A 72,089-nucleotide genomic window follows, 5' to 3' on the forward strand; every position below is an offset into this window, starting at 1 on the left:
TAACCCTAACACTATCCTAGGGCTGATGCTAACCCTAACCCTAACTCTAACACTATCTTAGGGCTGAGGCTAACCCTAACCCTAACACTATCCTAGGCCTGATGATAACCCTAACCCTATCCCTAACACTATCCTAGGGTTTATGTTAACCCTAACCCTAACACTATCCTAGGGCTGATGCTAACCCTAACGCTAACCCTAACACTATCCTTGAACTGATGCTAACCCTAACCCTAACCCTAACAATATCCTAGGCCTGACGATAACCCTAACCCAAACCCTAACACTATCCTAGGGTTTATGTTAACCCTAACCCTAACACTATCCTAGGGCTGATGCTAACCCTAACCCTAAACCTAACACTATCCTAGGGCGGATGCTAACCCTAACCCTAACCCTAACACTATCCTAGGGCTCATGCTAACCCTAACCCTAACTCTAACACTATCTTAGGGCTGAGGCTAACCCTAATCCTAACGCTATCCTACGGCTCATGCTAACCCTAACCCTAACCCTAACACTATCCTAGGGCTGATGCTAACCCTAACCCTAACACTATCCTAGGCCTGATGCTAACCCTAACCCTAACCCTAACACTATCCTAGGGCTGATGCTAACCCTAGCCCTAACAGTATCCTAGGGCTGATGCTAACCCTAACCCTAACCCTAACACTATCCTAGAGCTGATGCTAACCCTAACCCTAACACTATCCTAGGCCTGATAATAACCCTAACCATAACCCTAACACTATCCTAGGGCTGATGCTAACCCTAACCCTAACCCTAACACTATCCTAGGCCTGATGCTAACCCTATCCCTAACCATAACACTCTCCTAGGGCTGAGGCTAACCCTAACCCTAACACTATCCTAGGGCTGACGCTAACCCTAACTCTAACCCTAAAACTATCCTAGGGTTGATGCTAACCCTAACCCTAACACTATCCTAGGGCTGATGCTAACCCTAACCCTAACCCTTACACTATCCTAGGGCTGATGCTAACCCTAACCCTAACACTATCCTAGGGCTGATGCTAACCCTAACCCTAACCCTAACACTATCCTAGGGCTGATGCTAACCCTAACCCTAACACTATCCTAGGGCTGATGCTAACCCTAACCCTAATAATATCCTAGGGCTGATGCTAACCCTAACCCTAACCCTAACAATATCCTAGGGCTGATGCTAACCCTAACCCTAACCCTAACACTATCCTAGGCCTGATGCTAACCCTATCCCTAACCATAACACTCTCCTAGGGCTGAGGCTAACCCTAACCCTAACACTAACCTAGGGCTGACGCTAACCCTAACCCTAACCCTAAAACTACCCTAGGGTTGATGCTAACCCTAACCCTAACACTATCCTAGGGCTGATGCTAACCCTAACCCTAACCCTAACACTATCCTAGGGCTGATGCTAACCCTAACCCTAACACTATCCTAGGGCTGATGCTAACCCTAACCCTAACCCTAACACTATCCTAGGGCTGATGCTAACCCTAACCCAAACACTATCCTAGGGCAGATGCTAACCCTAACAATAACCCTAACACTATCCTAGGGCTGATGCTAACCCTAACCCTAACACTATCCTAGGGCTGATGCTAACCCTAACCCTAACCCTAACATTATCCCAGGGCTGATGATAACCCTAACCCTAACACTATCCTAGGGCTGATGCTAACCCTAACCCTAACCCTAACACTATCCTAGGGCTGATGCTAATCTTAACCCTAACCCTAATAATATCCTAGGGCTGATGCTAACCCTAACCCTAACCCTAACACTATCCTAAGGCTGATGGTAACCCTGACACTAACACTATCCTAAGCCTGGTGAGAACCCTAACTCTAACCCTAACAGTATCCTAGGGCTGATGCTAACCCTAACCCTAATAATATCCTAGGGCTGATGCTAACACTAACACTAACCCTAACACTATCCTAGGGCTGATGCTAACCCTAACCCTAACCCTAACACTATCCTAGGGCTGATGCTAACCCTAACCCTAACACTATCCTAGGCCTGATGCTAACCCTAACCCTAACGCTAACACTATCCTATTGCTGATGCTAACCCTAACCCTAACACTATCCTAGGGCTGATGATAACCCTAACCCTAACACTATCATAGGCCTGATGATAACCCTAACCCTAACCCTAACACTATCCTAGGGCTGATGCTAACCCTAACCCTAACAATATCCTAGGCCTGATGCTAACCCTAACCCTAACCCTAACACTATCCTAGGGTTTATGTTAACCCTAACCCTAACACTATCCTAGGGTTGATGCGAACCCTAACCCTAACCCTAACACTATCCTAGGGCTAATTCTAACCCTAACGCTAACCCTAACACTATCCTTGAACTTATGCTAACCCTAACCCTAACCCTAACACTATCCTAGGCCTGATGATAACCCTAACCCTAACCCTAACACTATCCTAGGGTTTATGTTAACCCTAACCCTAACACTATCCTAGGGCTGATGCTAACCCTAACCCTAACCCTAACACTATCCTAGGTCGGATGCTAACCCTAACCCTAACCTTAACACTACCCTAGGGCTGATGCTAACCCTAACCCTAACTCTAACACTATCTTAGGGCTGAGGCTAACCCTAACCCTAACACTATCCTACGGATGATGCTAACCCTAACCTTAACCCTAACACTATCCTAGGGCTGATGCTAACCCTAACCCTGACACTATCCTAGGCCTGATGCTAACCCTAACCCTAACACTATCCTAGGGCTGATGCTAACCCTAACACTAACCCTAACACTATCCTAGGGCTGATGCTAACCCTAACCCTAACACTATCCTAGGCCTGATGATAACCATAACCCTAACCCTAACACTATCCTAGGGCTGATGATAACCCTAACCCTAACACTATCCTAGGGCTGATGCTAACCCTATCCCTAACCCTAACACTATCCTAGGGCTGATGCTAACCCTAACCCTAACCCTAACACTATCCTAGGGCTGATGGTAACCCTAACACTAACCCTAACACTATCCTAGGGCTGATGCAAAACTTAACCCTAACCCTAACACTATCCTTGGGCTGATTCTAACCGTAACCCTAACACTATCCTAGGCCTGATGCTAACCCTAACCCTTACCCTAACACTATCCTAGGGCTGATGCTAAACTTAACCATAACCCTAACACTATCCTAGGGCTGATGCTAACCCTAACCCTAACCCTAACACTATCCTAGGGCTCATGCTAACCCTAACCCTAACTCTAACACTATCTTAGGGCTGAGGCTAACCCTAATCCTAACACTATCCTACGGCTCATGCTAACCCTAACCCTAACCCTAACACTATCCTAGGGCTGATGCTAACCCTAACCCTAACAATATCCTAGGCCTGATGCTAACCCTAACCCTAACCCTAACACTATCCTAGGGCTGATGCTAACCCTAGCCCTAACACTATCCTAGGGCTGATGCTAACCCTAACCCTAACCCTAACACTATCCTAGGGCTGATGCTAACCCTAACCCTAACACTATCCTAGGCCTGATGATAACCCTAACCATAACCCTAACACTATCCTAGGGCTGATGCTAACCCTAACCCTAACCCTAACACTATCCTAGGCCTGATGCTAACCCTATCCCTAACCATAACACTCTCCTAGGGCTGAGGCTAACCCTAACCCTAACACTATCCTAGGGATGACGCTAACCCTAACTCTAACCCTAAAACTATCCTAGGGTTGATGCTAACCCTAACCCTGACACTATCCTAGGGCTGATGCTAACCCTAACCCTAACCCTTACACTATCCTAGGGCTGATGCTAACCCTAACCCTAACACTATCCTAGGGCTGATGCTAACCCTAACCCTAACCCTAACACTATCCTAGGGCTGATGCTAACCCTAACCCTAACACTATCCTAGGGCTGATGCTAACCCTAACCCTAATAATATCCTAGGGCTGATGCTAACCGTAACCCTAACAATATCCTAGGGCAGATGCTAACCCTAACCCTAACCCTAACACTATCCTAGGCCTGATGCTAACCCTATCCCTAACCATAACACTCTCCTAGGGCTGAGGCTAACCCTAACCCTAACCCTAACACTATCCTAGGGCTGATGCTAACCCTAACCCAAACACTATCCTAGGGCAGATGCTAACCCTAACCCTAACCCTAATAAGATCCTAGGGCTGATGCTAACCCTAACCCTAACCCTAACACTATCCTAAGGCTGAGGGTAACCCTAACACTAACACTATCCTAAGCCTGGTGAGAACCCTAACTCTAACCCTAACAGTATCCTAGGGCTGATGCTAACCCTAACCCTAATAATATCCTAGGGCTGATGCTAACACTAACACTAACCCTAACACTATCCTAGGGCTGATGCTAACCCTAACCCTAACCCTAACACTATCCTAGGGCTGATGCTAACCCTAACCCTAACACTATCCTAGGCCTGATGCTAACCCTAACCCTAACGCTAACACTATCCTAGGGCTGATGCTAACCCTAACCCTAACACTATCCTAGGGCTGATGATAACCCTAACCCTAACACTATCATAGGCCTGATGATAACCCTAACCCTAACCCTAACACGATCCTAGGACTGATGCTAACCCTAACCCTAACACTATCCTAGGCCTGATGCTAACCCTAACCCTAACCCTAACACTATCCTAGGGTTTACGTTAACCCTAACCCTAACACTATCCTAGGGCTGATGCTAACCCTAACCCTAACCCTAAAACTATCCTAGGGCTGATTCTAACCCTAACGCTAACCCTAACACTATCCTTTAAATTATGCTAACCCTAACCCTAACCCTAACACTATCCTAGGCCTGATGATAACCCTAACCCTAACCCTAACACTGTCCTAGGGTTTATGTTAACTCTAACCCTAACACTATCCTAGGGCTGATGCTAAACCTAACCCTAACCCTAACACTATCCTAGGTCGGATGCTAACCCTAACCCTAACCTTAACACTGCCCTAGGACTGATGCTAATCCTAACCCTAACTCTAACACTATCTTAGGGCTGAGGCTAACCCTAACCCTAACACTATCCTACGGCTGATGCTAACCCTAACCTTAACCCTAACACTATCCTAGGGCTGATGCTAACCCTGACCCTGACACTATCCTAGGCCTGATGCTAACCCTAACGCTAACCCTAACACTATCCTAGGGCTGATGCTAACCCTAACCCTAACACTATCCTAGGGCTGATGCTAACCCTAACACTAACCCTAACACTATCCTAGGGCTGATGATAACCCTAACCCTAACACTATCCTAGGCCTGATGATAACCCTAACCCTAACCCTAACACTATCCTAGGGCTGATGATAACCCTAACCCTAACACTATCCTAGGGCTGATGCTAACCCTATCCCTAACACTAACACTATCCTAGGGCTGATGCTAACCCTAACCCTAACCCTAACACTATCCTAGGGCTGATGCTAACCCTAACCCTAACCCTAACACTATCCTAGGGCTGATGCTAAACCTAACCATAACCCTAACACTATCCTAGGGCTGATGCTAACCCTAACCCTAACCCTAACACTATCCTAGGGCTGATGCTAACCCTAACCCTAACACTATCCTAGGCCTGATGCTAACACTAACCCTAACACTATCCTAGGGCTGATGCTAACCCTAACCCTAAGCCTCACACTATCCTAGGCCTGATGCTAACCCTATCCCTAACCCTAACACTCTCCTAGGGCTGAGGCTAACCCTAACCCTAACACTATCCTAGGGCTGATGCTAACCCTAACCCTAACCCTAACACTACCCTAGGGCTGATGCTAACCCTAACCCTAACACTATCCTAGGGCTGATGCTAACCCTAACCCTAATAATATCCTAGGGCTGATGCTAACCCTAACCCTAAACCTAACAATATCCTAGGGCTGATGCTAACCCTAACCCTAACCCTAACAGTATCCTAGGCCTGATGCTAACCCTATCCCTAACCATAACACTCTCCTAGGGCTGAGGCTAACCCTAACCCTAACACTATCCTAGGCCTGATGATAACCCTAACCCTAACCCTAACACTATTCTACGGCTGATGCTAACCCTAACCCTAACACTATCCTAGGCCTGATGCTAACCCTAACCCTAACCCTAACACTATCCTAGGGCTGATGCTAACCCTAACCCTAACACTATCCTAGGGCTGATGCTAACCCTAACCCTAACACTATCCTAGGCCTGATGCTAACCCTAACCCTAACCCTAACACTATCCTAGGGTTTATGTTAACCCTAACCCTAACACTATCCAAGGGCTGATTCTAACCCTAACGCTAACCCTAACACTATCCTTGAACTTATGCTAACCCTAACCCTAACCCTAACACTATCCTAGGCCTGTTGATAACCCTAACCCTAACCGTAACACTATCCTAGGGTTTATGTTAACCCTAACCCTAACACTATCCTAGGGCTGATGCTAACCCTAACCCTAACACTATCCTAGGGCTGATGCTAACCCTAACTGTAACACGATCCTGGGCCTGATGCTAACCCTAACCCTAACCCTAACACTATCCTAGGGCTGATGCTAACCCTAACCCTAACACTATCCTTGGGCTGATGCTAACCCTAACCCTAACCCTAACACTATCCTAGGGCAGATGCTAACCCTATCCATAACCCTAACACTGTCCTTGACCTGATGCTAACCCCAACCCTAACCCTAACACTATCCTAGGCCTGATGATAACCCTAAACCTAACCCTAACACTATCCTAGGGTTTATGTTAACCCTAACCCTAACACTATCCTACGGCTGATGCTAACCCTAACCCTAACCCTAACACTATCCTAAGGCTGATGCTAACCCTAACCCTAATAATATCCTAGGGCTGATGCTAAGCCTAACCCTAACCCTAACACTATCCTAGGGCTGATGCTAACCCTAACCCTAACCCTAACACTATCCTAGGGTTGATTCTAACCGTAACCCTAACACAATCCTAGGCCCGCTGCTAACCCTAACCCTTACCCTAACACTATCCTAGGGCTGATGCTAAACCTAACCATAACACTAACACTATCCTAGGGCTGATGCTAACCCTAACCCTAACCCTAACACTATCCTAGGGCTGATGCTAACCCTAACCCTAACCCTAACACTATCCTAGGGCTGATGCTAACCCTAACCCTAACTCGAACACTATCCTAGGGCTGAGGCTAACCCTAATCCTAACACTATCCTACGGCTCATGCTAACCCTAACCCTAACCCTAACACTATCCTAGGGCTGATGCTAACCCTAACCCTAACCCTAACACTATCCTAGGGCTCATGCTAACCCTAACCCTAACTCTAACACTATCTTAGGGCTGAGGCTAACCCTAATCCTAACACTATCCTACGGCTCATGCTAACCCTAACCCTAACCCTAACACTATCCTAGGGCTGATGCTAACCCTAACCCTAACAATATCCTAGGCCTGATGCTAACCCTAACCCTAACCCTAACACTATCCTAGGGCTGATGCTAACCCTAGCCCTAACACTATCCTAGGGCTGATGCTAACCCTAACCCTAACCCTAACACTATCCTAGGGCTGATGCTAACCCTAACCCTAACACTATCCTAGGCCTGATGATAACCCTAACCATAACCCTAACACTATCCTAGGGCTGATGCTAACCCTAACCCTAACCCTAACACTATCCTAGGCCTGATGCTAACCCTATCCCTAACCATAACACTCTCCTAGGGCTGAGGCTAACCCTAACCCTAACACTATCCTAGGGATGACGCTAACCCTAACTCTAACCCTAAAACTATCCTAGGGTTGATGCTAACCCTAACCCTGACACTATCCTAGGGCTGATGCTAACCCTAACCCTAACCCTTACACTATCCTAGGGCTGATGCTAACCCTAACCCTAACACTATCCTAGGGCTGATGCTAACCCTAACCCTAACCCTAACACTATCCTAGGGCTGATGCTAACCCTAACCCTAACACTATCCTAGGGCTGATGCTAACCCTAACCCTAATAATATCCTAGGGCTGATGCTAACCGTAAACCTAACAATATCCTAGGGCAGATGCTAACCCTAACCCTAACCCTAACACTATCCTAGGCCTGATGCTAACCGTATCCCTAACCATAACACTCTCCTAGGGCTGAGGCTAACCCTAACCCTAACCCTAACACTATCCTAGGGCTGATGCTAACCCTAACCCAAACACTATCCTAGGGCAGATGCTAACCCTAACCCTAACCCTAATAATATCCTAGGGCTGATGCTAACCCTAACCCTAACCCTAACACTATCCTAAGGCTGAGGGTAACCCTAACACTAACACTATCCTAAGCCTGGTGAGAACCCTAACTCTAACCCTAACAGTATCCTAGGGCTGATGCTAACCCTAACCCTAATAATATCCTAGGGCTGATGCTAACACTAACACTAACCCTAACACTATCCTAGGGCTGATGCTAACCCTAACCCTAACCCTAACACTATCCTAGGGCTGATGCTAACCCTAACCCTAACACTATCCTAGGCCTGATGCTAACCCTAACCCTAACGCTAACACTATCCTAGGGCTGATGCTAACCCTAACCCTAACACTATCCTAGGGCTGATGATAACCCTAACCCTAACACTATCATAGGCCTGATGATAACCCTAACCCTAACCCTAACACGATCCTAGGACTGATGCTAACCCTAACCCTAACACTATCCTAGGCCTGATGCTAACCCTAACCCTAACCCTAACACTATCCTAGGGTTTACGTTAACCCTAAGCCTAACACTATCCTAGGGCTGATGCTAACCCTAACCCTAACCCTAACACTATCCTAGGGCTGATTCTAACCCTAACGCTAACCCTAACACTATCCTTGAACTTATGCTAACCCTAACCCGAACCCTAACACTATCCTAGGCCTGATGATAACCCTAACCCTAACCCTAACACTGTCCTAGGGTTTATGTTAACTCTAACCCTAACACTATCCTAGGGCTGATGCTAAACCTAACCCTAACCCTAACACTATCCTAGGTCGGATGCTAACCCTAACCCTAACCCTAACAGTATCCTAGGCCTGATGCTAACCCTATCCCTAACCATAACACTCTCCTAGGGCTGAGGCTAACCCTAACCCTAACACTATCCTAGGGCTGATGCTAACCCTAACCCTAACCTTAACACTGCCCTAGGACTGATGCTAATCCTAACCCTAACTCTAACACTATCTTAGGGCTGAGGCTAACCCTAACCCTAACACTATCCTACGGCTGATGCTAACCCTAACCTTAACCCTAACACTATCCTAGGGCTGATGCTAACCCTGACCCTGACACTATCCTAGGCCTGATGCTAACCCTAACCCTAACCCTAACACTATCCTAGGGCTGATGCTAACCCTAACCCTAACACTATCCTAGGGCTGATGCTAACCCTAACACTAACCCTAACACTATCCTAGGGCTGATGCTAACCCTAACCCTAACACTATCCTAGGCCTGATGATAACCCTAACCCTAACCCTAACACTATCCTAGGGCTGATGATAACCCTAACCCTAACACTATCCTAGGGCTGATGCTAACCCTATCCCTAACACTAACACTATCCTAGGGCTGATGCTAACCCTAACCCTAACCCTAACACTATCCTAGGGCTGATGCTAACCCTAACCCTAACCCTAACACTATCCTAGGGCTGATGCTAAACCTAACCATAACCCTAACACTATCCTAGGGCTGATGCTAACCCTAACCCTAACCCTAACACTATCCTAGGGCTGATGCTAACCCTAACCCTAACACTATCCTAGGCCTGATGCTAACCCTAACCCTAACACTATCCTAGGGCTGATGCTAACCCTAACCCTAAGCCTCACACTATCCTAGGCCTGATGCTAACCCTATCCCTAACCCTAACACTCTCCTAGGGCTGAGGCTAACCCTAACCCTAACACTATCCTAGGGCTGATGCTAACCCTAACCCTAACCCTAACACTATCCTAGGGCTGATGCTAACCCTAACCCTAACACTATCCTAGGGCTGATGCTAACCCTAACCCTAATAATATCCTAGGGCTGATGCTAACCCTAACCCTAAACCTAACAATATCCTAGGGCTGATGCTAACCCTAACCCTAACCCTAACAGTATCCTAGGCCTGATGCTAACCCTATCCCTAACCATAACACTCTCCTAGGGCTGAGGCTAACCCTAACCCAAACACTATCCTAGGCCTGATGATAACCCTAACCCTAACCCTAACACTATTCTACGGCTGATGCTAACCCTAACCCTAACACTATCCTAGGCCTGATGCTAACCCTAACCCTAACCCTAACACTATCCTAGGGCTGATGCTAACCCTAACCCTAACACTATCCTAGGGCTGATGATAACCCTAACCCTAACACTATCATAGGCCTGATGATAACCCTAAACCTAACCCTAACACTATCCTAGGGCTGATGCTAACCCTAACCCTAACACTATCCTAGGCCTGATGCTAACCCTAACCCTAACCCTAACACTATCCTAGGGTTTATGTTAACCCTAACCCTAACACTATCCAAGGGCTGATTCTAACCCTAACGCTAACCCTAACACTATCCTTGAACTTATGCTAACCCTAACCCTAACCCTAACACTATCCTAGGCCTGTTGATAACCCTAACCCTAACCGTAACACTATCCTAGGGTTTATGTTAACCCTAACCCTAACACTATCCTAGGGCTGATGCTAACCCTAACCCTAACACTATCCTAGGGCTGATGCTAACCCTAACTGTAACACGATCCTGGGCCTGATGCTAACCCTAACCCTAACCCTAACACTATCCTAGGGCTGATGCTAACCCTAACCCTAACACTATCCTTGGGCTGATGCTAACCCTAACCCTAACCCTAACACTATCCTAGGGCAGATGCTAACCCTATCCATAACCCTAACACTGTCCTTGACCTGATGCTAACCCCAACCCTAACCCTAACACTATCCTAGGCCTGATGATAACCCTAAACCTAACCCTAACACTATCCTAGGGTTTATGTTAACAATAACCCTAACACTATCCTACGGCTGATGCTAACCCTAACCCTAACCCTAACACTATCCTAAGGCTGATGCTAACCCTAACCCTAATAATATCCTAGGGCTGATGCTAAGCCTAACCCTAACCCTAACACTATCCTAGGGCTGATGCTAACCCTAACCCTAACCCTAACACTATCCTAGGGTTGATTCTAACCGTAACCCTAACACAATCCTAGGCCCGCTGCTAACCCTAACCCTTACCCTAACACTATCCTAGGGCTGATGCTAAACCTAACCATAACACTAACACTATCCTAGGGCTGATGCTAACCCTAACCTTAACCCTAACACTATCCTAGGGCTGATGCTAACCCTAACCCTAACCCTAACACTATCCTAGGGCTGATACTAACCCTAACCCTAACTCGAACACTATCCTAGGGCTGAGGCTAACCCTAACCCTAACACTATCCTACGGCTGATGCTAACCCTAACACTAACCCTAACACTATCCTAAGGCTGATGCTAACCCTAACACTAACACTATCCTAGGCCTGGTGCTAACCCTAACCTTAACCCTAACACTATCCTAGGGCTGATGCTAACCCTAACTCTAATAATATCCTAGGGCTGATGCTAACCCTAACCCTAACCCTAACACTATCCTAGGGCTGATGCTAACCCTAACCCTAACCCTAACACTATCCTAGGGCTGATGCTAACCCTAACCCTAACCCTAACACTATCCTAGGGCTGATGCTAACCCTAACCCTAACACTATCCTAGGGCTGATGCTAACCCTAACCCTAATAAATCGTAGAGCTGATGCTAACCCTAACCCTAAACCTAACAATACCTTGGACTGATGCTAACCCTAACCCTAACCCTAACACTATCCTAGGCCTGATGCTAACCCTATCCCTAACCATAACACTCTCCTAGGGCTGAGGCTAACCCTAACCCTAACACTATCCTAGGCCTGATGATAACCCTAACCCTAACCCTAACACTATTCTACGGCTGATGCTAACCCTAACCCTAACACTATCCTAGGCCTGATGCTAACCCTAACCCTAACCCTAACACTATCCTAGGGCTGATGCTAACCCTAACCCTAACACTATCCTAGGGCTGATGATAACCCTAACCCTAACACTATCATAGGCCTGATGATAACCCTAAACCTAACCCTAACACTATCCTAGGGCTGATGCTAACCCTAACCCTAACACTATCCTAGGCCTGATGCTAACCCTAACCCTAACCCTAACACTATCCTAGGGTTTATGTTAACCATAACCCTAACACTATCCAAGGGCTGATTCTAACCCTAACGCTAACCCTAACACTATCCTTGAACTTATGCTAACCCTAACCCTAACCCTAACACTATCCTAGGCCTGTTGATAACCCTAACCCTAACCGTAACACTATCCTAGGGATAATGTTAACCCTAACCCTAACACTATCCTAGAGCTGATGCTAACCCTAACCCTAACACTATCCTAGGGCTGATGCTAACCCTAACTGTAACACGATCCTGGGCCTGATGCTAACCCTAACCCTAACCCTAACACTACCCTAGGGCTGATGCTAACCCTAACCCTAACACTATCCTTGGGCTGATGCTAACCCTAACCCTAACACTATCCTAGGGCAGATGCTAACCCTATCCATAACCCTAACACTGTCCTTGACCTGATGCTAACCCCAACCCTAACCCTAACACTATCCTAGGCCTGATGATAACCCTAACCCTAACCCTAACACTATCCTAGGGTTTATGTTAACCCTAACCCTAACACTATCCTAGGGCTGATGCTAACCCTAACCCTAACCGTAACACTATCCTAGGGCTGATGCTAACACTAACACTAACACTATCCTAGGGCTGATGCTAACCCTAACCCTAACCCTAACACTATCCTAGGGCTGATGCTAACCCTAACCCTAACTCTAACACTATCTTAGGGCTGAGGCTAACACTAACCCTAACACTATCCTAGGCCTGATGATAACCCTAACCCTAACCCTAACACTATCCTAGGGCAGTTGCTAACCCTAACCCTAACACTATCCTAGGGCTGATGCTAACCCTAACCCTAACCCTAACACTATCCTACGGCTGATGCTAACCCTAACGCTAACCTTTACACTATCCTAGAACTGATGCTAAACCTAACCCTAACCCTAACACTATCATAGGCCTGATGATAACCCTAACCCTATCCCTAACACTATCCTAGGGTTTATGTTAACCCTAACCCTAACACTATCCTAGGGCTGATGCTAACCCTAACGCTAACCCTAACACTATCCTTGAACTGATGCTAACCCTAACCCTAACCCTAACACTATCCTAGGCCTGACGATAACCCTAACCCAAACCCTAACACTATCCTAGGGTTTATGTTAACCCTAACCCTAACACTATCCTAGGGCTGATGCTAACCCTAACCCTAAACCTAACACTATCCTAGGGCTCATGCTAACCCTAACCCTAACTCTAACACTATCTTAGGGCTGAGGCTAACCCTAATCCTAACGCTATCCTACGGCTCATGCTAACCCTAACCCTAACCCTAACACTATCCTAGGGCTGATGCTAACCCTAACCCTAACACTATCCTAGGCCTGATGCTAACCCTATCCCTAACCATAACACTCTCCTAGGGCTGAGGCTAACCCTAACCCTAACACTATACTAGGGCTGACGCTAACCCTAACTCTAACCCTAAAACTATCCTAGGGTTGAGGCTAACCCTAACCCTAACACTATCCTAGGGCTGATGCTAACCCTAACCCTAACACTATCCTAGGGCTGATGCTAACCCTAACCCTAATAATATCCTAGGGCTGATGCTAACCCTAACCCTAACCCTAACAATATCCTAGGGCTGATGCTAACCCTAACCCTAACCCTAACACTATCCTAGGCCTGATGCTAACCCTATCCCTAACCATAACACTCTCCTAGGGCTTAGGGTAACCCTAACCCTAACACTAACCTAGGGCTGACGCTAACCCTAACCCTAACCCTAAAACTACCCTAGGGCTGATGCTAACCCTAACCCTAACCCTAACACTATCCTAGGGCTGATGCTAACACTAACCCTAACACTATCCTAGGGCTGATGCTAACCCTAACCCTAACCCTAACACTATCCTTGGGCTGATGCTAACCCTAACCCAAACACTATCCTAGGGCAGATGCTAACCCTAACCCTAACCCTAACACTATCCTAGGGCTGATGCTAACCGTAACCCTAACACTATCCTAGGGCTGATGCTAACCCTAACCCCAACCCTAACATTATCCCAGGGCTGATGCTAACCCTAACCCTAACACTATCCTAGGGCTGATGCTAACCCTAACCCTAACCCTAACACTATCCTAGGGCTGATGCTAACCCTAACCCTAACCCTAATAATATCCTAGGGCTGATGCTAACCCTAACCCTGACCCTAACACTATCCTAAGGCTGATGCTAACCCTAACCCTAAGCCTAATAATATCCTAGGGCTGATGCTAACCCTAACCCTAACACTATCCTAGGGCTGATGCTAACCCTAACCCTAATAATATCCTAGGGCTGATGCTAACCCTAACCCTAACCCTAACAATATCCTAGGGCTGATGCTAACCCTAACCCTAACCCTAACACTATCCTAGGCCTGATGCTAACCCTATCCCTAACCATAACACTCTCCTAGGGCTGAGGCTAACCCTAACCCTAACACTAACCTAGGGCTGACGCTAACCCTAACCCTAACCCTAAAACTACCCTAGGGTTGATGCTAACCCTAACCCTAACACTATCCTAGGGCTGATGCTAACCCTAACCCTAACCCTAACACTATCCTAGGGCTGATGCTAACCCTAACCCTAACACTATCCTAGGGCTGATGCTAACCCTAACCCTAACCCTAACACTATCCTAGGGCTGATGCTAACCCTAACCCAAACACTATCCTAGGGCAGATGCTAACCCTAACCCTAACCCTAACACTATCCTAGGGCTGATGCTAACCCTAACCCTAACACTATCCTAGGGCTGATGCTAACCCTAACCCTAACCCTAACATTATCCCAGGGCTGATGCTAACCCTAACCCTAACACTATCCTAGGGCTGATGCTAACCCTAACCATAACCCTAACACTATCCTAGGGCTGATGCTAATCCTAACCCTAACCCTAATAATATCCTAGGGCTGATGCTAACCCTAACCCTAACCCTAACACTATCCTAAGGCTGATGGTAACCCTGACACTAACACTATCCTAAGCCTGGTGAGAACCCTAACTCTAACCCTAACAGTATCCTAGGGCTGATGCTAACCCTAACCCTAATAATATCCTAGGGCTGATGCTAACACTAACACTAACCCTAACACTATCCTAGGGCTGATGCTAACCCTAACCCTAACCCTAACACTATCCTAGGGCTGATGCTAACCCTAACCCTAACACTATCCTAGGCCTGATGCTAACCCTAACCCTAACGCTAACACTATCCTAGGGCTGATGCTAACCCTAACCCTAACACTATCCTAGGGCTGATGATAACCCTAACCCTAACACTATCATAGGCCTGATGATAACCCTAACCCTAACCCTAACACTATCCTAGGGCTGATGCTAACCCTAACCCTAACAATATCCTAGGCCTGATGCTAACCCTAACCCTAACCCTAACACTATCCTAGGGTTTATGTTAACCCTAACCCTAACACTATCCTAGGGTTGATGCGAACCCTAACCCTAACCCTAACACTATCCTAGGGCTGATTCTAACCCTAACGCTAACCCTAACACTATCCTTGAACTTATGCTAACCCTAACCCTAACCCTAACACTATCCTAGGCCTGATGATAACCCTAACCCTAACCCTAACACTATCCTAGGGTTTATGTTAACCCTAACCCTAACACTATCCTAGGGCTGATGCTAACCCTAACCCTAACCCTAACACTATCCTAGGCCTGATGATAACCATAACCCTAACCCTAACACTATCCTAGGGCTGATGATAACCCTAACCCTAACACTATCCTAGGGCTGATGCTAACCCTATCCCTAACCCTAACACTATCCTAGGGCTGATGCTAACCCTAACCCTAACCCTAACACTATCCTAGGGCTGATGGTAACCCTAACCCTAACCCTAACACTATCCTAGGGCTGATGCAAAACTTAACCCTAACCCTAACACTATCCTTGGGCTGATTCTAACCGTAACCCTAACACTATCCTAGGCCTGATGCTAACCCTAACCCTTACCCTAACACTATCCTAGGGCTGATGCTAAACTTAACCATAACCCTAACACTATCCTAGGGCTGATGCTAACCCTAACCCTAACCCTAACACTATCCTAGGGCTCATGCTAACCCTAACCCTAACTCTAACACTATCTTAGGGCTGAGGCTAACCCTAATCCTAACACTGTCCTACGGCTCATGCTAACCCTAACCCTAACCCTAACACTATCCTAGGGCTGATGCTAACCCTAACCCTAACAATATCCTAGGCCTGATGCTAACCCTAACCCTAACCCTAACACTATCCTAGGGCTGATGCTAACCCTAGCCCTAACACTATCCTAGGGCTGATGCTAACCCTAACCCTAACCCTAACACTATCCTAGGGCTGATGCTAACCCTAACCCTAACACTATCCTAGGCCTGATGATAACCGTAACCATAACCCTAACACTATCCTAGGGCTGATGCTAACCCTAACCCTAACCCTAACACTATCCTAGGCCTGATGCTAACCCTATCCCTAACCATAACACTCTCCTAGGGCTGAGGCTAACCCTAACCCTAACACTATCCTAGGGCTGACGCTAACCCTAACTCTAACCCTAAAACTATCCTAGGGTTGATGCTAACCCTAACCCTAACACTATCCTAGGGCTGATGCTAACCCTAACCCTAACCCTTACACTATCCTAGGGCTGATGCTAACCCTAACCCTAACACTATCCTAGGGCTGATGCTAACCCTAACCCTAACCCTAACACTATCCTAGGGCTGATGCTAACCCTAACCCTAACACTATCCTAGGGCTGATGCTAACCCTAACCCTAATAATATCCTAGGGCTGATGCTAACCGTAACCCTAACAATATCCTAGGGCAGATGCTAACCCTAACCCTAACCCTAACACTATCCTAGGCCTGATGCTAACCCTATCCCTAACCATAACACTCTCCTAGGGCTGAGGCTAACCCTAACCCTAACACTAACCTAGGGCTGACGCTAACCCTAACCCTAACCCTAAAACTACCCTAGGGTTGATGCTAACCCTAACCCTAACACTATCCTAGGGCTGATGCTAACCCTAACCCTAACCCTAACACTATCCTAGGGCTGATGCTAACCCTAACCCTAACACTATCCTAGGGCTGATGCTAACCCTAACCCTAACCCTAACACTATCCTAGGGCTGATGCTAACCCTAACCCAAACACTATCCTAGGGCAGATGCTAACCCTAACCCTAACGCTAACACTATCCTAGGGCTGATGCTAACCCTAACCCTAACACTATCCTAGGGCTGATGCTAACCCTAACCCTAACCCTAACATTATCCCAGGGCTGATGCTAACCCTAACCCTAACACTATCCTAGGGCTGATGCTAACCCTAACCCTAACCCTAACACTATCCTAGGGCTGATGCTAACCCTAACCCTAACCCTAATAATATCCTAGGGCTGATGCTAACCCAAACCCTAACCCTAACACTATCCTAACGCTGATGGTAACCCTAACACTAACACTATCCTAAGCCTGGTGAGAACCCTAACTCTAACCCTAACAGTATCCTAGGGCTGATGCTAACCCTAACCCTAATAATATCCTAGGGCTGATGCTAACACTAACACTAACCCTAACACTATCCTAGGGCTGATGCTAACCCTAACCCTAACCCTAACACTATCCTAGGGCTGATGCTAACCCTAACCCTAACACTATCCTAGGCCTGATGCTAACCCTAACCCTAACGCTAACACTATCCTAGGGCTGATGCTAACCCTAACCCTAACACTATCCTAGGGCTGATGATAACCCTAACCCTAACACTATCATAGGCCTGATGATAACCCTAACCCTAACCCTAACACTATCCTAGGGCTGATGCTAACCCTAACCCTAACACTATCCTAGGCCTGATGCTAACCCTAACCCTAACCCTAACACTATCCTAGGGTTTATGTTAACCCTAACCCTAACACTATCCTAGGGCTGATGCTAACCCTAACCCTAACCCTAACACTATCCTAGGGCTGATTCTAACCCTAACGCTAACCCTAACACTATCCTTGAACTTATGCTAACCCTAACCCTAACCCTAACACTATCCTAGGCCTGATGATAACCCTAACCCTAACCCTAACACTGTCCTAGGGTTTATGTTAACCCTAACCCTAACACTATCCTAGGGCAGATGCTAACCCTAACCCTAACCCTAACACTATCCTAGGGCTGATGCTAACCCTAACCCTAACACTATCCTAGGGCTGATGCTAACCCTAACCCTAACCCTAACATTATCCCAGGGCTGATGCTAACCCTAACCCTAACACTATCCTAGGGCTGATGCTAACCCTCGCCCTAACCCTAACACTATCCTAGGGCTGATGCTAACCCTAACCCTAACCCTAATAATATCCTAGGGCTGATGCTAACCCTAACCCTAACCCTAACACTATCCTAAGGCTGATGGTAACCCTAACACTAACACTATCCTAAGCCTGGTGAGAACCCTAACTCTAACCCTAACAGTATCCTAGGGCTGATGCTAACCCTAACCCTAATAATATCCTAAGGCTGATGCTAACACTAACCCTAACCCTAACAGTATCCTAGGGCTGATGCTAACCCTAACCCTAACCCTAACACTATCCTAGGGCTGATGCTAACCCTAACCCTAACACTATCCTAGGCCTGATGCTAACCCTAACCCTAACACTATCCTAGGGCTGATGATAACCCAGCCCTAACACTATCATAGGCCTGATGATAACCCTAAAGCTAACCCTAACACTATCCTAGGGCTGATGCTAACCCTAACCCTAACACTATCCTAGGCCTGATGCTAACCCTAACCCTAACCCTAACACTATCCTAGGGTTTATCTTAACCCTAACCCTAACACTATCCTAGGGCTGATGCTAACCCTAACCCTAACCCTAACACTATCCTAGGGCTGATTCTAAACCTAACGCTAACCATAACACTATCCTTGAACTTATGCTAACCCTAACCCTAACCCTAACACTATCCTAGGCCTGATGATAACCCTAACCCTAACCCTAACACTATCCTAGGGTTTATGTTAACCCTAACCCTAACACTATCCTAGGGCTGATGCTAACCCTAACCCTAAACCTAACACTATCCTAGGGCGGATGCTAACCCTAACACTAACCCTAACACTACCCTAGGGCTGATGCTAACCCTAACCCTAACTCTAACACTATCTTAGGGCTGAGGCTAACCCTAACCCTAACACTATCCTACGGCTGATGCTAACCCTAACCTTAACCCTAATACTATCCTAGGGCTGATGCTAACCCTAACCCTGACACTATCCTAGGCCTGATGCTAACCCTAACCCTAACCCTAACACTATCCTAGGGCTGATGCTAACCCTAACCCTAACACTATCCTAGGGCTGATGCTAACCCTAACCGTAACACTATCCTAGGGCTGATGGTAACCCTAACCCTAACCCTAACACTATCCTAGGGCTGATGCAAAACTTAAACCTAACCCTAACACTATCCTTGGGCTGATTCTAACCGTAACCCTAACACTATCCTAGGCCTGATGCTAACCCTAACCCTTACCCTAACACTATCCTAGGGCTGATGCTAAACCTAACCATAACACTAACACTATCCTAGGGCTGATGCTAACCCTAACCCTAACCCTAACACTATCCTAGGGCTGATGCTAACCCTAACCCTAACACTATCCTAGGGCTGATGCTAACCCTAACCCTAACCCTAACACTATCCTAGGGCTGATGCTAACCCTAACCCTAACCCTAACAATATCCTAGGGCTGATGCTAACCCTAACCCTAACCCTAACACTATCCTAGGCCTGATGCTAACCCTATCCCTAACCATAACACTCTCCTAGGGCTGAGGCTAACCCTAACCCTAACACTATCCTAGGGTGACGCTAACCCTAACCCTAACCCTAATAATATCCTAGGGCTGATACTAACCCTAACCCTAACCCTAACAATATCCTAGGGCTGATGCTAACCCTAACCCTAACCCTAACACTATCCTAGGCCTGATGCTAACCCTATCCCTAACCATAACACTCTCCTAGGGCTGAGGCTAACCCTAACCCTAACACTATCCTAGGGCTGACGCTAACCCTAATCCTAACCCTAAAACTATCCTAGGGTTCATGCTAACCTTAACCCTAACACTATCCTAGGGCTGATGCTAACCCTAACCCTAACCCTAACACTATCCTAGGGCTGATCCTAACCCTAACCCTAACACTATCCTAGGGCTGATGCTAACCTTAACCGTAACCCTAACACTATCCTAGGGCTGATGCTAACACTAACCCTAACACTATCCTAGGGCTGATGGTAACCCTAACCCTAACCCTAACACTATCCTAGGGCTGATGCTAACCGTGACCCTAACACTATCCTAGGGCTGATGCTAACCCTAACTGTAACCCTAACATTATCACAGGGCTGATGCTAACCCTAACCCTAACACTATCCTAGGGCTGATCCTAACCCTAACCCTAACCCTAACACTATCCTAGGGCTGATGCTAACCCTAACCCTAACCCTAATACTATCCTAGGTCTGATGCTAACCCTAACCCTAACCCTAACACTATCCTAGGGCTGATGCTAACCCTAACACTAACACTATCCTAGGGCTGATGCTAACCCTCACCCTACGCCTAACACTATCCTAGGGCTGATGCTAACCCTAACTCTAACGCTAACACTATCCTAGGGCTGAGGCTAACCCTAACCCTAACACTATCCTACGGCTGATGCTAACCCTAACCCTAACCATAACACTATCCTAAGGCTGATGGTAACCCTAACACTAACACTATTCTAAGCCTGGTGCTAACCCTAACTCTAACCCTAACAGTATCCTAGGGCCGATGCTAACCCTAACTCTAACACTATCCTAGGGCTGATGCTAACCCTAACCCTAACCCTAACACGATCCTAGGGCTGATGCTCACCCTAACCCTAACCCTAACACTATCCTAGGGCTGATGCTAACCCTAACCCTAACACTATCCTAGGCCTGATGATAAACCTAACCCTAACCCTAACACTATCCTAGGGCTGATGCTAACCCTAAACCTAACACTATCATAGGCCTGATGCTAACCCTAACCCTAACCCTAACACTATCCTAGGGCTGAGGCTAACCCTAACCCTAACACTATCCTAAGGCTGATGGTAACCCTAACACTAACACTATCCTAAGCCTGGTGCTAACCCTAACTCTAACCCTAACAGTATTCTAGGGCTGATGCTAACCCTAACTCTAATAATATCCTAGGGCTGATGCTAACACTAACCCTAACCCTAACACGATCCTAGGGCTGATGCTCACCCTAACCCTAACCCTAACACTATCCTAGGGCTGATGCTAACCCTAACCCTAACACTATCCTAGGCCTGATGATAAACCTAACCCTAACCCTAACACTATCCTAGGGCTGATGCTAACCCTAAACCTAACACTATCATAGGCCTGAAGCTAACCCTAACCCTAACCCTAACACTATCCTAGGGCTGACGCTAACCCTAACCCCAACCCTAACACTATCCTAGGCCTGATGCTAACCCTAACCCTAACCCTAACACTATCCTAGGGCTGATGCTAACCCTAACCCTAACACTATCCTAGGGCTGATGCTAACCCTAACCCTAACCCTAAAACTATCCTAGGGCTGATGCTAACCCTAACACTAACACTGTCCTTGGGCTGATGCTAACCCTAACCCTAACCTTAACATTATCCCAGGGCTGATGCTAACCCTAACCCTAACCCTAACACTATCCTAGGGCTGATGCTAACCCTAACCCTAACCCTAATACTATCCTTGGTCTGATGCTAACCCTAACCCTAACCATAACACTATCCTATGGCTGATGCTAACCCTAACACTAACACTATCCTAGGGCTGATGCTAACCCTCACGCTACGCCTAACACTATCCTAGGGCTGATGCTAACCCTCACGCTACGCCTAACACTATCATAGGGCTGAGGCTAACCCTAACCCTAACACTATCCTACGGCTCATGCTAACCCTAACCCTAACCCTAACACTATCCTAAGGCTGATGGTAACCCTAACACTAACACTATCCTAAGCCTGGTGCTAACCCTAACTCTAACCCTAACAGTATCCTAGGGCTGTTGCTAACCCTAACCCTAATAATATCCTAGGGTTGATGCTAACACTAACCCTAACCCTAACACTATCCTAGGGCTGATTCTAACCCTAACCCTAACCCTAACACTATCCTAGGGCTGATGCTAACCCTAACCCTAGCACTATCCTAGGCCTGATGATAACCCTAACCCTAACCCTAACACTATCCTAGGGCTGATGCTAACCCTAACCCTAACACTATCCTAGGCCTGATGCTAACCCTAACCCTAACCCTAACACTATCCTAGGGCTGATGCTAACCGTAACCCTAACACTATCCTAGGGCTGATGCTAACCCTAACCCTAACACTGTCATAGGCCTGATGATAACCCTAACCCTAACACTAACACTATCCTAGGGCTGATGCTAACCCTAACCCTAACACTATCCTAGGCCTGATGATAACCCTAACCCTAACCCTAACACTATCCTAGGGTTTATGTTAACCCTAACCCTAACACTATCCTAGGGCTGATGCTAACCCTAACCCTAACCCTAACCCTATCCTAGGGCTGATTCTAACCCTAAAGCTAACCCTAACACTATCCTTGAACTTATGCTAACCCTAACCCTAACCCTAACACTATCCTAGGCCTGATGATAACCCTAACCCTAACCCTAACACTATCCTAGGGTTTATGTTAACCCTAAGGCTAACACTATCCTAGGGCTGATGCTTACCCTAACCCTAACCCTAACACTATCCTAGGGCGGATGCTAACCCTAACCCTAACCCTAACACTATCCTAGGGCTGATGCTAACCATAACACTAACACTATCCTAGGGCTGATGCTAACCCTAACACTAACTCTAACACTATCTTAGGGCTGAGGCTAACCCTAACCCTAACATTATCCTATGGCTGATGCTAACCCTAACCTTAACCCTAACACTATCCTAGGGCTGATGGTAAACCAAACCCTGATACTATCCTAGGCCTGATGCTAACCCTAACCCTAACCCTGACACTATCCTAGGGCTGATGCTAACCCTAACCCTAACACTATCCTAGGGGTGATGCTAACCCTAACACTAACCCTAACACTATCCTAGGGCTGATGCTAACCCTAACCCTAACACTATCCTAGGGCTCATGCTAACCCTAACACTAACACTATCCTAGGGCTGATGCTAACCCTAACCCTAACCCTAACACTATCCTAGGCCTGATGCTAACCCTAACCCTAACCCTAACACTATCCTAGGGCTGATGCTAACCCTAACCCTAACACTATCCTAGGGCTGATGCTAACCCTAACCCTAACCCTAACACTATCCTAGGGCTGATGCTAACCCTAACACTAACACTGTCCTTGGGCTGATGCTAACCCTAACCCTAACCTTAACATTATCCCAGGGCTGATGCTAACCCTAACCCTAACCCTAACACTATCCTAGGGCTGATGCTAACCCTAACCCTAACCCTAATACTATCCTTGGTCTGATGCTAACCCTAACCCTAACCATAACACTATCCTATGGCTGATGCTAACCCTAACACTAACACTATCCTAGGGCTGATGCTAACCCTCACGCTACGCCTAACACTATCCTAGGGCTGATGCTAACCCTCACGCTACGCCTAACACTATCATAGGGCTGAGGCTAACCCTAACCCTAACACTATCCTACGGCTCATGCTAACCCTAACCCTAACCCTAACACTATCCTAAGGCTGATGGTAACCCTAACACTAACACTATCCTAAGCCTGGTGCTAACCCTAACTCTAACCCTAACAGTATCCTAGGGCTGTTGCTAACCCTAACCCTAATAATATCCTAGGGTTGATGCTAACACTAACCCTAACCCTAACACTATCCTAGGGCTGATTCTAACCCTAACCCTAACCCTAACACTATCCTAGGGCTGATGCTAACCCTAACCCTAGCACTATCCTAGGCCTGATGATAACCCTAACCCTAACCCTAACACTATCCTAGGGCTGATGCTAACCCTAACCCTAACACTATCCTAGGCCTGATGCTAACCCTAACCCTAACCCTAACACTATCCTAGGGCTGATGCTAACCGTAACCCTAACACTATCCTAGGGCTGATGCTAACCCTAACCCTAACACTGTCATAGGCCTGATGATAACCCTAACCCTAACACTAACACTATCCTAGGGCTGATGCTAACCCTAACCCTAACACTATCCTAGGCCTGATGATAACCCTAACCCTAACCCTAACACTATCCTAGGGTTTATGTTAACCCTAACCCTAACACTATCCTAGGGCTGATGCTAACCCTAACCCTAACCCTAACCCTATCCTAGGGCTGATTCTAACCCTAAAGCTAACCCTAACACTATCCTTGAACTTATGCTAACCCTAACCCTAACCCTAACACTATCCTAGGCCTGATGATAACCCTAACCCTAACCCTAACACTATCCTAGGGTTTATGTTAACCCTAAGGCTAACACTATCCTAGGGCTGATGCTTACCCTAACCCTAACCCTAACACTATCCTAGGGCGGATGCTAACCCTAACCCTAACCCTAACACTATCCTAGGGCTGATGCTAACCATAACACTAACACTATCCTAGGGCTGATGCTAACCCTAACACTAACTCTAACACTATCTTAGGGCTGAGGCTAACCCTAACCCTAACATTATCCTATGGCTGATGCTAACCCTAACCTTAACCCTAACACTATCCTAGGGCTGATGGTAACCCAAACCCTGATACTATCCTAGGCCTGATGCTAACCCTAACCCTAACCCTGACACTATCCTAGGGCTGATGCTAACCCTAACCCTAACACTATCCTAGGGGTGATGCTAACCCTAACACTAACCCTAACACTATCCTAGGGCTGATGCTAACCCTAACCCTAACACTATCCTAGGCCTGATGATAACCCTAACCATAACCCTAACACTATCCTAGGGCTGATGCTAACCCTAACCCTAAACCTAACACTATCCTAGGCCTGATGCTAACCCTATCCCTAACCATAACACTCTCCTAGGGCTGAGGCTAACCCTAACCCTAACACTATCCTAGGGTGACGCTAACCCTAACCCTAACCCTAATAATATCCTAGGGCTGATACTAACCCTAACCCTAACCCTAACAATATCCTAGGGCTGATGCTAACCCTAACCCTAACCCTAACACTATCCTAGGCCTGATGCTAACCCTATCCCTAACCATAACACTCTCCTAGGGCTGAGGCTAACCCTAACCCTAACACTATCCTAGGGCTGACGCTAACCCTAATCCTAACCCTAAAACTATCCTAGGGTTCATGCTAACCTTAACCCTAACACTATCCTAGGGCTGATGCTAACCCTAACCCTAACCCTAACACTATCCTAGGGCTGATCCTAACCCTAACCCTAACACTATCCTAGGGCTGATGCTAACCTTAACCGTAACCCTAACACTATCCTAGGGCTGATGCTAACACTAACCCTAACACTATCCTAGGGCTGATGGTAACCCTAACCCTAACCCTAACACTATCCTAGGGCTGATGCTAACCGTGACCCTAACACTATCCTAGGGCTGATGCTAACCCTAACTGTAACCCTAACATTATCACAGGGCTGATGCTAACCCTAACCCTAACACTATCCTAGGGCTGATCCTAACCCTAACCCTAACCCTAACACTATCCTAGGGCTGATGCTAACCCTAACCCTAACCCTAATACTATCCTAGGTCTGATGCTAACCCTAACCCTAACCCTAACACTATCCTAGGGCTGATGCTAACCCTAACACTAACACTATCCTAGGGCTGATGCTAACCCTCACCCTACGCCTAACACTATCCTAGGGCTGATGCTAACCCTAACTCTAACGCTAACACTATCCTAGGGCTGAGGCTAACCCTAACCCTAACACTATCCTACGGCTGATGCTAACCCTAACCCTAACCATAACACTATCCTAAGGCTGATGGTAACCCTAACACTAACACTATTCTAAGCCTGGTGCTAACCCTAACTCTAACCCTAACAGTATCCTAGGGCCGATGCTAACCCTAACTCTAACACTATCCTAGGGCTGATGCTAACCCTAACCCTAACCCTAACACGATCCTAGGGCTGATGCTCACCCTAACCCTAACCCTAACACTATCCTAGGGCTGATGCTAACCCTAACCCTAACACTATCCTAGGCCTGATGATAAACCTAACCCTAACCCTAACACTATCCTAGGGCTGATGCTAACCCTAAACCTAACACTATCATAGGCCTGATGCTAACCCTAACCCTAACCCTAACACTATCCTAGGGCTGAGGCTAACCCTAACCCTAACACTATCCTAAGGCTGATGGTAACCCTAACACTAACACTATCCTAAGCCTGGTGCTAACCCTAACTCTAACCCTAACAGTATTCTAGGGCTGATGCTAACCCTAACTCTAATAATATCCTAGGGCTGATGCTAACACTAACCCTAACCCTAACACGATCCTAGGGCTGATGCTCACCCTAACCCTAACCCTAACACTATCCTAGGGCTGATGCTAACCCTAACCCTAACACTATCCTAGGCCTGATGATAAACCTAACCCTAACCCTAACACTATCCTAGGGCTGATGCTAACCCTAAACCTAACACTATCATAGGCCTGAAGCTAACCCTAACCCTAACCCTAACACTATCCTAGGGCTGACGCTAACCCTAACCCCAACCCTAACACTATCCTAGGCCTGATGCTAACCCTAACCCTAACCCTAACACTATCCTAGGGCTGATGCTAACCCTAACCCTAACACTATCCTAGGGCTGATGCTAACCCTAACCCTAACCCTAAAACTATCCTAGGGCTGATGCTAACCCTAACACTAACACTGTCCTTGGGCTGATGCTAACCCTAACCCTAACCTTAACATTATCCCAGGGCTGATGCTAACCCTAACCCTAACCCTAACACTATCCTAGGGCTGATGCTAACCCTAACCCTAACCCTAATACTATCCTTGGTCTGATGCTAACCCTAACCCTAACCATAACACTATCCTATGGCTGATGCTAACCCTAACACTAACACTATCCTAGGGCTGATGCTAACCCTCACGCTACGCCTAACACTATCCTAGGGCTGATGCTAACCCTCACGCTACGCCTAACACTATCATAGGGCTGAGGCTAACCCTAACCCTAACACTATCCTACGGCTCATGCTAACCCTAACCCTAACCCTAACACTATCCTAAGGCTGATGGTAACCCTAACACTAACACTATCCTAAGCCTGGTGCTAACCCTAACTCTAACCCTAACAGTATCCTAGGGCTGTTGCTAACCCTAACCCTAATAATATCCTAGGGTTGATGCTAACACTAACCCTAACCCTAACACTATCCTAGGGCTGATTCTAACCCTAACCCTAACCCTAACACTATCCTAGGGCTGATGCTAACCCTAACCCTAGCACTATCCTAGGCCTGATGATAACCCTAACCCTAACCCTAACACTATCCTAGGGCTGATGCTAACCCTAACCCTAACACTATCCTAGGCCTGATGCTAACCCTAACCCTAACCCTAACACTATCCTAGGGCTGATGCTAACCGTAACCCTAACACTATCCTAGGGCTGATGCTAACCCTAACCCTAACACTGTCATAGGCCTGATGATAACCCTAACCCTAACACTAACACTATCCTAGGGCTGATGCTAACCCTAACCCTAACACTATCCTAGGCCTGATGATAACCCTAACCCTAACCCTAACACTATCCTAGGGTTTATGTTAACCCTAACCCTAACACTATCCTAGGGCTGATGCTAACCCTAACCCTAACCCTAACCCTATCCTAGGGCTGATTCTAACCCTAAAGCTAACCCTAACACTATCCTTGAACTTATGCTAACCCTAACCCTAACCCTAACACTATCCTAGGCCTGATGATAACCCTAACCCTAACCCTAACACTATCCTAGGGTTTATGTTAACCCTAAGGCTAACACTATCCTAGGGCTGATGCTTACCCTAACCCTAACCCTAACACTATCCTAGGGCGGATGCTAACCCTAACCCTAACCCTAACACTATCCTAGGGCTGATGCTAACCATAACACTAACACTATCCTAGGGCTGATGCTAACCCTAACACTAACTCTAACACTATCTTAGGGCTGAGGCTAACCCTAACCCTAACATTATCCTATGGCTGATGCTAACCCTAACCTTAACCCTAACACTATCCTAGGGCTGATGGTAACCCAAACCCTGATACTATCCTAGGCCTGATGCTAACCCTAACCCTAACCCTGACACTATCCTAGGGCTGATGCTAACCCTAACCCTAACACTATCCTAGGGGTGATGCTAACCCTAACACTAACCCTAACACTATCCTAGGGCTGATGCTAACCCTAACCCTAACACTATCCTAGGGCTCATGCTAACCCTAACACTAACACTATCCTAGGGCTGATGCTAACCCTAACCCTAACCCTAACACTATCCTAGGCCTGATGCTAACCCTAACCCTAACCCTAACACTATCCTAGGGCTGATGCTAACCCTAACCCTAACACTATCCTAGGGCTGATGCTAACCCTAACCCTAACCCTAACACTATCCTAGGGCTGATGCTAACCCTAACACTAACACTGTCCTTGGGCTGATGCTAACCCTAACCCTAACCTTAACATTATCCCAGGGCTGATGCTAACCCTAACCCTAACCCTAACACTATCCTAGGGCTGATGCTAACCCTAACCCTAACCCTAATACTATCCTTGGTCTGATGCTAACCCTAACCCTAACCATAACACTATCCTATGGCTGATGCTAACCCTAACACTAACACTATCCTAGGGCTGATGCTAACCCTCACGCTACGCCTAACACTATCCTAGGGCTGATGCTAACCCTCACGCTACGCCTAACACTATCATAGGGCTGAGGCTAACCCTAACCCTAACACTATCCTACGGCTCATGCTAACCCTAACCCTAACCCTAACACTATCCTAAGGCTGATGGTAACCCTAACACTAACACTATCCTAAGCCTGGTGCTAACCCTAACTCTAACCCTAACAGTATCCTAGGGCTGTTGCTAACCCTAACCCTAATAATATCCTAGGGTTGATGCTAACACTAACCCTAACCCTAACACTATCCTAGGGCTGATTCTAACCCTAACCCTAACCCTAACACTATCCTAGGGCTGATGCTAACCCTAACCCTAGCACTATCCTAGGCCTGATGATAACCCTAACCCTAACCCTAACACTATCCTAGGGCTGATGCTAACCCTAACCCTAACACTATCCTAGGCCTGATGCTAACCCTAACCCTAACCCTAACACTATCCTAGGGCTGATGCTAACCGTAACCCTAACACTATCCTAGGGCTGATGCTAACCCTAACCCTAACACTGTCATAGGCCTGATGATAACCCTAACCCTAACACTAACACTATCCTAGGGCTGATGCTAACCCTAACCCTAACACTATCCTAGGCCTGATGATAACCCTAACCCTAACCCTAACACTATCCTAGGGTTTATGTTAACCCTAACCCTAACACTATCCTAGGGCTGATGCTAACCCTAACCCTAACCCTAACCCTATCCTAGGGCTGATTCTAACCCTAAAGCTAACCCTAACACTATCCTTGAACTTATGCTAACCCTAACCCTAACCCTAACACTATCCTAGGCCTGATGATAACCCTAACCCTAACCCTAACACTATCCTAGGGTTTATGTTAACCCTAAGGCTAACACTATCCTAGGGCTGATGCTTACCCTAACCCTAACCCTAACACTATCCTAGGGCGGATGCTAACCCTAACCCTAACCCTAACACTATCCTAGGGCTGATGCTAACCATAACACTAACACTATCCTAGGGCTGATGCTAACCCTAACACTAACTCTAACACTATCTTAGGGCTGAGGCTAACCCTAACCCTAACATTATCCTATGGCTGATGCTAACCCTAACCTTAACCCTAACACTATCCTAGGGCTGATGGTAACCCAAACCCTGATACTATCCTAGGCCTGATGCTAACCCTAACCCTAACCCTGACACTATCCTAGGGCTGATGCTAACCCTAACCCTAACACTATCCTAGGGGTGATGCTAACCCTAACACTAACCCTAACACTATCCTAGGGCTGATGCTAACCCTAACCCTAACACTATCCTAGGCCTGATGATAACCCTAACCATAACCCTAACACTATCCTAGGGCTGATGCTAACCCTAACCCTAACACTATCCTAGGGCTGATGCTAACCCTAACCCTAAACCTAACACTATCCTAGGGCTGATGGTAACCCTAACCCTAACCCTAACACTATCCTAGGGCCGATGCTAAACTTAACCCTAACCCTAACACTATCCTTGGGCTGATTCTAACCGTAACCCTAACACTATCCTAGGCCTGATGCTAACCCTAACCCTTACCCTAACACTATCCTAGGCCTGATGCTAACCATAACCCTAACCCTAACACTATCCTAGGCCTGATGATATCCCTAACCCCAACCCTAACACTATCCTAGGGCAGTTGCTAACCCTAACCCTAACACTATCCTAGGGCTGATGCTAACCCTAACCCTAACCCTAACACTATCCTAGGGCTGATGCTAACCCTAACTCTAACCCTTACACTATCCTTGAACTGCTGCTAACCCTAACCCTAACCCTAACACTATCATAGGCCTGATGATAACCCTAAACCTAACCCTAACATTATCCTAGGGTTTATGTTAACCCTAAACCTAACATTATCCTAGGGCTGATGCTAACCCTAACGCTAACCCTAACACTATCCTTGAACTGATGCTAACCCTAACCCTAACCCTAACACAATCCTAGGCCTGATGATATCCCTAACCCAAACCCTAACACTATCCTAGGGTTTATGTTAACCCTAACCCTAACACTATCCTAGGGCTGATGCTAACCCTAACTCTAAACCTAACACTATCCTAGGGCGGATGCTAACCCTAACCCTAACACTAACACTATCCTAGGGCTCATGCTAACCCTAACCCTAACTCTAACACTATCTTAGGGCTGAGGCTAACCCTAATCCTAACACTATCCTACGGCTGATGCTAACCCTAACCATAACCCTAACACTATCCTAGGGCTGATGCTAACCCTAACCCTAACACTATCCTAGGCCTGATGCTAACCCTAACCGTAACCCTAACACTATCCTAGGGCTGATGCTAACCCTAGCCCTAACACTATCCTAGGGCTGATGCTAACCCTAACCCTAACCCTAATACTATCCTAGGTCTGATGCTAACCCTAACCCTAACCCTAACACTATCCTAGGGCTGATGCTAACCCTAACACTAACACTATCCTAGGGCTGATGCTAACCCTCACGCTACGCCTAACACTATCCTAGGGCTGATGCTAACCCTAACCCTAACGCTAACACTATCCTAGGGCTGAGGCTAACCCTAACCCTAACACTATCCTACGGCTCATGCTAACCCTAACCCTAACCCTAACACTATCCTAAGGCTGATGGTAACCCTAACACTAACACTATCCTAAGCCTGGTGCTAACCCTAACTCTAACCCTAACAGTATCCTAGGGCTGTTGCTAACCCTAACCCTAATAATATCCTAGGGTTGATGCTAACACTAACCCTAACCCTAACACTATCCTATGGCTGATGCTAACCCTAACCCTAACCCTAACACTATCCTAGGGCTTATGCTAACCCTAAACCTAGCACTATCCTAGGCCTGATGATAACCCTAACCCTAACCCTAACACTATCATAGGGCTGATGCTAACCCTAACAATAACACTATCCTAGGCCTGATGCTAACCCTAACCCTAACCCTAACACTATCCTAGGGCTGATGCTAACCGTAACCCTAAAACTATCCTAGGGCTGATGGTAACCCTAACCCTAACACTGTCATAGGCCTGATGATAACCCTAACCCTAACACTAACACTATCCTAGGGCTGATGCTAACCCTAACCCTAACACTATCCTAGGCCTGATGCTAACCCTAACCCTAACCTTAACACTATCCTAGGGTTTATGTTAACCCTAACCCTAACACTATCCTAGGGCTCATGCTAACCCTAACCCTAACCCTAACACTATCCTAGGGCTGATTCTAACCCTAACGCTAACCCTAACACTATCCTTGAACTTATGCTAACCCTAACCCTAACCCTAACACTATCCTAGGCCTGATGATAACCCTAACCCTAACCCTAACACTATCCTAGGGTTTATGTTAACCCTAACCCTAACACTATCCTAGGGCTGATGCTTACCCTAACCCTAACCCTAACACTATCCTAGGGCGGATGCTAACCCTAACCCTAACCCTAACACTATCCTAGGGCTGATGCTAACCCTAACCCTAACACTATCCTAGGCCTGATGCTAAACCTAACCCTAACCCGAACACTATCCTTGGGCTGATGCTAACCGTAAACCTAACACTATCCTAGGGCTGATGCTAACCCTAACCCTAACACTATCATAGGCCTGATGATAACCCTAACCCTAACCCTAACACTATCCTAGGGTTTATGTTAACCCTAACCCTAACACTATCCTAGGGCTGATGCTAACCCTAACGCTAACCCTAACACTATCCTTGAACTGATGCTAACCCTAACCCTAACCCTAACACTATCCTAGGCCTGATGATAACCCTAACCCTAACCCTAACACTATCCTAGGGTTTATGTTAACCCTAACCCTAATACTATCCTAGGGCTGATGCTAACCCTATCCCTAAACCTAACACTATCCTAGGGCGGATGCTAACCCTAACCCTAACCATAACACTATCCTAGGGCTCATGCTATCCCTAACCCTAACTCTAACACTATCTTAGGGCTGAGGCTAACCCTAACCCTAACACTATCCTACAGCTGATGCTAACCCTAACCCTAACCCTAACACTATCCTAGGGCTGATGCTAACCCTAACCCTAACACTATCCTAGGCCTGATGCTAACCCTAACCCTAACCCTAACACTATCCTAGGGCTGATGCTAACCCTAGCCCTAACACTATCCTAGGACTGATGCTAACCCTAACCCTAACCCTAACACTATCCTAGGACTGATGCTAACCCTAACCCTAACACTATCCTAGGCCTGATGATAACCCTAACCCTAACCCTAACACTATCCTAGGGCTGATGCTAACCCTAACCCTAACACTATCCTACCGCTGATGCTAACCCTAACCCTAACACTAACACTATCCTAAGGCTGATGCTAACCCTAACACTAACACTATCTTAGGCCTGGTGCTAACCCTAACCCTAACCCTAACACTATCCTAGGGCTGATGCTAACCCTAACCCTAATAATATCTTAGGGCTGATGCTAACCCTAACCCTAACCCTAACAATATCCTAGGGCTGATACTAACCCTAACCCTAACCCTAACACTATCCTAGGCCTGATGCTAACCCTATCCCTAACCATAACACTCTCCTAGGGCTGAGGCTAACCCTAACCCTAACACTATCCTAGGGCTGACGCTAACCCTAACCCTAACCCTAAAACTATCCTAGGGTTGATGCTAACCCTAACCCTAACACTATCGTAGGGCTGATACTAACCCTAACCCTAACACTATCCTAGGGCTGATGCTAACCCTAACCCTAACCCTACCACTATCCTAGGGCTGATGCTAACCCTAACCCTAACACTATCCTTGGTATGATGCTAACCCTAACCCTAACCCTAACACTATCCTGGGGCTGATGCTAACCCTAACCCTAACACTATCCTAGGGCTGATGCTAACCCTAACCCTAACCCTAACATTATCCCAGGGCTGATGCTAACCCTAACCCTAACACTATCCTAGGGCTGATGCTAACCCTAACAATAACCCTAACATTATCCTAGGGCTGATGATAACCCTAACCCTAACCCTAACACTATCCTAGGGCTGATGCTAACCCTAACACTAACACTATCCTAGGGCTGATGCTAACCCTCACCCTACCCCTAACACTATCCTAGGGCTGATGCTAACCCTAACCCTAACGCTAACACTATCCTAGGGCTGAGGCTAACCCTAACCCTAACACTATCCTAAGGCTGATGGTAACCCTAACACTAACACTATCCTAAGCCTGGTGCTAACCCTAACTCTAACCCTAACAGTATTCTAGGGCTGATGCTAACCCTAACTCTAATAATATCCTAGGGCTGATGCTAACACTAACCCTAACCCTAACACGATCCTAGGGCTGATGCTCACCCTAACCCTAACCCTAACACTATCCTAGGGCTGATGCTAACCCTAACCCTAACACTATCCTAGGCCTGATGATAAACCTAACCCTAACCCTAACACTATCCTAGGGCTGATGCTAACCCTAAACCTAACACTATCATAGGCCTGATGCTAACCCTAACCCTAACCCTAACACTATCCTAGGGCTGATGCTAACCCTAACCCTAACACTAACACTATCCTAGGCCTGATGCTAACCCTATCCCTAACCATAACACTCTCCTAGGGTTGATGCTAACCCTAACCCTAACACTATCCTAGGGCTGATGCTAACCCTAACCCTAACCCTAACACTATCCTAGGGCTGATGCTAACCCTAACCCTAACACTATCCTAGGGCTGATGCTAACCCTAACCCTAACCCTAACACTATCCTAGGGCTGATGCTAACCCTAACCCTAACACTATCCTAGGGCTGATGCTAACCCTAACCATAACCCTAACACTATCCTAGGGCTGATGCTAACCCTAACACTAACACTATCCTTGGGCTTATGCTAACCCTAACCCTAACCTTAACATTATCCCAGGGCTGATGCTAACCCTAACCCTAACCCTAACACTATCCTAGGGCTGATGCTAACCCTAACCCTAACCCTAACACTATCCTAGGTCTGATGCTAACCCTAACCCTAACCCTAACACTATCCTAGGGCTGATGCTAACCCTAACACTAACACTATCCTAGGGCTGATGCTAACCCTCACGCTACGCCTAACACTATCCTAGGGCTGATGCTAACCCTCACGCTACGCCTAACACTATCCTAGGGCTGAGGCTAACCCTAACCCTAACACTATCCTACGGCTCATGCTAACCCTAACCCTAACCCTAACACTATCCTAAGGCTGATGGTAACCCTAACACTAACACTATCCTAAGCCTGGTGCTAACCCTAACTCTAACCCTAACAGTATCCTAGGGCTGATGCTAACCGTAACCCTAATAATATCCTAGGGTTGATGCTAACACTAACCCTAACCGTAACACTATCCTAGGGCTGATGCTAACCCTAACCCTAACCCTAACACTATCCTAGGGCTGATGCTAACCCTAACCCTAGCACTATCCTAGGCCTGATGATAACCCTAACCCTAACACTATCCTAGGGCTGATGCTAACCCTAACCCTAACACTATCCTAGGCCTGATGCTAACCCTAACCCTAACCCTAACACTATCCTAGGGCTGATGCTAACCGTAACCCTAACACTATCCTAGGGCTGATGCTAACCCTAACACTAACACTGTCATAGGCCTGATGATAACCCTAACCCTAACACTAACACTATCCTAGGGCTGATGCTAACCCTAACCCTAACACTATCCTAGGCCTGATGCTAACCCTAACCCTAACCCTAACACTATCCTAGGGTTTATGTTAACCCTAACCCTAAGACTATCCTAGTGCTGATGCTAACCCTAACCCTAACCCTAACACTATCCTAGGGCTGATTCTAAACCTAACGCTAACCCTAACACTATCCTTGAACTTATGCTAACCCTAACCCTAACCCTAACACTATCCTAGGCCTAATGATAACCCTAACCCTAACCCTAACACTATCCTAGGGTTTATGTTAACCCTAACCCTAACACTATCCTAGGGCTGATGCTTACCCTAACCCTAACCCTAACACTATCCTAGGGCGGATGCTAACCCTAACCCTAACCCTAACACTATCCTAGGGCTGATGCTAACCATAACACTAACACTATCCTAGGGCTGATGCTAACCCTAACCCTAACTCTAACACTATCTTAGGGCTGAGGCTAACCCTAACCCTAACATTATCCTATGGCTGATGCTAACCCTAACCTTAACCCTAACACTATCCTAGGGCTGATGGTAACCCTAACCCTGATACTATCCTAGGCCTGATGCTAACCCTAACCCTAACCCTGACACTATCCTAGGGCTGATGCTAACCCTAACCCTAACACTATCCTAGGGCTGATGCTAACCCTAACACTAACCCTAACACTATCCTAGGGCTGATGCTAACCCTAACCCTAACACTATCCTAGGCCTGATGATAACCCTAACCATAACCCTAACACTATCCTAGGGCTGATGCTAACCCTAACCCTAACACTATCCTAGGGCTCATGCTAACACTAACCCTAAACCTAACACTATCCTAGGGCTGATGGTAACCCTAACCCTAACCCTAACACTATCCTAGGGCCGATGCTAAACTTAACCCTAACCCTAACACTATCCTTGGGCTGATTCTAACCGTAACCCTAACACTATCCTAGGCCTGATGCTAACCCTAACCCTTACCCTAACACTATCCTAGGCCTGATGCTAACCATAACCCTAACCCTAACACTATCCTAGCGCTGATGCTAACCCTAACCCTAACTCTAACGCTATCTTAGGGCTGAGGCTAACCCTAACCCTAACACTATCCTAGGCCTGATGATATCCCTAACCCTAACCCTAACACTATCCTAGGGCAGTTGCTAACCCTAACCCTAACACTATCCTAGGGCTGATGCTAACCCTAACCCTAACCCTAACACTATCCTAGGGCTGATGCTAACCCTAACGCTAACCCTAACACTATCCTTGAACTGATGCTAACCCTAACCCTAACCCTAACACTATCCTAGGCCTGATGATAACCCTAACCCAAACCCTAACACTATCCTAGGGTTTATGTTAACCCTAACCCTAACACTATCCTAGGGCTGATGCTAACCCTAACTCTAAACCTAACACTATCCTAGGGCTCACGCTAACCCTAACCCTAACTCTAACACTATCTTAGGGCTGAGGCTAACCCTAATCCTAACACTATCCTACGGCTGATGCTAACCCTAACCCTAACCCTAACACTATCCTAGGGCTGATGCTAACCCTAACCCTAACACTATCCTAGGCCTGATGCTAACCCTAACCCTAACCCTAACACTATCCTAGGGCTGATGCTAACCCTAGCCCTAACACTATCCTAGGGCTGATGCTAACCCTAACCCTAAACCTAACACTATCCTAGGCCTGATGATAACCCTAACCATAATCCTAACACTATCCTAGGGCTGATGCTAACCCTAACCCTAACCCTAACACTATCCTAGGCCTGATGCTAACCCTATCCCTAACCATAACACTCTCCTAGGGCTGAGGCTAACCCTAACCCTAACACTATCCTAGGGCTGACGCTAACCCTAACCCTAACCCTAAAACTATCCTAGGGTTGATGCTAACCCAAACCCTAACACTATCCTAGGGCTGATGCTAACCCTAACCCTAACCGTAACACTATCCTAGGGCTGATGCTAACCCTAACCCTAACACTATCCTAGGGCTGATGCTAACCCTAACCCTAACCCTAACACTATCCTAGGGCTGATGATAACCCTAACCCTAACACTATCCTAGGGCTGATGCTAACCCTAACCCTAACCCTAACACTATCCTAGGGTTTATGTTAACCCTAACCCTAACACTATCCTAGGGCTGATGCTAACCCTAACCCTAACCTTAACACTATCCTAGGGCTGATTCTAACCCTAACGCTAACCCTAACACTATCCTTGAACTTATGCTAACCCTAACCCTAACCCTAACACTATCCTAGGCCCGTTGATAACCCTAACCCTAACCCTAACACTATCCTAGGGTTTATGTTAACCCTAACCCTAACACTATCCTAGGGCTAATGCTAACCCTAACCCTAACCCTAACACTATCCTAGGGCGGATGCTAACCCTAACCCTAACCCTAACACTACCCTAGGGCTGATGCTAACCCTAACCCTAACTCTAACACTATCTTAGGGCTGAGGCTAACCCTAACCCTAACACTATCCTACAGCTGATGCTAACCCTAACCTTAACCTTAACACTATACTAGGGCTGATGCTAACCCTAAACCTGACACTATCCTAGGCCTGATGCTAACCCTAACCCTAACCCTAACACTATCCTAGGGCTGATGCTAACCCTAACCCTAACCCTAACACTATCCTAGGGCAGATGCTAACCCTAACCATAACCCTAACACTATCCTTGAACTGATGCTAACCCTAACCCTAACCCTAACACTATCCTAGGCCTGATGATAACCTTAACCCTAACCCTAACACTATCCTTGGGTTTATGTTAACCCTAACCCTAACACTATCCTAGGGCTGATGCTATCCCTAACCCTAACCTTAACACTATCCTAGGGCTGATGCTAACCCTAACACTAACACTATCCTAGGGCTGATGCTAACCCTAACCCTAACCCTGACACTATCCTAGGGCTGATGCTAACCCTAACCCTAACCCTAACACTATCCTAGGGCTGATGCTAACCCTAACCCTAACACTATCCTAGGGCTGATGCTAACCCTAACCCTAACCCTAACACTATCCTAGGGCTGATGCTAACCCTAGCCCTAACACTATCCTAGGGCTGATGCTAACCCTAACCCTCACCCTAACACTATCCTAGGCCTGATGATAACCCTAACCATAATCCTAACACTATCCTAGGGCTGATGCTAACCCTAACCCTAACCCTAACACTATCCTATGCCTGATGCTAACCCTATCCCTAACCATAACACTCTCCTAGGGCTGAGGCTAACCCTAACCCTAACACTATCCTAGGGCTGACGCTAACCCTAACCCTAACCCTAAAACTATCCTAGGGTTGATGCTAACCCAAACCCTAACACTATCCTAGGGCTGATGCTAACCCTAACCCTAACCCTAACACTATCCTAGGGCTGATGCTAACCCTAACCCTAACACTATCCTAGGGCTGATGCTAACCCTAACCCTAACCCTAACACTATCCTAGGGCTGATGATAACCCTAACCCTAACACTATCCTAGGGCTGATGCTAACCCTAACCCTAACCCTAACACTATCCTAGGGTTTATGTTAACCCTAACCCTAACACTATCCTAGGGCTGATGCTAACCCTAACCCTAACCTTAACACTATCCTAGGGCTGATTCTAACCCTAACGCTAACCCTAACACTATCCTTGAACTTATGCTAACCCTAACCCTAACCCTAACACTATCCTAGGCCCGTTGATAACCCTAACCCTAACCCTAACACTATCCTAGGGTTTATGTTAACCCTAACCCTAACACTATCCTAGGGCTAATGCTAACCCTAACCCTAACCCTAACACTATCCTAGGGCGGATGCTAACCCTAACCCTAACCCTAACACTACCCTAGGGCTGATGCTAACCCTAACCCTAACTCTAACACTATCTTAGGGCTGAGGCTAACCCTAACCCTAACACTATCCTACAGCTGATGCTAACCCTAACCTTAACCTTAACACTATACTAGGGCTGATGCTAACCCTAAACCTGACACTATCCTAGGCCTGATGCTAACCCTAACCCTAACCCTAACACTATCCTAGGGCTGATGCTAACCCTAACCCTAACCCTAACACTATCCTAGGGCAGATGCTAACCCTAACCATAACCCTAACACTATCCTTGAACTGATGCTAACCCTAACCCTAACCCTAACACTATCCTAAGCCTGATGATAACCTTAACCCTAACCCTAACACTATCCTTGGGTTTATGTTAACCCTAACCCTAACACTATCCTAGGGCTGATGCTATCCCTAACCCTAACCTTAACACTATCCTAGGGCTGATGCTAACCCTAACACTAACACTATCCTAGGGCTGATGCTAACCCTAACCCTAACCCTGACACTATCCTAGGGCTGATGCTAACCCTAACCCTAACCCTAACACTATCCTAGGGCTGATGCTAACCCTAACCCTAACACTATCCTAGGGCTGATGCTAACCCTAACCCTAACCCTAACACTATCCTAGGGCTGATGCTAACCCTAACGCTAACCCTAACACTATCCTTGAACTGATGCTAACCCTAACCCTAACCCTAACACTATCATAGGCCTGATGATAACCCTAACCCTAACCCTAACACTATGCTAGGGTTTATGTTAACCCTAACCCTAACACTATCCTAGGGCTGATGGTAACCCTAACGCTAACCCTAACACTATCCTTGAACTGATGCTAACCCTAACTCTAACCCTAACACAATCCTAGGCCTGATGATAACCCTAACCCTAACCCTAACACTATCCTAGGGTTTATGTTAACCCTAACCCTAACACTATCCTAGGGCTGATGCTAACCCTAACCCTAAACCTAACACTATCCTAGGGCGGATGCTAACCCTAACCCTAACTCTAACACTATCTTAGGGCTGAGGCTAACCCTAACCCTAACACTATCCTATGGCTGATGCTAACCCTAACCTTAACCCTAACACTATCCTAGGGCTGATGCTAACCCTAACCCTGATACTATCCTAGGCCTGATGCTAACCCTAACCCTAACCCTGACACTATCCTAGGGCTGATGCTAACCCTAACCCTAACAATATCCTAGGGCTGATGCTAACCCTAACACTAACCCTAACACTATCCTAGGGCTGATGCTAACCCTAACCCTAACACTATCCTAGGCCTGATGATAACCCTAACCATAACCCTAACACTATCCTAGGGCTGATGCTAACCCTAACCCTAACACTATCCTAGGGCTGATGCTAACCCTAACAATAACCCTAACACTATCCTAGGGCTGATGGTAACCCTAACCCTAACCCTAACACTATCCTAGGGCTGATGCTAAACTTAACCCTAACCCTAACTCTATCCTTGGGCTGATTCTAACCGTAACCCTAACACTATCCTAGGCCTGATGCTAACCGTAACCCTTACCCTAACACTATCCTAGGCCTGATGCTAAACCTAACCCTAACCCTAACACTATCCTAGCGCTGATGCTAACCCTAACCCTAACTCTAACACTATCTTAGGGCTGAGGCTAACCCTAACCCTAACACTATCCTAGGCCTGATGATAACCCTAACCCTAACCCTAACACTATCCTGGGGCAGTTGCTAACCCTAACCCTAACACTATCCTAGGGCTGATGCTAACCCTAACCCTAACCCTAACACTATCCTACGGCTGATGCTAACCCTAACGCTAACCCTTACACTATCCTTGAACTGATGCTAACCCTAACCCTAACCCTAACACTATCATAGGCCTGATGATAACCCTAACCCTAACCCTAACACTATCCTAGGGTTTATGTTAACCCTAACCCTAACATTATCCTAGGACTGATGCTAACCCTAACGCTAACCCTAACACTATCCTTGAACTGATGCTAACCCTAACCCTAACCCTAACACTATCCTAGGCCTGATGATAACCCTAACCCAAACCCTAACACTATCCTAGGGTTTATGTTAACCCTAACCCTAACACTATCCTACGGCTGATGCTAACCCTAACCCTAAACCTAACACTATCCTAGGGCGGATGCTAACACTAACCCTAACACTAACACTATCCTAGGGCTCATGCTAACCCTAACCCTAACTCTAACACTATCTTAGGGCTGAGGCTAACCCTAATCCTAACACTATCCTACGGCTGATGCTAACCCTAACCCTAACCCTAACACTATCCTAGGGCTGATGCTAACCCTAACCCTAACACTATCCTAGGCCTGATGCTAACCCTAACCCTAACCCTAACACTATCCTAGGGCTGATGCTAACCCTAGCCCTAACACTATCCTAGGGCTGATGCTAACGCTAACCCGAACCCTAACACTATCCTAGGGCTGATGCTAACCCTAACTCTAACACTATCCTAGGCCTGATGATAACCCTAACCATAATCCTAACACTATCCTACGGCTGATGCTAACCCTAACCCTAACCCTAACACTATCCTAGGCCTGATGCTAACCCTATCCCTAACCATAACACTCTCCTAGGGCTGAGGCTAACCCTAACCCTAACACTATCCTAGGGCTGACGCTACCCCTAACCCTAACCCTAAAACTATCCTAGGGTTGATGCTAACCCAAACCCTAACACTATCCTAGGGCTGATGCTAACCCTAACCCTAACCCTAACACTATCCTAGGGCTGATGATAACCCTAACCCTAACACTATCCTAGGGCTGATGCTAACCCTAACCCTAACCCTAACACTATCCTAGGGTTTATGTTAACCCTAACCCTAACACTATCCTAGGGCTGATGCTAACCCTAACCCTAACCTTAACAGTATCCTAGGGCTGATTCTAACCCTAACGCTAACCCTAACACTATCCTTGAACTTATGCTAACAATAACCCTAACCCTAACACTATCTTAGGCCTGTTGATAACCCTAACCCTAACCCTAACACTATCCTAGGGTTTATGTTAACCCTAACCCTAACACTATCCTAGGGCTGATGCTAACCCTAACCCTAACCCTAACACTATCCTAGGGCGGATGCTAACCCTAACCCTAACCCTAACACTTCCCTAGGGCTGATGCTAACCCTAACCCTAACTCTAACACTATCTTAGGGCTGAGGCTAACCCTAACCCTAACACTATCCTACGGCTGATGCTAACCCTAAACTTAACCTTAACACTATCCTAGGGCTGATGCTAATCCTAACCCTGACACTATCCTAGGGCTGATGCTAACCCTAACCCTAACCCTAACACTATCCTAGGGCTGATGCTAACCCTAACCCTAACACTATCCTAGGGCTGATGCTAACCCTAACCCTAACCCTAACACTATCCTAGGGCAGATGCTAACCCTATCCATAACCCTAACACTATCCTTGAACTGATGCTAACCCTAACCCTAACCCTAACACTATCCTAGGCCTGATGATAACCTTAACCCTAACCCTAACACTATCCTAGGGTTTATGTTAACCCTAACCCTAACACTATCCTAGGGCTGATGCTATCCCTAGCCCTAACCCTAACACTATCCTAGGGCTGATGCTAACCCTAACACTAACACTATCCTAGGGCTGATGCTAACCCTAACCCTAACCCTGACACTATCCTAGGGCTGATGCTAACCCTAACTCTAACTCTAATACTATCTTAGGGCTGAGGCTAACCCTAACAATAACACTATCCTAGGCCTGATGATAACCCTAACCCTAACCCTAACACTATCCTAGGGCTGATGCTAACCCTAACCCTAACACTATCCTAGGGCTGATGCTAACCCTAACCCTAACCCTAACACTATCCTAGGGCTGATGCTAACCCTAACGCTAACCCTAACACTATCCTTGAACTGATGCTAACACTAACCCTAACCCTAACACTATCATAGGCCTGATGATAACCCTAACCCTAACCCTAACACTATGCTAGGGTTTATGTTAACCCTAACCCTAACACTATCCTAGGGCTGATGGTAACCCTAACGCTAACCCTAACACTATCCTTGAACTGATGCTAACCCTAACCCTAACCCTAACACTATCCTAGGCCTGATGATAACCCTAACCCTAACCCTAACACTATCCTAGGGTTTATGTTAACCCTAACCCTAACACTATCCTACGGCTAATGCTAACCCTAACCCTAAACCTAACACTATCTTAGGGCGGATGCTAACCCTAACCCTAACCCTAACACTATCCTAGGGCTCATGCTAACCCTAACCCTAACTCTAACACTATCTTAGGGCTGAGGCTAACCCTAACCCTAACACTATCCTACGGCTGATGCTAACCCTAACCCTAACCCTAACATTATCCTAGGGCTGATGCTAACCCTAGCCCTAACACTATCCTAGGGCTGATGCTAACCCTAACCCTAACCCTAACACTATCCTTGGGCTGATGCTAACCCTAACCCTAACACTATCCTGGGCCTGATGCTAACCCTAACCCTAACCCTAACACTATCCTAGGGCTGATGCTAACCCTAACCCTAAGACTATCCTAGGCCTGATGATAACCCTAACCCTAACCCTAACACTATCCTAGGGCTGATGCTAACGCTAACCCTAACACTATCCTACGGCTGATGCTAACCCTAACCCTAACCCTAACACTATCCTAAGGCTGATGCTAACCCTAACACTAACACGATCCTAGGCCTGGTGCTAACCCTAACCCTAACCCTAACACTATCCTAGGGCTGATGCTAACCCTAACCCTAATAATATCCTAGGGCTTATGCTAACCCTAACCCTAACCCTAACAATATCCTAGGGCTGATGCTAACCCTAACCCTAACCCTAACACTATACTAGGCCTGATGCTAACCCTATCCCTAACCATAACACTCTCCTAGGGCTGAGGCTAACCCTAACCCTAACACTATCCTAGGGCTGACGCTGACCCTAACCCTAACCCTAAAACTATCCTAGGGTTGATGCTAACCCTAACCCTAACACTATCCTACGGCTGATGCTAACCCTAACCCTAACCCTAACACTATCTTAGGGCTGATGCTAACCCTAACCCTAACACTATCCTAGGGCTGATGCTAACCCTAACCCTAACCCTAACACTATCCTAGGGCTGATGCTAACCAGAACCCTAACACTATCCTAGGGCTGATGCTAACCCTAACCCTAACCCAAACATTATCCCAGGGCTGATGCTAACCCTAACCCTAACACTATCCTAGGGCTGATGCTAACCCTAACCCTAACCCTAACACTATCCTAGGGCTGATGCTAACCCAAACCCTAACCCTAACACTATCCTAGGGCTGATGCTAACCCTAACACTAACACTATCTTAGGGCTGATGCTAACCCTCACCCTAACCCTAACACTATCCTAGGGCTGATGCTAACCCTAACCCTAACCCTAACACTATCCTAAGGCTGATGTTAACCCTAACACTAACACTATCCTAATCCTGGTGAGAACCCTAACACTAACCCTAACAGTATCCTAGGGCTGATGCTAACCCTAACCCTAAAAATATCCTAGGGCTGATGCTAACACTAACCCTAACCCTAACACTATCCTAGGGCTGATGTTAACCCTAACGCTAACCCTGACACTATCCTAGGGCTGATGCTATCCCTAACCCTAACACTATCCTACGCCTGATGTCAACCCTAACCCTAACCCTAACACTATTCTAGGGCTGATGGTAACCCTAAACCTAACACTATCCTAGGCCTGATGCTAACCCTAACCCTAACCCTAACACTATCCTAGGGCTGATGCTAACCCTAACCCTAACGCTATCCTAGGGCTGATGATAACCCTAAACCTAACACTATCATAGGCCTGATGATAACCTTAAACCTAACCCTAACACTATCCTAGGGCTGATGCTAACCCTAACCCTAACTCTATCCTAGGCCTGATGCTAACCCTAACCCTAACACTAACACTATCCTAGGGTTTATGTTAACCCTAACCCTAACACTATCCAAGGGCTGATGCTAACCCTAACCCTAACCCTAACACTATCCTAGGGCTGATTCTAACCCTAACGCTAACCCTAACACTATCCTTGAACTTATGCTAACCCTTACACTAACCCTAACACTATCCTAGGCCTGTTGATAACCCTAACCCTAACCCTAACACTATCCTACGGTTTATGTTAACCCTAACCCTAACACTATCCTAGGGCTGAGGCTAACCCTAACCCTAACCCTAACACTATCCTAGGGCGGATGCTAACCCTAACCCTAACCCTAACACTACCCTAGGGCTTATGCTAACCCTAACCCTAACTCTAACACTATCTTAGGGCTGAGGCTAACCCTAACCCTAACACTATCCTGCGGCTGATGCTAACCCTAACCTTAACCTTAACACTATCCTAGGGCTGATGCTAACCCTAACCCTGACACTATCCTAGGCCTGATGCTAACCCTAACCCTAACCCTAACACTATCCTAGGGCTGATGCTAACCCTAACCCTAACAATTTCCTAGGGCTGATGCTAACCCTAACCCTAAACCTAACACTATCCTAGGGCTGATGGTAACCCTAACCCTAACCCTAACACTATCCTAGGGCTGATGCTAAACTTAACCCTAACCCTAACATTATCCTTGGGCTGATTCTAACCGTAACCCTAACACTATCCTAGGCCTGATGCTAACCCTAACCCTTACCCTAACACTATCCTAGGCCTGATGCTAACCCTAACCCTAACCCTAACCCTAACACTATCCTAGCGCTGATGCTAACCCTAACCCTAACTCTAACACTTCTTAGTGCTGAGGCTAACCCTAACGCTAACACTATCCTAGGCCTGATGATAACCCTAACCCTAACCCTAACACTATCCTAGGGCAGTTGCTAACCCTAACCCTAACACTATCCTAGGGCTGATGCTAACCCTAACCCTAACCCTAACACTATCCTAGGGCTGATACTAACCCTAACGCTAACCCTTACATTATCCTTGAACTGATGCTAACCCTAAACCTAACCCTAACACTATCATACGCCTGATGATAACCCTAACCCTAACCCTAACACTATCCTAGGGTTTATGTTAACCCTAACCCTAACATTATCCTAGGGCTGATGCTAACCCTAACGCTAACCCTAACACTATCCTTGAACTGATGCTAACCCTAACCCTAACCCTAACACTATCCTAGGCCTGATGATAACCCTAACCCAAACCCTAACACTATCCTAGTGTTTATGTTAACCCTAACCCTAACACTATCCTAGGGCTGATGCTAACCCTAACCCTAAACCTAACACTATCCTAGGGCGGATGCTAACCCTAACCCTAACACTAACACTATCCTAGGGCTCATGCTAACCCTAACCCTAACTCTAACACTATCTTAGGGCTGAGGCTAACCCTAATCCTAACACTATCCTACGGCTGATGCTAACCCTAACCCTAACCCTAACACTATCCTAGGGCTGATGCTAACCCTAACCCTAACACTATCCTAGGCCTGATGCTAACCCTAACCCTAACCCTAACACTATCCTAGGGCTGATGCTAACCCTAGCCCTAACACTATCCTAGGGCTGATGCTAACCCTAACCCTAACCCTAACACTATTCTAGGGCTGATGCTAACCCTAACCCTAACACTATCCTAGGCCTGATGATAACCCTAACCATAATCCTAACACTATCCTAGGGCTCATGCTAACCCTAACCCTAAACCTAACACTATCCTAGGCCTGATGCTAACCCTATCCCTAACCATAACACTCTCCTAGGGCTGAGGCTAACCCTAACCCTAACACTATCCTAGGGCTGACGCTAACCCTAACCCTAACCCTAAAACTATCCTAGGGTTGATGATAACCCAAACCCTAACACTATCCTAGGGCTGATGCTAACCCTAACCCTAACCCTAACACTATCCTAGGGCTGATGCTAACCCTAACCCTAACCCTAACACTATCCTAAGGCTGATGTTAACCCTAACGCTAACACTATCCTAAGCCGGGTGAGAACCCTAACTCTAACCCTAACAGTATCCTAGGGCTGATTCTAACCCTAACGCTAACCCTAACACTATCCTTGAACTGATGCTAACCCTAACCCTAACCCTAACACTATCCTAGGCCTGATGATAACCCTAACCCTAACCCTAACACTATCCTAGGGCTGATGCTAACCCTAACCCTAATAATATCCTAGGGCTGATGCTAACCCTAACCCTAACCCTAACACTATCCTAGGGCTCATGCTAACCCTAACCCTAACTCTAACACTATCTTAGGGCTGAGGCTAACTCTAACCCTAACACTATCCTACGGCTGATGCTAACCCTAACCCTAACCCTAACACTCTCCTAGGGCTGATGCTAACCTTAGCCCTAACACTATACTAGGGCTAATGCTAACCCTAACCCTAACCCTAACACAATCCTAGGGCTGATGCTAACCCTAACCCTAACACTATCCTAGGCCTGATGATAACCCTAACCCTAACCCTAACACTATCCTAGGGCTGATGCTAACCCTAACCCTAACACTATCCTACGGATGATGCTAACCCTAACCCTAACCCTAACACTATCCTAAGGCTGATGCTAACCCTAAAACTACCACTATCCTAGGCCTGGTGCTAACCCTAACCCTAACCCTAACACTATCCTAGGGTTTATGTTAACCCTAACCCTAACACTATCCTAGGGCTGATGCTAACCCTAACCCTAACCTTAACAGTATCCTAGGGCTGATTCTAACCCTAACGCTAACCCTAACACTATCCTTGAACTTATGCTAACAATAACCCTAACCCTAACACTATCCTAGGCCTGTTGATAACCCTAACCCTAACCCTAACACTATCCTAGGGTTTATGTTAACCCTAACCGTAACACTATCCTAGGGCTGATGCTAACCCTAACCCTAACCCTAACACTATCCTAGGGCGGATGCTAACCCTAACCCTAACCCTAACACTACCCTAGGGCTGAACACTATCCTACGGCTGATGCTAACCCTAAACTTAACCTTAACACTATCCTAGGGCTGATGCTAATCCTAACCCTGACACTATCCTAGGGCTGATGCTAACCCTAACCCTAACCCTAACACTATCCTAGGGCTGATGCTAAACCTAACCCTAACACTATCCTAGGGCTGATGCTAACCCTAACCCTAACCCTAACACTATCCTAGGGCAGATGCTAACCCTATCCATAACCCTAACACTATCCTTGAACTGATGCTAACCCTAACCCTAACCCTAACACTATCCTAGGCCTGATGATAACCCTAACCCTAACCCTAACACTATCCTAGGACTGATGCTAACCCTAACCCTAACACTATCCTAGGGCTGATGCTAACCCTAACCCTAACCCTAACACTATCCTAGGGCTGATGCTAACCCTAACGCTAACCCTAACACTATCCTTGAACTGATGCTAACCCTAACCCTAACCCTAACACTATCATAGGCCTGATGATAACCCTAACCCTAACCCTAACACTATGCTAGGGTTTATGTTAACCCTAACCCTAACACTATCCTAGGGCTGATGGTAACCCTAACGCTAACCCTAACACTATCCTTGAACTGATGCTAACCCTAACCCTAACCCTAACACTATCCTAGGCCTGATGATAACCCTAACCCTAACCCTAACACTATCCTAGGGTTTATGTTAACCCTAACCCTAACACTATCCTAGGGCTGATGCTAACCCTAACCCTAAACCTAACACTATCCTAGGGCGGATGCTAACCCTAACCCTAACCCTAACACTATCCTAGGGCTCATGCTAACCCTAACCCTAACTCTAACACTATCTTAGGGCTGAGGCTAACCCTAACCCTAACACTATCCTACGGCTGATGCTAACCCTAACCCTAACCCTAACATTATCCTAGGGCTGATGCTAACCCTAGCCCTAACACTATCCTAGGACTGATGCTAACCATAACCCTAACCCTAACACTATCCTTGGGCTGATGCTAACCCTAACCCTAACACTATCCTGGGCCTGATGCTAACCCTAACCCTAACCCTAACACTATCCTAGGGCTGATGCTAACCCTAACCCTAAGACTATCCTAGGCCTGATGATAACCCTAACCCTAACCCTAACACTATCCTAGGGCTGATGCTAACCCTAACCCTAACACTATCCTACGGCTGATGCTAACCCTAACCCTAACCCTAACACTATCCTAAGGCTGATGCTAACCCTAACACTAACACGATCCTAGGCCTGGTGCTAACCCTAACCCTAACCCTAACACTATCCTAGGGCTGATGCTAACCCTAACCCTAAACCTAACACTATCCTAGGGCGGATGCTAACCCTAACCCTAACCCTAACACTATCCTAGGGCTCATGCTAACCCTAACCCTAACTCTAACACTATCTTAGGGCTGATGCTAACCCTAACCCTAACACTATCCTAGGGCTGATGCTAACCCTAACCCTAACCCTAACACTATCCTAGGGCTGATGATAACCCTAACCCTAACACTATCCTAGGGCTGATGCTAACCCTAACCCTAACCCTAACACTATCCTAGGGTTTATGTTAACCCTAACCCTAACACTATCCTAGGGCTGATGCTAACCCTAACCCTAACCTTAACACTATCCTAGGGCTGATTCTAACCCTAACCCTAACCCTAACACTATCCTAGGGCGGATGCTAACCCTAACCCTAACCGTAACACTACCCTAGGGCTGATGCTAACCCTAACCCTAACTCTAACACTATCTTAGGGCTGAGGCTAACCCTAACCCTAACACTATCCTACGGCTGATGCTAACCCTAACCTTAACCCTAACACTATCCTAGGGCTGATGCTAACCCTAACCCTAACACTATCCTAGGGCTGATGCTAACCCTAACCCTAACCTTAACACTATCCTAGGGCAGATGCTAACCCTAACCATAACCCTAACACTATCCTTGAACTAATGATAACCCTAACCCTAACCCTAACACTATCCTAGGCCTGATGATAACCTTAACCCTAACCCTAACACTATCCTAGGGTTTATGTTAACCCTAACCGTAACACTATCCTAGGGCTGATGCTATCCCTAACCCTAACCCTAACACTATCCTAGGGCTGATGCTAACCCTAACACTAACACTATCCTAGGGCTGATGCTAACCCTAACCCTAACCCTGACACTATCCTAGGGCTGATGCTAACCCTAACCCTAACCCTAACACTATCCTAGGGCTGATGATAACCCTAACCCTAACACTATCCTAGGGCTGATGCTAACCCTAACCCTAACCCTAACACTATCCTAGGGCTGATGCTAACCCTAACGCTAACCCTAACACTATCCTTGAACTGATGCTAACCCTAACCCTAACCCTAACACTATCATAGGCCTGATGATAACCCTAACCCTAACCCTAACACTATGCCAGGGTTTATGTTAACCCTAACCCTAACACTATCCTAGGGCTGATGGTAACCCTAACGCTAACCCTAACACTATCCTTGAACTGATGCTAACCCTAACCCTAACCCTAACACTATCCTAGGCCTGATGATAACCCTAACCCTAACCCTAACACTATCCTAGGGTTTATGTTAACCCTAACCCTAACACTATCCTAGGGCTGATGCTAACCATAACCCTAAACCTAACACTATCCTAGGGCGGATGCTAACCCTAACCCTAACTCTAACACTATCTTAGGGCTGAGGCTAACCCTAACCCTAACACTATCCTATGGCTGATGCTAACCCTAACCTTAACCCTAACACTATCCTAGGGCTGATGCTAACCCTAACCCTGATACTATCCTAGGCCTGATGCTAACCCTAACCCTAACCCTGACACTATCCTAGGGCTGATGCTAACCCTAACCCTAACACTATCCTAGGGCTGATGCTAACCCTAACACTAACCCTAACACTATCCTAGGGCTGATGCTAACCCTAACCCTAACCCTAACACTATCCTACGGCTGACGCTAACCCTAACGCTAACCCTTACACTATCCTTGAACTGATGCTAACCCTAACGCTAACCCTAACACTATCATAGGCCTGATGATAACCCTAACCCTAACCCTAACACTATCCTAGGGTTTATGTTAACCCTAACCCTAACATTATCCTAGGGCTGATGCTAACCCTAACGCTAACCCTAACACTATCCTTGAACTGATGCTAACCCTAACCCTAACCCTAACATTATCCTAGGCCTGATGATAACCCTAACCCAAACCCTAACACTATCCTAGGGTTTATGTTAACCCTAACCCTAACACTATCCTAGGGCTGATGCTAACCCTAACCCTAAACCTAACACTATCCTAGGGCGGATGCTAACACTAACCCTAACACTAACACTATCCTAGGGCTCATGCTAACACTAACCCTAACTCTAACACTATCTTAGGGCTGAGGCTAACCCTAATCCTAACACTATCCTACGGCTGATGCTAACCCTAACCCTAACCCTAACACTATCCTAGGGCTGATGCTAACCCTAACCCTAACACTATCCTAGGCCTGATGCTAACCCTAACCCTAACCCTAACACTATCCTAGGGCTGATGCTAACCCTAGCCCTAACACTATCCTAGGGCTGATGCTAACCCTAACCCTAACCCTAACACTATCCTAGGGCTGATGCTAACCCTAACCCTAACACTATCCTAGGCCTGATGATAACCCTAACCATAATCCTAACACTATCCTAGGGCTGATGCTAACCCTAACCCTAACCCTAACACTATCCTAGGCCTGATGCTAACCCTATCCCTAACCATAACACTCTCCTAGGGCTGAGGCTAACCCTAACCCTAACACTATCCTAGGGCTGACGCTAACCCTAACCCTAACCCTAAAACTATCCTAGGGTTGATGCTAACCCAAACCCTAACACTATCCTAGGGCTGATGCTAACCCTAACCCTAACCCTAACACTATCCTAGGGCTGATGCTAACCCTAACCCTAACCCTAACAGTATCCTAGGGCTGATGATAACCCTAACCCTAACACTATCCTAGGGCTGATGCTAACCCTAACCCTAACCCTAACACTATCCTAGGGTTTATGTTAACCCTAACCCTAACACTATCCTAGGGCTGATGCTAACCCTAACCCTAACCTTAACACTATCCTAGGGCTGATTCTAACCCTAACGCTAACCCTAACACTATCCTTGAACTTATGCTAACCCTAACCCTAACCCTAACACTATCCTAGGCCTGTTGATAACCCTAACCCTAACCCTAACACTATCCTAGGGTTTATGTTAACCCTAACCCTAACACTATCCTAGGGCTGATGCTAACCCTAACCCTAACCCTAACACTATCCTAGGGCGGATGCTAACCCTAACCCTAACCCTAACACTACCCTAGGGCTGATGCTAACCCTAACCCTAACTCTAACACTATCTTAGGGCGGAGGCTAACCCTAACCCTAACACTATCCTACGGCTGATGCTAACCCTAACCTTAACCTTAACACTATCCTAGGGCTGATGCTAACCCTAACCCTGACACTATCCTAGGCCTGATGCTAACCCTAACCCTAACCCTAACACTATCCTAGGGCTCATGCTAAACCTAACCCTAACACTATCCTAGGGCTGATGCTAACCCTAACCCTAACCCTAACACTATCCTAGGGCAGATGCTAACCCTAACCATAACCCTAACACTATCCTTGAACTGATGCTAACCCTAACCCTCACCCTAACACTATCCTAGGCCTGATGATAACCTTAACCCTAACCCTAACACTATCCTAGGGTTTATGTTAACCCTAACCCTAACACTATCCTAGGGCTGATGCTATCCCTAACCCTAACCCTAACACTATCCTAGGGCTGATGCTACCCCTAACCCTAACACTATCCTAGGCCTGATGCTAACCCTAACCCTAACCCTAACACTATCCTAGGGCTGATGCTAACCATAGCCCTAACACTATCCTAGGGCTGATGCTAACCCTAACCCTAACCCTAACACTATCCTAGGCCTGATGATAACCCTAACCATAATCCTAACACTATCCTAGGGCTGATGCTAACCCTAACCCTAACCCTAACACTATCCTATGCCTGATGCTAACCCTATCCCTAACCATAACACTCTCCTAGGGCTGAGGCTAACCCTAACCCTAACACTATCCTAGGGCTGACGCTAACCCTAACCCTAACCCTAAAACTATCCTAGGGTTGATGCTAACCCAAACCCTAACACTATCCTAGGGCTGATGCTAACCCTAACCCTAACCCTAACACTATCCTAGGGCTGATGCTAACCCTAACCCTAACACTATCCTAGGGCTGATGCTAACCCTAACCCTAACCCTAACACTATCCTAGGGCTGATGATAACCCTAACCCTAACACTATCCTAGGGCTGATGCTAACCCTAACCCTAACCCTAACACTATCCTAGGGTTTATGTTAACCCTAACCCTAACACTATCCTAGGGCTGATGCTAACCCTAACCCTAACCTTAACACTATCCTAGGGCTGATTCTAACCCTAACGCTAACCCTAACACTATCCTTGAACTTATGCTAACCCTAACCCTAACCCTAACACTATCCTAGGCCCGTTGATAACCCTAACCCTAACCCTAACACTATCCTAGGGTTTATGTTAACCCTAACCCTAACACTATCCTAGGGCTAATGCTAACCCTAACCCTAACCCTAACACTATCCTAGGGCGGATGCTAACCCTAACCCTAACCCTAACACTACCCTAGGGCTGATGCTAACCCTAACCCTAACTCTAACACTATCTTAGGGCTGAGGCTAACCCTAACCCTAACACTATCCTACAGCTGATGCTAACCCTAACCTTAACCTTAACACTATACTAGGGCTGATGCTAACCCTAAACCTGACACTATCCTAGGCCTGATGCTAACCCTAACCCTAACCCTAACACTATCCTAGGGCTGATGCTAACCCTAACCCTAACCCTAACACTATCCTAGGGCAGATGCTAACCCTAACCATAACCCTAACACTATCCTTGAACTGATGCTAACCCTAACCCTAACCCTAACACTATCCTAGGCCTGATGATAACCTTAACCCTAACCCTAACACTATCCTTGGGTTTATGTTAACCCTAACCCTAACACTATCCTAGGGCTGATGCTATCCCTAACCCTAACCCTAACACTATCCTAGGGCTGATGCTAACCCTAACACTAACACTATCCTAGGGCTGATGCTAACCCTAACCCTAACCCTGACACTATCCTAGGGCTGATGCTAACCCTAACCCTAACCCTAACACTATCCTAGGGCTGATGCTAACCCTAACCCTAACACTATCCTAGGGCTGATGCTAACCCTAACCCTAACCCTAACACTATCCTAGGGCTGATGCTAACCCTAACGCTAACCCTAACACTATCCTTGAACTGATGCTAACCCTAACCCTAACACTAACACTATCATAGGCCTGATGATAACCCTAACCCTAACCCTAACACTATGCTAGGGTTTATGTTAACCCTAACCCTAACACTATCCTACGGCTGATGGTAACCCTAACGCTAACCCTAACACTATCCTTGAACTGATGCTAACCCTAACTCTAACCCTAACACTATCCTAGGCCTGATGATAACCCTAACCCTAACCCTAACACTATCCTAGGGTTTATGTTAACCCTAACCCTAACACTATCCTAGGGCTGATGCTAACCCTAACCCTAAACCTAACACTATCCTAGGGCGGATGCTAACCCTAACCCTAACTCTAACACTATCTTAGGGCTGAGGCTAACCCTAACCCTAACACTATCCTATGGCTGATGCTAACCCTAACCTTAACCCTGACACTATCCTAGGGCTGATGCTAACCCTAACCCTGATACTATCCTAGGCCTGATGCTAACCCTAACCCTAACCCTGACACTATCCTAGGGCTGATGCTAACCCTAACCCTAACAATATCCTAGGGCTGATGCTAACCCTAACACTAACCCTAACACTATCCTAGGGCTGATGCTAACCCTAACCCTAACACTATCCTAGGCCTGATGATAACCCTAACCATAACCCTAACACTATCCTAGGGCTGATGCTAACCCTAACCCTAACACTATCCTAGGGCTGATGCTAACCCTAACCCTAACCCTAACACTATCCTAGGGCTGATGGTAACCCTAACCCTAACCCTAACACTATCCTAGGGCTGATGCTAAACTTAACCCTAACCCTAACTCTATCCTTGGGCTGATTCTAACCGTAACCCTAACACTATCCTAGGCCTGATGCTAACCCTAACCCTTACCCTAACACTATCCTAGGCCTGATGCTAACCCTAACCCTAACCCTAACACTATCCTAGCGCTGATGCTAACCCTAACCCTAACTCTAACACTATCTTAGGGCTGAGGCTAACCCTAACCCTAACACTATCCTAGGCCTGATGATAACCCTAACCCTAACCCTAACACTATCCTAGGGCAGTTGCTAACCCTAACCCTAACACTATCCTAGGGCTGATGCTAACCCTAACCCTAACCCTAACACTATCCTACGGCTGATGCTAACACTAACGCTAACCCTTACACTATCCTTGAACTGATGCTAACCCTAACCCTAACCCTAACACTATCATAGGCCTGATGATAACCCTAACCCTAACCCTAACACTATCCTAGGGTTTATGTTAACCCTAACCCTAACATTATCCTAGGACTGATGCTAACCCTAACGCTAACCCTAACACTATCCTTGAACTGATGCTAACCCTAACCCTAACCCTAACACTATCCTAGGCCTGATGATAACCCTAACCCAAACCCTAACACTATCCTAGGGTTTATGTTAACCCTAACCCTAACACTATCCTACGGCTGATGCTAACTCTAACCCTAAACCTAACACTATCCTAGGGCGGATGCTAACACTAACCCTAACACTAACACTATCCTAGGGCTCATGCTAACCCTAACCCTAACTCTAACACTATCTTAGGGCTGAGGCTAACCCTAATCCTAACACTATCCTACGGCTGATGCTAACCCTAACCCTAACCCTAACACTATCCTAGGGCTGATGCTAACCCTAACCCTAACACTATCCTAGGCCTGATGCTAACCCTAACCCTAACCCTAACACTATCCTAGGGCTGATGCTAACCCTAGCCCTAACACTATCCTAGGGCTGATGCTAACGCTAACCCTAACCCTAACACTATCCTAGGGCTGATGCTAACCCTAACCCTAACACTATCCTAGGCCTGATGATAACCCTAACCATAATCCTAACACTATCCTAGGGCTGATGCTAACCCTAACCCTAACCCTAACACTATCCTAGGCCTGATGCTAACCCTATCCCTAACCATAACACTCTCCTAGGGCTGAGGCTAACCCTAACCCTAACACTATCCTAGGGCTGACGCTACCCCTAACCCTAACCCTAAAACTATCCTAGGGTTGATGCTAACCCAAACCCTAACACTATCCTAGGGCTGATGCTAACCCTAACCCTAACCCTAACACTATCCTAGGGCTGATGATAACCCTAACCCTAACACTATCCTATGGCTGATGCTAACCCTAACCCTAACCCTAACACTATCCTAGGGTTTATGTTAACCCTAACCCTAACACTATCCTAGGGCTGATGCTAACCCTAACCCTAACCTTAACAGTATCCTAGGGCTGATTCTAACCCTAACGCTAACCCTAACACTATCCTTGAACTTATGCTAACAATAACCCTAACCCTAACACTATCCTAGGCCTGTGGATAACCCTAACCCTAACCCTAACACTATCCTAGGGTTTATGTTAACCCTAACCCTAACACTATCCTAGGGCTGATGCTAACCCTAACCCTAACCCTAACACTATCCTAGGGCGGATGCTAACCCTAACCCTAACCCTAACACTACCCTAGGGCTGATGCTAACCCTAACCCTAACTCTAACACTATCTTAGGGCTGAGGCTAACCCTAACCCTAACACTATCCTACGGCTGATGCTAACCCTAAACTTAACCTTAACACTATCCTAGGGCTGATGCTAATCCTAACCCTGACACTATCCTAGGGCTGATGCTAACCCTAACCCTAACCCTAACACTATCCTAGGGCTGATGCTAACCCTAACCCTAACACTATCCTAGGGCTGATGCTAACCCTAACCCTAACCCTAACACTATCCTAGGGCAGATGCTAACCCTATCCATAACCCTAACACTATCCTTGAACTGATGCTAACCCTAACCCTAACCCTAACACTATCCTAGGCATGATGATAACCTTAACCCTAACCCTAACACTATCCTAGGGTTTATGTTAACCCTAACCCTAACACTATCCTAGGGCTGATGCTATCCCTAGCCCTAACCCTAACACTATCCTAGGGCTGATGCTAACCCTAACACTAACACTATCCTAGGGCTGATGCTAACCCTAACCCTAACCCTGACACTATCCTAGGGCTGATGCTAACCCTAACTCTAACTCTAATACTATCTTAGGGCTGAGGCTAACCCTAACAATAACACTATCCTAGGCCTGATGATAACCCTAACCCTAACCCTAACACTATCCTAGGGCTGATGCTAACCCTAACCCTAACACTATCCTAGGGCTGATGCTAACCCTAACGCTAACCCTAACACTATCCTTGAACTGATGCTAACACTAACCCTAACCCTAACACTATCATAGGCCTGATGATAACCCTAACCCTAACCCTAACACTATGCTAGGGTTTATGTTAACCCTAACCCTAACACTATCCTAGGGCTGATGGTAACCCTAACGCTAACCCTAACACTATCCTTGAACTGATGCTAACCCTAACCCTAACCCTAACACTATCCTAGGCCTGATGATAACCCTAACCCTAACCCTAACACTATCCTAGGGTTTATGTTAACCCTAACCCTAACACTATCCTACGGCTAATGCTAACCCTAACCCTAAACCTAACACTATCTTAGGGCGGATGCTAACCCTAACCCTAACCCTAACACTATCCTAGGGCTCATGCTAACCCTAACCCTAACTCTAACACTATCTTAGAGCTGAGGCTAACCCTAACCCTAACACTATCCTACGGCTGATGCTAACCCTAACCCTAACCCTAACATTATCCTAGGGCTGATGCTAACCCTAGCCCTAACACTATCCTAGGGCTGATGCTAACCCTAACCCTAACCCTAACACTATCCTTGGGCTGATGCTAACCCTAACCCTAACACTATCCTGGGCCTGATGCTAACCCTAACCCTAACCCTAACACTATCCTAGGGCTGATGCTAACCCTAACCCTAAGACTATCCTAGGCCTGATGATAACCCTAACCCTAACCCTAACACTATCCTAGGGCTGATGCTAACGCTAACCCTAACACTATCCTACGGCTGATGCTAACCCTAACCCTAACCCTAACACTATCCTAAGGCTGATGCTAACCCTAACACTAACACGATCCTAGGCCTGGTGCTAACCCTAACCCTAACCCTAACACTATCCTAGGGCTGATGCTAACCCTAACCCTAATAATATCCTAGGGCTGATGCTAACCCTAACCCTAACCCTAACAATATCCTAGGGCTGATGCTCACCCTAACCCTAACCCTAACACTATCCTAGGCCTGATGCTAACCCTATCCCTAACCATAACACTCTCCTAGGGCTGAGGCTAACCCTAACCCTAACACTATCCTAGGGCTGACGCTGACCCTAACCCTAACCCTAAAACTATCCTAGGGTTGATGCTAACCCTAACCCTAACACTATCCTACGGCTGATGCTAACCCTAACCCTAACCCTAACACTATCTTAGGGCTGATGCTAACCCTAACCCTAACACTATCCTAGGGCTGATGCTAACCCTAACACTAACCCTAACACTATCCTAGGGCTGATGCTAACCAGAACCCTAACACTATCCTAGGGCTGATGCTAACCCTAACCCTAACCCAAACATTATCCCAGGGCTGATGCTAACCCTAACCCTAACACTATCCTAGGGCTGATGCTAACCCTAACCCTAACCCTAACACTATCCTAGGGCTGATGCTAACCCAAACCCTAACCCTAACACTATCCTAGGGCTGATGCTAACCCTAACACTAACACTATCTTAGGGCTGATGCTAACCCTCACCCTAACCCTAACACTATCCTAGGGCTGATGCTAACCCTAACCCTAACCCTAACACTATCCTAAGGCTGATGTTAACCCTAACACTAACACTATCCTAATCCTGGTGAGAACCCTAACACTAACCCTAACAGTATCCTAGGGCTGATGCTAACCCTAACCCTAATAATATCCTAGGGCTGATGCTAACCCTAACCCTAACCCTAACACTATCCTAGGGCTGATGTTAACCCTAACGCTAACCCTGACACTATCCTAGGGCTGATGCTAACCCTAACCCTAACACTATCCTACGCCTGATGTCAACCCTAACCCTAACCCTAACACTATTCTAGGGCTGATGGTAACCCTAACCCTAACACTATCATAGGCCTGATGCTAACCCTAACCCTAACCCTAACACTATCCTAGGGCTGATGCTAACCCTAACCCTAACGCTATCCTAGGGCTGATGATAACCCTAACCCTAACACTATCATAGGCCTGATGATAACCTTAAACCTAACCCTAACACTATCCTAGGGCTGATGCTAACCCTAACCCTAACTCTATCCTAGGCCTGATGCTAACCCTAACCCTAACCCTAACACTATCCTAGGGTTTATGTTAACCCTAACCCTAACACTATCCAAGGGCTGATGCTAACCCTAACCCTAACCCTAACACTATCCTAGGGCTGATTCTAACCCTAACGCTAACCCTAACACTATCCTTGAACTTATGCTAACCCTAACACTAACCCTAACACTATCCTAGGCCTGTTGATAACCCTAACCCTAACCCTAACACTATCCTACGGTTTATGTTAACCCTAACCCTAACACTATCCTAGGGCTGAGGCTAACCCTAACCCTAACCCTAACACTATCCTAGGGCGGATGCTAACCCTAACCCTAACCCTAACACTACCCTAGGGCTTATGCTAACCCTAACCCTAACTCTAACACTATCTTAGGGCTGAGGCTAACCCTAACCCTAACACTATCCTGCGGCTGATGCTAACCCTAACCTTACCTTTAACACTATCCTAGGGCTGATGCTAACCCTAACCCTGACACTATCCTAGGCCTGATGCTAACCCTAACCCTAACCCTAACACTATCCTAGGGCTGATGCTAACCCTAACCCTAACACTATCCTAGGGCTGATGCTAACCCTAACCCTAAACCTAACACTATCCTAGGGCTGATGGTAACCCTAACCCTAACCCTAACACTATCCTAGGGCTGATGCTAAACTTAACCCTAACCCTAACATTATCCTTGGGCTGATTCTAACCGTAACCCTAACACTATCCTAGGCCTGATGCTAACCCTAACCCTTACCCTAACACTATCCTAGGCCTGATGCTAACCCTAACCCTAACCCTAACACTATCCTAGCGCTGATGCTAACCCTAACCCTAACTCTAACACTATCTTAGTGCTGAGGCTAACCCTAACGCTAACACTATCCTAGGCCTGATGATAACCCTAACCCTAACCCTAACACTATCCTAGGGCAGTTGCTAACCCTAACCCTAACACTATCCTAGGGCTGATGCTAACCCTAACCCTAACCCTAACACTATCCTAGGGCTGATACTAACCCTAACGCTAACCCTTACATTATCCTTGAACTGATGCTAACCCTAAACCTAACCCTAACACTATCATACGCCTGATGATAACCCTAACCCTAACCCTAACACTATCCTAGGGTTTATGTTAACCCTAACCCTAACATTATCCTAGGGCTGATGCTAACCCTAACGCTAACCCTAACACTATCCTTGAACTGATGCTAACCCTAACCCTAACCCTAACACTATCCTAGGCCTGATGATAACCCTAACCCAAACCCTAACACTATCCTAGTGTTTATGTTAACCCTAACCCTAACACTATCCTAGGGCTGATGCTAACCCTAACCCTAAACCTAACACTATCCTAGGGCGGATGCTAACCCTAACCCTAACACTAACACTATCCTAGGGCTCATGCTAACCCTAACCCTAACTCTAACACTATCTTAGGGCTGAGGCTAACCCTAATCCTAACACTATCCTACGGCTGATGCTAACCCTAACCCTAACCCTAACACTATCCTAGGGCTGATGCTAACCCTAACCCTAACACTATCCTAGGCCTGATGCTAACCCTAACCCTAACCCTAACACTATCCTAGGGCTGATGCTAACCCTAGCCCTAACACTATCCTAGGGCTGATGCTAACCCTAACCCTAACCCAAACACTATCCTAGGGCTGATGCTAACCCTAACCCTAACACTATCCTAGGCCTGATGATAACCCTAACCATAATCCTAACACTATCCTAGGGCTCATGCTAACCCTAACCCTAAACCTAACACTATCCTAGGCCTGATGCTAACCCTATCCCTAACCATAACACTCTCCTATGGCTGAGGCTAACCCTAACCCTAACACTATCCTAGGGCTGACGCTAACCCTAACCCTAACCCTAAAACTATCCTAGGGTTGATGATAACCCAAACCCTAACACTATCCTAGGGCTGATGCTAACCCTAACCCTAACCCTAACACTATCCTAGGGCTGATGCTAACCCTAACCCTAACCCTAACACTATCCTAAGGCTGATGTTAACCCTAACACTAACACTATCCTAAGCCGGGTGAGAACCCTAACTCTAACCCTAACAGTATCCTAGGGCTGATTCTAACCCTAACGCTAACCCTAACACTATCCTTGAACTTATGCTAACCCTAACCCTAAGCCTAACACTATCCTAGGCCTGTTGATAACCCTAACCCTAACCCTAACACTATCCTAGGGTTTATGTTAACCATAACCCTAACACTATCCTAGGGCTGATGCTAACCCTAACCCTAACCCTAACACTATCCTAGGGCGGATGCTAACCCTAACCCTAACCCTAACACTACCCTAGGGCTGATGCTAACCCTAACCCTAACTCTAACACTATCTTAGGGCTGAGGCTAACCCTAACCCTAACACTATCCTACGGCTGATGCTAACCCTAACCTTAACCTTAACACTATCCTAGGGCTGATGCTAACCCTAACCCTGACACTATCCTAGGCCTGATGCTAACCCTAACCCTAACCCAAACACTATCCTAGGGCTGATGCTAACCCTAACCCTAACACTATCCTAGGGCTGATGCTAACCCTAACCCTAATCCTAACACTATCCTAGGGCAGATGCTAACCCTAACCATAACCCTAACACTATCCTTGAACTGATGCTAACCCTAACCCTAACCCTAACACTATCCTAGGCCTGATGATAACCTTAACCCTAACCCTAACACTATCCTAGGGTTTATGTTAACCCTAACCCTAACACTATCCTAGGGCTGATGCTATCCCTTACCCTAACCCTAACACTCTCCTAGGGCTGATGCTAACCCTAACACTAACACTATCCTAGGGCTGATTCTAACCCTAACCCTAACCCTGACACTATCCTAGGGCTGATGCTAACCCTAACCCTAACTCTAATACTATCTTGGGGCTGAGGCTAACCCTAACCCTAACACTATCCTAGGCCTGATGATAACCCTAACCCTAACCCTAACACTATCCTAGGGCTGATGCTAACCCTAACGCTAACCTTAGCACTATCCTTGAACTGATGCTAACCCTAACCCTAACCCTAACAGTATCCTAGGCCTGATGGTAACCCTAACCCTAACCCTAACACTATCCTAGGGTTTATGTTAACCCTAACCCTAACACTATCCTAGGGCTGATGCTAACCCTAACCCTAAACCTAACACTATCCTAGGGCGGATGCTAACCCTAACCCTAACCCTAACACTATCCTAGGGCTCATGCTAACCCTAACCCTAACTCTAACACTATCTTAGGGCTGAGGCTAACCCTAACCCTAACACTATCCTACGGCTGATGCTAACCCTAACCCTAACCCTAACACTGTCCTAGGGCTGATGCTAACCCTAGCCCTAACACTATACTAGGGCTGATGCTAACCCTAACCCTAACCCTAACACAATCCTAGGGCTGATTCTAACCCTAACCCTAACACTATCCTAGGCCTGATGATAACCCTAACCCTAACCCTAACACTATCCTAGGGCTGATGCTAACCCTAACCCTAACACTATCCTACGGCTGATGCTAACCCTAACCCTAACCCTAACACTATCCTAAGGCTGATGCTAACCCTAAAACTACCACTATCCTAGGCCTGGTGCTAACCCTAACCCTAACCCTAACACTATCCTAGGGTTTATGTTAACCCTAACCCTAACACTATCCTAGGGCTGATGCTAACCCTAACCCTAACCTTAACAGTATCCTAGGGCTGATTCTAACCCTAACGCTAACCCTAACACTATACTTGAACTTATGCTAACAATAACCCTAACCCTAACACTATCCTAGGCCTGCTGATAACCCTAACCCTAACCCTAACACTATCCTAGGGTTTATGTTAACCCTAACCCTAACACTATCCTAGGGCTGATGCTAACCCTAACCCTAACCCTAACACTATCCTAGGGCGGATGCTAACCCTAACCCTAACCCTAACACTACCCTAGGGCTGATGCTAACCCTAACCCTAACTCTAACACTATCTTAGGGCTGAGGCTAACCCTAACCCTAACACTATCCTACGGCTGATGCTAACCCTAAACTTAACCTTAACACTATCCTAGGGCTGATGCTAATCCTAACCCTGACACTATCCTAGGGCTGATGCTAACCCTAACCCTAACCCTAACACTATCCTAGGGCTGATGCTAACCCTAACCCTAACACTATCCTAGGGCTGATGCTAACCCTAACCCTAACCCTAACACTATCCTAGGGCAGATGCTAACCCTATCCATAACCCTAACACTATCCTTGAACTGATGCTAACCCTAACCCTAACCCTAACACTATCCTAGGCCTGATGATAACCTTAACCCTAACCCTAACACTATCCTAGGGTTTATGTTAACCCTAACCCTAACACTATCCTAGGGATGATGCTATCCCTAGCCCTAACCCTAACACTATCCTAGGGCTGATGCTAACCCTAACACTAACACTATCCTAGGGCTGATGCTAACCCTAACCCTAACCCTGACACTATCCTAGGGCTGATGCTAACCCTAACCCTAACTCTAATACTATCTTAGGGCTGAGGCTAACCCTAACAATAACACTATCCTAGGCCTGATGATAACCCTAACCCTAACCCTAACACTATCCTAGGACTGATGCTAACCCTAACCCTAACACTATCCTAGGGCTGATGCTAACCCTAACCCTAACCCTAACACTATCCTAGGGCTGATGCTAACCCTAACGCTAACCCTAACACTATCCTTGAACTGATGCTAACCCTAACCCTAACCCTAACACTATCATAGGCCTGATGATAACCCTAACCCTAACCCTAACACTATGCTAGGGTTTATGTTAACCCTAACCCTAACACTATCCTAGGGCTGATGGTAACCCTAACGCTAACCCTAACACTATCCTTGAACTGATGCTAACCCTAACCCTAACCCTAACACTATCCTAGGCCTGATGATAACCCTAACCCTAACCCTAACACTATCCTAGGGTTTATGTTAACCCTAACCCTAACACTATCCTAGGGCTGATGCTAACCCTAACCCTAAACCTAACACTATCCTAGGGCGGATGCTAACCCTAACCCTAACCCTAACACTATCCTAGGGCTCATGCTAACCCTAACCCTAACTCTAACACTATCTTAGGGCTGAGGCTAACCCTAACCCTAACACTATCCTACGGCTGATGCTAACCCTAACCCTAACCCTAACATTATCCTAGGGCTGATGCTAACCCTAGCCCTAACACTATCCTAGGGCTGATGCTAACCCTAACCCTAACCCTAACACTATCCTTGGGCTGATGCTAACCCTAACCCTAACACTATCCTGGGCCTGATGCTAACCCTAACCCTAACCCTAACACTATCCTAGGGCTGATGCTAACCCTAACCCTAAGACTATCCTAGGCCTGATGATAACCCTAACCCTAACCCTAACACTATCCTAGGGCTGATGCTAACCCTAACCCTAACACTATCCTACGGCTGATGCTAACCCTAACCCTAACCCTAACACTATCCTAAGGCTGATGCTAACCCTAACACTAACACGATCCTAGGCCTGGTGCTAACCCTAACCCTAACCCTAACACTATCCTAGGGCTGATGCTAACCCTAACCCTAATAATATCCTAGGGCTGATGCTAACCCTAACCCTAACCCTAACAATATCCTAGGTCTGATGCTAACCCTAACCCTAACCCTAACACTATCCTAGGCCTGATGCTAACCCTATCCCTAACCATAACACTCTCCTACGGCTGAGGCTAACCCTAACCCTAACACTATCCTAGGGCTGACGCTAACCCTAACGCTAACCCTAAAACTATCCTAGGGTTGATGCTAACCCTAACCCTAACACTATCCTACGGCTGATGCTAACCCTAACCCTAACCCTAACACTATCCTAGGGCTGATGCTAACCCTAACCCTAACACTATCCTAGGGCTGATGCTAACCCTAACCCTAACCCTAACACTATCCTAGGGCTGATGCTAACCAGAACCCTAACACTATCCTAGGGCTGATGCTAACCCTAACCCTAACCCTAACATTATCCCAGGGCTGATGCTAACCCTAACCCTAACACTATCCTAGGGCTGATGCTAACCCTAACCCTAACCCTAACACTATCCTAGGGCTGATGCTAACCCAAACCCTAACCCTAACACTATCCTAGGGCTGATGCTAACCCTAACACTAACACTATCTTAGGGCTGATGCTAACCCTCACCCTAACCCTAAATCTATCCTAGGGCTGATGCTAACCCTAACCCTAACCCTAACACTATCCTAAGGCTGATGTTAACCCTAACACTAACACTATCCTAATCCTGGTGAGAACCCTAACTCTAACCCTAACAGTATCCTAGGGCTGATGCTAACCCTAACCCTAATAATATCCTAGGGCTGATGCTAACACTAACCCTAACCCTAACACTATCCTAGGGCTGATGTTAACCCTAACGCTAACCCTGACACTATCCTAGGGCTGATGCTAACACTAACCCTAACACTATCCTACGCCTGATGATAACCCTAACCCTAACCCTAACACTATTCTAGGGCTGATGGTAACCCTAACCCTAACACTATCCTAGGCCTGATGCTAACCCTAACCCTAACCCTAACACTATCCTAGGGCTGATGCTAACCCTAACCCTAACGCTATCCTAGGGCTGATGATAACCCTAACCCTAACACTATCATAGGCCTGATGATAACCTTAAACCTAACCCTAACACTATCCTAGGGCTGATGCTAACCATAACCCTAACTCTATCCTAGGCCTGATGCTAACCCTAACCCTAACCCTAACACTATCCTAGGGTTTATGTTAACCCTAACCCTAACACTATCCAAGGGCTGATGCTAACCCTAACCCTAACCCTAACACTATCCTAGGGCTGATTCTAACCCTAACGCTAACCCTAACACTATCCTTGAACTTATGCTAACCCTAACCCTAACCCTAACACTACCCTAGGGCTTGTGCTAACCCTAACCCTAACTCTAACACTATCTTAGGGCTGAGGCTAACCCTAACCCTAACACTATCCTGCGGCTGATGCGAACCCTAACCTTAACCTTAACACTATCCTAGGGCTGATGCTAACCCTAACCCTGACACTATCCTAGGCCTGATGCTAACCCTAACCCTAACCCTAACACTATCCTAGGGCTGATGCTAACCCTAACCCTAACACTATCCTAGGCCTGATGATAACCCTAACCATAACCCTAACACTATCCTAGGGCTGATGCTAACCCTAACCCTAACACTATCCTAGGGCTGATGCTAACCGTAACCCTAAACCTAACACTATCCTAGGGCTGATGGTAACCCTAACCCTAACCCTAACACTATCCTAGGGCTGATGCTAAACTTAACCCTAACCCTAACATTATCCTTGGGCTGATTCTAACCGTAACCCTAACACTATCCTAGGCCTGATGCTAACCCTAACCCTCACCCTAACACTATCCTAGGCCTGATGCTAACCCTAACCCTAACCCTAACACTATCCTAGCGCTGATGCTAACCCTAACCCTAACTCTAACACTATCTTAGTGCTGAGGCTAACCCTAACCCTAACACTATCCTAGGCCTGATGATAACCCTACCCTAACCCTAACACTATCCTAGGGCAGTTGCTAACCCTAACCCTAACACTATCCTAGGGCTGATGCTAACCCTAACCCTAACCCTAACACTATCCTAGGGCTGATGCTAACCCTAACGCTAACCCTTACACTATCCTTGAACTGATGCTAACCCTAACCCTAACCCTAACACTATCATACGCCTGATGATAACCCTAACCCTAACCCTAACACTATCCTAGGGTTTATGTTAACCCTAACCCTAACATTATCCTAGGGCTGATGCTAACCCTAACGCTAACCCTAACACTATCCTTGAACTGATGCTAACCCTAACCCTAACCCTAACACTATCCTAGGCCTGATGATAACCCTAACCCAAACCCTAACACTATCCTAGTGTTTATGTTAACCCTAACCCTAACACTATCCTAGGGCTGATGCTAACCCTAACCCTAACACTAACACTATCCTAGGGCTCATGCTAACCCTAACCCTAACTCTAACACTATCTTAGGGCTGAGGCTAACCCTAATCCTAACACTATCCTACGGCTGATGCTAACCCTAACCCTAACCCTAACACTATCCTAGGGCTGATGCTAACCCTAACCCTAACACTATCCTAGGCCTGATGCTAACCCTAACCCTAACCCTAACACTATCCTAGGGCTGATGCTAACCCTAGCCCTAACACTATCCTAGGGCTGATGCTAACCCTAACCCTAACCCTAACACTATCCTAGGGCTGATGCTAACCCTAACCCTAACACTATCCTAGGCCTGATGATAACCCTAACCATAATCCTAACACTATCCTAGGGCTCATGCTAACCCTAACCCTAAACCTAACACTATCCTAGGCCTGATGCTAACCCTATCCCTAACCATAACACTCTCCTAGGGCTGAGGCTAACCCTAACCCTAACACTATCCTAGGGCTGACGCTAACCCTAACCCTAACCCTAAAACTATCCTAGGATTGATGATAACCCAAACCCTAACACTATCCTAGGGCTGATGCTAACCCTAACCCTAACCCTAACACTATCCTAGGGCTGATGCTAACCCTAACCCTAACCCTAACACTATCCTAAGGCTGATGTTAACCCTAACACTAACACTATCCTAAGCCTGGTGAGAACCCTAACTCTAACCCTAACAGTATCCTAGGGCTGATTCTAACCCTAACGCTAACCCTACACTATCCTTGAACTTATGCTAACCCTAACCCTAACCCTAACACTATCCTAGGCCTGTTGATAACCCTAACCCTAACCCTAACACTATCCTACGGTTTATGTTAACCATAACCCTAACACTATCCTAGGGCTGATGCTAACCCTAACCCTAACCCTAACACTATCCTAGGGCGGATGCAAACCCTAACCCTAACCCTAACACTACCCTAGGGCTGATGCTAACCCTAACCCTAACTCTAATACTATCTTAGGGCTGAGGCTAACCCTAACCCTAACACTATCCTAGGCCTGATGATAACCCTAACCCTAACCCTAACACTATCCTAGGGCTGATGCTAACCCTAACGCTAACCTTAGCACTATCCTTGAACTGATGCTAACCCTAACCCTAACCCTAACAGTATCCTAGGCCTGATGGTAACCCTAACCCTAACCCTAACACTATCCTAGGGTTTATGTTAACCCTAACCCTAACACTATCCTAGGGCTGATGCTAACCCTAACCCTAAACCTAACACTATCCTAGGGCGGATGCTAACCCTAACCCTAACCCTAACACTATCCTAGGGCTCATGCTAACCCTAACCCTAACTCTAACACTATCTTAGGGCTGAGGCTAACCCTAACCCTAACACTATCCTACGGCTGATGCTAACCCTAACCCTAACCCTAACACTGTCCTAGGGCTGATGCTAACCCTAGCCCTAACACTATACTAGGGCTGATGCTAACCCTAACCCTAACCCTAACACAATCCTAGGGCTGATGCTAACCCTAACCCTAACACTATCCTAGGCCTGATGATAACCCTAACCCTAACCCTAACACTATCCTAGGGCTGATGCTAACCCTAACCCTAACACTATCCTACGGCTGATGCTAACCCTAACCCTAACCCTAACACTATCCTAAGGCTGATGCTAACCCTAACACTACCACTATCCTAGGCCTTGTGCTAACCCTAACCCTAACCCTAACACTATCCTAGGGCTGATGCTAACCCTAACCCTAATAATATCCTAGGGCTGATGCTAACCCTAACCCTAACCCTAACAATATCCTAGGGCTGATGCTAACCCTAACCCTAACCCTAACACTATCCTAGGCCTGATGCTAACCCTATCCCTAACCATAACACTCTCCTAGGGCTGAGGCTAACCCTAACCCTAACACTATCCTAGGGTTGATGCTAACCCTAACCCTAACACTATCCTAGGGCTGATGCTAACCCTAACCCTAACCCTAACACTATCCTAGGGCTGATGCTAACCCTAACCCTAACACTATCCTAGGGCAGATGCTAACCCTAACCCTAACCCTAACACTATCCTAGGGCTGATGCTAACCCTAACCCTAACACTATCCTAGGGCTGATGCTAACCCTAACCCTAACCCTAACACTATCCTAGGGCTGATGCTAACCCTCACCCTAACCCTAACAATATCCTAGGGCTGATGCTAACCCTAACCCTAACCCTAACACTATCCTAGGGCTGATGCTAACCCTAACGCTAACCCTAACACTATCCTAGGGCTGATGCTAACCCTAACCCTAACACTATCCTAGGCCTGATGATAACCCTAACCCTAACCCTAACACAATTCTAGGGCTGATGCTAACCCTAACCCTAACACTATCCTAGGCCTGATGCTAACCCTAACCCTAACCCTAACACTATCCTAGGTCTGATGCTAACCCTAACCCTAACACTATCCTAGGGCTGATGATAACCCTAACCCTAACACTATCATAGGCCTGATGATAACCCTAAACCTAACCCTAACACTATCCTAGGGCTGATGCTAACCCTAACCCTAACACTATCCTAGGCCTGATGCTAACCCTAACCCTAACCCTAACACTATCCTAGGGCTGATGATAACCCTAACCCTAACACTATCATAGGCCTGATGATAACCCTAAACCTAACCCTAACACTATCCTAGGGCTGATGCTAACCCTAACCCTAACACTATCCTAGGCCTGATGCTAACCCTAACCCTAACCCTAACACTATCCTAGGGTTTATGTTAACCCTAACCCTAACACTATCCAAGGGCTGATGCTAACCCTAACCCTAACCCTAACACTATCCTAGGGCTGATTCTAACCCTAACGCTAACCCTAACACTATCCTTGAACTTATGCTAACCCTAACCCTAACACTAACACTATCCTAGGCCTGTTGATAACCCTAACCCTAACCCTAACACTATCCTAGGGTTTATGTTAACCCTAACCCTAACACTATCCTAGGCCTGATGCTAACCCTATCCCTAACCATAACACTCTCCTAGGGCTGAGGCTAACCCTAACCCTAACACTATCCTAGGGTTGATGCTAACCCTAACCCTAACACTATCCTAGGGCTGATGCTAACCCTAACCCTAACCCTAACACTATCCTATGGCTGATGCTAACCCTAACCCTAACCCTAACACTATCCTAGGGCTGATGCTAACCCTAACCCTAACACTATCCTACGGCTGATGCTAACCCTAACCCTAACCCTAACACTATCCTAAGGCTGATGCTAACCCTAAAACTACCACTATCCT

The sequence above is a fragment of the Lemur catta genome, chromosome 10, assembly GCF_020740605.2.
Source record: "Lemur catta isolate mLemCat1 chromosome 10, mLemCat1.pri, whole genome shotgun sequence".
In the NCBI taxonomy this organism is placed as follows: Eukaryota; Metazoa; Chordata; class Mammalia; order Primates; family Lemuridae; genus Lemur; species Lemur catta.